The sequence below is a fragment of the Ochotona princeps genome, chromosome 20 (assembly GCF_030435755.1).
Source record: "Ochotona princeps isolate mOchPri1 chromosome 20, mOchPri1.hap1, whole genome shotgun sequence".
Lineage (NCBI taxonomy): Eukaryota > Metazoa > Chordata > Mammalia > Lagomorpha > Ochotonidae > Ochotona > Ochotona princeps.
Window position 1 is genome coordinate 24,633,466 of NC_080851.1, and position 71,926 is coordinate 24,705,391.

The 71,926-nt window shown below is 48.0% G+C and overlaps 1 protein-coding gene across 1 annotated transcript; it reads right to left on the minus strand.

Annotated features, from left to right (window-relative positions):
- Positions 1–9,808: 9,808 nt before the first annotated feature.
- On the minus strand, positions 9,809–45,701 carry GARS1 (glycyl-tRNA synthetase 1). The gene is made up of 17 exons (XM_004582402.4): positions 45,438–45,701; positions 36,916–37,017; positions 36,290–36,392; positions 34,902–35,043; positions 33,749–33,837; positions 32,123–32,199; positions 25,310–25,455; positions 24,407–24,556; positions 21,932–22,094; positions 21,216–21,380; positions 20,433–20,540; positions 19,387–19,532; positions 16,177–16,262; positions 15,268–15,377; positions 12,057–12,150; positions 11,263–11,453; positions 9,809–10,107 (listed from the first exon to the last, which is right to left on the minus strand). The coding sequence occupies exons 1-17, from the start codon at positions 45,648–45,650 to the stop codon at positions 9,982–9,984; spliced, it is 2,211 nt and encodes a 736-aa protein (XP_004582459.2). The 5' UTR covers positions 45,651–45,701; the 3' UTR covers positions 9,809–9,981.
- Between the last annotated feature and the right edge of the window lie 26,225 nt (positions 45,702–71,926).

Genomic DNA, 71,926 nt, shown 5'->3' on the forward strand with positions numbered 1-71,926 from the left:
GGACAGAAAGTTCTAAGGGCTTTAAAAACGTTATTATGACTTTTTTTATTTTCATTAAAGATTTATTTGTTTATTTGAAAGCCACAGTTGCAGAAAGAGGGGACAGACTGTCAGAGAAGGAGAGAGATCTTCCATGTGCCTGTTAACTCCCCAGCTGGCTGCATCAGCCAGGGCAGGGCCAGGCAGAAGACAGGAGCTTCATCCAGGTGTCTCATGGGAGTAGCAGAAGCCCAAACACTTGGGCCATCTTCTGCTGCTTTCTCAGGAGCATTAGTGGAAACAGCAGCCAGGACAAGAACCAGTGTTCTGATAGGAGATGCTGGCATCAAAGGTCACAGCTTTACCTGCTATGTCACCACAGGCAACCTCTACGACTATGTTTATGAAAACATAAACATTCGATCGGATACTATAAGTGTTTACCAGTTAGTATTCAACATACAAAGGAAAATTTGTTGAAAACACATCTTAAATTTTTATCTATTTATTTATTTACTCCTCTAATACCCATGATGGCCTGGGCTGATCCAAGCCAAAGCTGGGAGCCTGGAGCTGAGTTCAGGCCTTTCATGTGGGCAGCAGAAACACAAGTCCTCCTCGCTCACTGTTGCCTACCAGGGTTTGCATTAGCAGGCAGCTGGAGTCAGGATATAAGCCCAGGTGCACCTGCATATAATGGGAGCATCTTAACCAGTAGGTTTAAGGTTCATCCCTGAAAATACATCTTCTTGAAATGGAGAGCCATATAATAAATCAACGGGAATCTTTACTGTTTGAATGAAGGAGGACTGGGCATGATTTTTTTTTTTTTTTTTGTATTCTTTGAAGCTATGTGCTGGGAACCTTTCCAGCAAGCAACTAGGTGCCATAGCACTGTCATTGAACTCTCCACACTCCCAAGAGCCATGCTCCAAACTGCAGCCAGCAGTCGATGCCAAAAACCATCAACTGCTCACGTGATGGAGTCCTCTCCGTGTGGCTGGGAAAAGGGACTTGCAAGCCTGAGATTCACAGTAGCTCATTCAGGCCTGGTACCCAACCACCTGGCTCCTGTAGTCATGGGGTGTGCATGCTGAGTCCTGGGCAGTCACCAGCGTGATACAGGCAGGGTGCCAGCTCAACTTCTCTGGTGGAGGGGAAGGGGCAGTGGGGATGCTCCGAGGAAACGGAACTCATGCACATCCTGGAAAATGTTCCTGAGCACCCAGAGGTGGAGTGTTAAGCCACAAGCCATTGTACCCCGGGTGCCCCTGTAGAGCCAGGAGTTGCCTGTGACTTTATCCCAAGAGGCCAGGAGAGACACAGCAGCATTCAGCAGAGGTGAGACTGCGGTGATTCCAGTTCGGGTCCCAGGCACAGCATTGGCTCAAGGTTCCCCCTGTCCTGTGCTCCCTGGAGGCTCTGCGCTGCCTGAACCTGCTGGCACCCCAGCATGAAGAGACTCCTCATTACCTAGGCCCTTGGCCATGGCCCTGTGGAGCTCTGCCTTTGCAATGCCAGAGGAGTCATGACACCTACTCTTTAGCATCATTAGCCACCTGCTCTGGGCAGCCCTGGTGGCCCTCATTAGTGATTTCTGTGTGCTGCTGGCTGCCCCTGGCGCTATCATGTTCCTGGAAAGGGGCCTCATTAGTGGCCTGCAGTACCCAGACTCTGCAGGCCCTAGGTGGTTCTGTTTAATCCTTCAGTGTCTGCTTCATAACACTGGACAGGGCCTAAGCCTAGTTACTCCTCACACCTGCTTCCTGGTCCTCACTTTCTCCTACACTCCTAGTGAGAGACCCTGGCAGCCTAGTAGTGCCAGCTGTGGGAGTTGAGCCCCATGATAACAAATGCAGCAGCAGGAGTGAGTGACAGGTGCATCTGCAGGCTAAGAAATGAAAGAGGAGGATGGAGCATCCTTCCCAGGGGCTCCTGCTGGGAGGGTCACTGGTGGAGGTGCTTGGGCCTAGAGCCTCAAGAACCCTGGCACCCTGTGGCTAAGCAGCAACAGGGAGATTGGGCCTACAGTTTAGTTCTGATACCCAGAGTGACTCCCAATAGACATAGACATTTGGCTCTCTGATGTGGAGCCCAGCACTTCTGGGGCTGCAGAGGGAGGCCTGGGTCACCCACCTGTGTGAACCCAGACTCCCAGGAACATGGGAAGAGACTTAGACACACACACACACACCTGCCTGCCAGTCACTCCCCACACATGCAACACCTCTGCAGACCAGGTGTGAGACCACAGAGGGTAAAATAAGTCCCTGTTTCTAGAAACTCAAAATCTTGACAACAGTATACAGACACGGTAGGCCCAAGAATTTGCCCCTGCATTCACTCCAGGGAAGCAGCAAGTTCAACAGTAAGACCCTGCGCTCAGTATCTGTCTTGTACATGCCTGTGGAGGCTAGACAAGACTATGGGCACAGAAGTACAGAGGCTTAGATAGGGCTCCCCGAGGGTCCCTGCGTGGGGCTGTATTGCCATTGTGTTGGCACCTTTAAGAGGAGGAGCCTAACAGGAAGTGGTCAGGTCATGAAGCGCCACCCACTGAAGAGGCACTGGTCAGCTTTTCCTCACCTATCATGCCTGAGCTGAAACTCCCCAGGAAAGGAAGGCTTATTTCAAGCTTTGGGTTTTGGAGAATCCTAAGATGGGACAGCCCCCTTGGCTCAGGCAGCTGATGAAGCCAACATCAATGCTGGATGTTGGGGATTCTAGAACCTTGAACTCAGTAAAACTTTTTGTTTTTAATACCTATTTGAACAGCACGGTTACAGTTTTAAGATGAATTTGAAAGAGTTACAAAGAAAGCTTTCATCTGTTGACTCGGCCCCCAAATGACTACAATGGCTGTGGTCAGGCTAGGCCAAAGCCAGCGGCCTGGGCCTCCCATGTGGGTGTCAGCCGTCTTTTGCTGCTTTCCTGGGAGCATTAGCAGGGAGCTGGATTCTAAGTGGAACAGCTGGGACTGGAACTGGTGCTCTGATGTGGGTTACCAGAATCAGGGGCTGTGGCTTAACTCAAGACCCAGTCCCACACATTTTGTTTCAGTGTCACAGACCAAGACAAGAATGTCAGCTGCTCTCCATGGGCTGCGTCCCCCAAGGCAGCTGCAGAAGACAGAAATGGGAAGAAGCCTGGCAGGTGCTGGTCTTGCTGTCTGAACATCTCCGAGTCCACGGGCAGGTGGACAGCAGGTGCACTGGGGGACTGGAGGGGCTGTCGTAGGAGGGACGTGTGCAGGAAGTGGACAAGGACATGTTCAGGAAGTGGACAAGGACATGTTCAGGAGCAGAGGCCATCCTTGTCTATCACAGGGCCTGGGGTCTGTGAGACCGAGAGAAAAGTTCAGCCAGGATTGCGAATGTTTTGTGTTCAAGAGCTGTGTGGCTCTTGTGTGGGACACAGGGGGGAAGTTCTGAAGACTTCAGGCCCCTCCAGCTTGGGAAACTGCTGCCCTAAACATAGCCCTGGGTTTGTCCTGGGAGGCGCAAGACAGGTGGTGTGTTAGCACTGGCAGGGGAAGTATGGGCTAAGCAGCCTCCCAGGCCAGCGTGACTCAATTGGCTAATCCTTTCCTTGCAAGTGCTGGGATCCCAATAGGCACCAGTCTGTGTACTGGCTGCTCCACCTCCCATCCAGCTCCCTGCCTGTGACCTGGGAGAGCAGCAGAGGATGCCTCACATCCATGGGACCCTACATTTACTTGGGAGACTCAGAAGAGGGTCTTGGCTCCTGGCTTTGGCTCAGCTCAGCTCAGCTCAGCTCTGGTCATTGTGGCTATTTGGAGATTCAACCAGCAGATGAATGATTTTTTTCTGTTTCTCCTCTGTATAAATCTGCCTTTCCAATAAAAATAATATATTAAATAAATTTAAAAATTCATGCATCACTCTGTCCTAATTTTCTGGGATGGGGAGGGGGGAGATGCATCACTCAAGAGGCACAGAGAAATCTGAGATGTCTTCATTTACACAGAGGGATGCCCACTCTGACCCTATCCTGAGCTCTGAGGCCAGCCCTCGCTTTCACTTCTGTAGGGCAGAACAGCCTGGACCACCCCCACCTGACGGGCCTCATCCCAGTGGATGCCTCTGCCAGCACCTTCAGGTGGACAGACACAGGCTGTGCCCCACCTGGGCATGATTCCACCTGCTGCCTGGTGTGATGAACAGCGCCTCTCTACTCACACTCATCTATCTGGGCCTGCACAATAAATGACCCAATCACCTGACCCGCGCTGCATTTGCCACCAATGCTGCTGGTGAGAAAGAAGGATGAAAGCCACAGCCAATGAAAATCTCGAATGCTGGCTCCCTCCTGCACTTTGGGAAAAGAACTCAAGTGGAAGGGACTTCTATGCTGAAGCTCCATCTCCCCCCACCACGCGTGTGCAAGCAGGGGCTGTTGATTCCTGCTTGGGAAGGAAACTGTCCCTGCAGCCTCTGCTGTAAATATGACTGAGTAATTAACCACGCTTCTTAATTAGCTCTGCAGGGCACCCAGGAAGGCTCCTGGCTCCCTGAAGCCCAGGCAGGATCAGCAATTCAGCCTCACAGATCCAGGGGGGAAGGGCTGGTGCCCAGTGGGGTAGACTTGTCCCAGGTGCCTTCCCAGCCCAGCTCCCAGCTCCCACTTCTTGGGAACTCCAGGCGTAACCCTGTAAGCAGCCTCATTTCCCTTTCACTCTCCCCCACTACCACATACCAGTGCCTCCTACTGGGCACAGGGTCCCCGTTTCCACTTTGCCCCAGTGGTTCTAGGCAGGCAAATAAGCATCCCATAGCTCTAATGTCTCTAAATCCAGAAAAATACAGGCATATATCCTTGAAGGAAATGCAGACTCTAAAAAGCCCCTGGCTCCAGCGATGTTTGATGCAGTGGTTAAGACATGGCTTAAGACAGCTCTATCCCATTTTGGAGCACTGGTGTGCGTGACCTGGTGCTGCTTGACCCGAGCTGCCCGCTACCAAGTAAGCCGGGAGGCAGCAGGTGAGGGTTCAAGTACCTGGGCCCCTGACCCCCACAGGATCGACCTGGTGGGGGTTACAGCCTGCCCCAACCCTGGCTGTTGCAGGTATTTGGGAAGTGAGCCAGCAGATGGAAAATTTCTGTGCTATTCAAATACACACACACACACATAATAAATACACGGGGACTGACAGCCCAGATGTGGCCGGCAAAGAGAAAGCAGGCAGGTGCCTGGTCCAGGGCGAGCAGCACACACATGCTTGCTGCCATGGGGTCCTGCATCTTTTTTTTTTCATGCTCATAGTGGGTTTTGGTTTTTCTTTCTTTTTTTTAAACTTACTTTCTCATAATTTCATTCCACTTAATCTGTCAATTAACTCACTCAGATGCAGAACAATGAGTTGTGATGAGCCAAAAGGTTTTAATTAGCCTGATTTGTTTCCGTCAGTGTAACTGCTTTTGTGTTCATTGGCAGTGACTGTTTCCAGACCTGACAAAGGCAGGACCTGGCTGGTGGGTTCCCTTTTGCTGGTCTCCAGCTCTTGCAGCAGCTGCTGGGTACAGGCTCACGCAGGGTGCAGCTGCTGGACACAGGCTCACGCTGTGCCCTGTCAGAGACAAGAAGGAGCAGAGCAGCCACCCCAGCTGACAAAGAAGCCAGAGGCCAGGAGGTCACGTTCCTGCATTTCCAACAGAGCCTGTCCTGGGGTTCTCGAGGGAGACTAGGTGGTCACCCACATTCCAGGGCTTGCTTCCCCACTCCACCTGCTGCCTTAAATCTCGCTACACGGGAGGATCCCTTTCTGGGGAAGCCATGGCTGCAGCATTTCACAGGGGCAAGCCAAATCAGTCCTAAGGGACTAACAAAAAAATATACTGATGCCCAGACCTGCCTTGGGGAAATTGATCAGATCAGTGCCTCTGCATTCTGCAAAGCTGAGGTGTGATGACTGAGAATCACTGCACGAGCATCTTGTACTGAGGCAGCAGGTTTTGAAAGGTATGCCCTTTGCCAGTTCGAGTCCCAGCTGCTCCACTTCCCATCCAGCTCCCTGCTTATGGTCTGGAAAAGCAGTAGAGGATGGACAAAGTCTTTGGGACCCTGCACTGTCTGAAGAAGCTCCTGGCTTCAGACGGGCTCAGTTCCCACTGCTGTGGGTATGTGGAGTGAACCAGCAGATGAAGATCTGTTTCTCCTCTGTAAACCTGCTTTTCAAGTAAAAACAAAATAAACTTTAAAAAAAAATGTGCCTTTGTACTTGCAAGAAGACAAATGGACTGGATGAAACGGGAGGGCAGCTCAGGAGTCACATCCCGACTTGCAGAGGAGTCATGAACTCCATCCCCACGGTCCTAACTCAGTTATGGCGTAGCGGCCGCCCAGTAACCAGGAATTATTGAACGGGCAACAAGAGGTGAGTTTCAAGGCACAGAAAAATAATTCATCCATTCACTTACTGAATTTTCAACTAAATTTCATTGTGTTGTTGACCAAATGCCAGAAACACTTGCCTCACCCAGAAAATCAGCACCAACGCCGTGCAAGGTGCTGTGACAGTAGTGATCTGAACACGGCCCCCTCGCCACCTGGCCAGGACTCCTGTGTGTGTGTGTGTCACAGGTGCAGCTGCAGCCAAAGCAATCCAGAGTTCTCTGAGGAACAGACTTCACACACCAAGGCCTGGAAACCACACAGGTCAAAGGAGCAACAGACAAGACCTGGAAGGAATATACTGCAGGTGACTTACTGAACAAAGTCATGTTATAAGTTCTTGTCACAAACCACGTGGGGACAGTGCGCAATCTACTGCCATGGCATGCAACTGGTGAGATGTCATGACTCAGTGATCAACAACTCTTCTGGAACATCCACCTGTAACATCAGCACTTTGCCATCGGGGGTTGTCATGTATCATGGCCTTGCTGAAAGGCACACAACCATCTCCAGCCTATACACTCTGCATTGGAAGCAGCCGTCAGGACAACGCTATTCATCTTGCTCTTGACCAGCTAGCTCACAATAGTTTCACACCTACAGTCACACCAATTACAAAACAGACCCTGGGTCTGACCATAGCATGCAGACTCCACGGACTGAGCCTCTCCATTTAGGAAACCACCTTTTGCTTAGGATACATCACAGCAAGAGGACTTGCTGCACAGAGCAGAGCTGGCCCAGCTGCCTGCCTCGAGTCATGGATCGCATTGGACAGATGAGACGTTCTCACAGGAGGAAGCGTGCACTGCCTCCTGGGGCAAGCGTGCAGAGAAAGGGAGGGCTGGCTGGTTTCACAGCCAGTCTATAATCGACGGGGGATGCATTTGCCAGTTTCAATCCCTTTATGAGCCAATGCAGTGAGTTACACCATGGACTGAACACACTTCTGTTAACAAGCTAAGAACGGATGAGGTTGTGCTGACCACACAGGGAGGCACCTGCTGAGAAAGAGAGTAAACCTGTCAGTGGGAAGATGGGCTGAGGTGGAGGCGAGCACAAGAACCATGATAAGGAGCAGCCCAGACCAGGCCAGGGAATGGTACCCACTGGCATACATTTGGTCTAGGCCAGGGGCAAACCAGATTTGGCCAGTTCGTACTACTCACTGGCGAACCTGAGCTCCAGAATGAAGTGTGGGTGGAGCCAGGTTGGGCTGCAGCACAAGCCAGTTCACATGAGGGCCAGCTGGGCTAGGCTAGACTACTGTAGCCCCCATCAGCGTGAGCTGGAATTGGGGGTGAGTTGGGCCTGACCCGGCTACAGCACACACTGGCAAATGCTGAGGTAAGGCGGGTCATGCCAGAGTGGGCTGCAGCACCAGACCAGCATTCGTGAAACCCAGGGGTGCCTGGGAGGAGGACTGTGTGGAACTTCCCTACTGGACTACGACTCCCACTGGTGAGCCCGAGAGCTGGGAAGGGGCAGACAAAGCTAGGCAGGGCTACAACACCTGTTAGCCTCATATGAACTGAATCAGGGAAAGTCAGGCTGGACTATTCTTACTGATACATGCATAAGCCAGAGTGGGTGTAGGCTGGTTGGGCTTTGCCTCAGAATCAGCTGGCAGGTGCTGGCATGGGAGGCAAATTCTGCCAAGTTAAACTACAGAACCACTTGCAGAGTGCAAGATTCGGAAGTGGGAGTGGGCCCATCAGGGAAACAGCGAGCACTTCCCTCTTGGGCTGCTACTCCGACTGGTGAGCATGAGACCCAGGACTGGGGCAGGCATGGCTAAACAGAGAGTGACATCTGCTGGCACGGTGTGTTGGATAGCGGGGTTGGCTGGGTTGAACTAGGCTTCAATGCCCATTGACATGTATGAGAGCTGAATGGGATGTGGGACAGACTGGACCAGTCTGCTGTACACAATGGCAAGCAGGGGAACCAGTGCAGGGGGGAGGTTTGGTAGGGGTTATTGTGGGTCGCTCTGACTAGGCAGCCACTCCCAGTGGCATACCTGAAGGCCAAGTGTGTGGTGGGCAGGATGGGCTGAGCTGCAACACCCATTGGTTTGTGTAGAAGACACTAGCATGTCTATAAGCCGATCTGGGCTGGACCCTGTATTGGCAGGCACACACAAGAATCAGATCTGGGATCACCTCAGATGAAGTTTCTTTGGAGATTCTCCCCCAGTTGAATTGCTGGACTCAAGAACCCCAATCATGGAGAGAATTGCAGGTTCCATGGTCTGATCATGGAGTGCATGTGTCACAGCTGGGCCTCCTCAGTGGCTCAGAGCAGTGGACAGCATACCCAGGTGCACTTGGAGGACATGGCAGTACATTGGAGTCTGCCGAGGACACTTGGTACCATAACAAGTTGGAAGACAAAACAACTTGCTCAATTACCCCAGCCAAGTGTTGGCAGTGAATATCTGGGCAAATGGAGACTGTAAGGCGGACTACGTTAACCAGTGGATTCTGGAGAAATTTCATTGTGAGTAGTGAGATCGGCAGTAATTCATAACTGTTGAACAATAGAACCCTCTTGAGCAGGACCCTCAGAGCATGCCCCACTTCGGGGCATGTCAGGTGGCTGTCCTCCATCCCAGCATGCAGAGGCGTTTGAGAGGCTGGGTGTGGCTTCTCTCCTTATCCTCCCCTTTTCCCCAGATACAGGAAGGGAAAAAAGAGAATGTGGAAATAAACACCCACCTTCCTGTAGCCCTTGAGCCTTTTCACATTAACTATGTAAAAATCAAAAACAAATTTTTAAAAATGGCAAAAAATTTAAAGAATAAAATAAAAAAACAGATGGGCTGAGGGTGTGGACTCCCAGCCCAGTTTGGAGTGCAGAAGTATGAGGAATTAGAGGTGAGAAGGATCCCCAGAAAATAGGCGTTCAGTTCATGTGAAACCCAGTCCCTCGGGGAGAGAAGGAATCAGCCTCCAGAATCAAGATTCCAGACATGGCCTGGTCTGCTGGGAAATCAAGTCCAAGCCCATAATAGGCAGGTGCGTCTGTCAGGGCCAGCCTCCTGTTCCTGGTCGCAGAGGCAGCCTTGCCCACCAGGACACCCCCTCCTTCCCTCCATGGCTCCCGTGACCCCTTCCTATTGCAGCCTTTCCCAGAAGTCGCTGCTCCTGCATGGGAGCTGTTGTCTGTTTAGCAAGCAAAGAAACAGAAGTTGGAAATCCAGAGACACTAAGGACGTGGGTGGTTGCTTGGAGCTGAGGCCGGAATGGGAGGTGATGGTGAGTGCTGGCAGCTGTGGTGGCGGCCGCACGTTTCCGACATGCTCACTCTAGGGTGCGCAAACTCCACTCCTGCCCAGCTCGTATTTTAAAAAGAAAAACCACATTAACAATAGTGGGAGAAACAGTTGAAAACACAGGCAAATGGAAGACCAGCTTGTTCCGAATTCCTCCGACTTTAATTATGGGGTAGGATCAGGCAGCGACTGAGGATGAAACAGTCCTGAACAATCACAACGCTGTTTAATTTTTTCTTTTTTTTGCAAAGTGGACATAAGAGGTGTTTTCTTTTTGTTTAGCACAAGCAGTAAAAAGTTGTGAGAAGTGTTCTCATTCCTCAATCGTGTCTTTTTTGCCAGTCTCTTGCCCTTCAAAGAGGGGATACCTGGCCTCCACATCGGCCCACGTGATGCTGCCGTTGGCCAGATCGCGAACCACCGTGGGCAGTTCAGAGACCTGGGGTGGAAGAAAGAGAAGGCCTAGGTCAGTCTGCTACCTTGGGCTTTCTCGAAGACGATTCACGGAACTCGGGAAGCTTCCACACAGAGCTGAAACAGCTCTACTTGCTGGGAAGGCCCTTGGCCAGCGGAGCTCCCCAGAGCACATCTCGGTGTTCCAGTCTCCAGGTGGCTCCTGCTCTTTGCCCAGCCTCCCCCAGGGGTAGCCTCACTGGCTCCCCTGGATGATTCAATTTCGTCGCTGCCAAGCCTCCCTACCTGTTATCAATCTCCACGTCACTGGAGGTACACTCACACATGTTGAGTTAAAGATAACACACTTCGGGAAGGGTGCCAGGGGAGCATGGGGACATGGACAGCCCACCTAGCGGTGGCTGCAGTGGGCTCCCTCTGCAGGTCCCAGGGACTGGGGCAGAGATTCTAACAAGTTCCTAGGCGCCTGGGGATGGCACTTTGGATGTAGATCCAGAGTTTCCAGGCAGGGTTTGGCAAAAACAAGCCAGAAAGTCGTGACTTCCAAATGACAAACTCCTCTGGGAAGCAGCAGCCTTCTGCTGTGCTCCCGGCTACTCCACCTCTGTCTGGAGCCAATCACAGAACCGGCACGCCAGACAAACGTGCTCAGAGCTTAAAGGTGAGCTTAGCTGGACAGGAACCTTCAACGGGCCTTGCTGTCCCTCTTCTCACCCCCCACTTAAGATTCCTCTCCCCCAGTATAAGTCAAGTCACTGGAAAATGAATCACAGTTTTGAATAGATTCACTGGAACCCATGTCCATACTCATGTATATGTTTCTACAGAAATGGGAAGAGGAAGAAAGGTGTCTCAGCCCCCAAAGCCTGCCATTAAAACTATGGCAACAACCTCTTGGGATCATGTTTCTCTTGCCCTGTAAACAACTATAAAAACAAAACTGCCAGGGAACACACTCAGAGCAATTCACAGAGTTGTGAAATATTAGAGACGTGCTAATGGATATTTTCATAATCAAGCCAAAGGGATTTGAGTGTCTGGGGTCTGTCTGATACAAAACTAGGATTAGAAATAAATAAGCCAAAGGAAAAGGAGCACAAAGACATCAAAATCCAACTCAGAACTGTAACAAGCAGTGCCCACTGCCGACACTAGAAATGCCAGGGTGAAGGTCGGGTACCTCTGCTCTTATCTGCCGCATGGAGTCACGGTCCCTCAGAGTGGCGGTGTGCGGGGTCTTGTTCACTGTGTCGAAGTCAATGGTGATGCCGAAAGCCACGCCGATCTCATCAGTCCTGGCATAGCGTCTCCCGATGGACCCGGAGGAATCGTCCACTTTGTGAGACACGCCATTCCTGGTCAGGGCTTCCGCTACCCAAAACACAAGAGGAAGATTACAAATGGAAAACAAAGAAGACCCCAGTGTCATTGACATGCTTTTGTGCCTGTCCAAGGCTGTTCAAAAAATTATAAAAAGGGACCCAGATAAGGGAGCAACAAATCCTAAATGCTGGAGAAAAAGAAAAATCTCCAAAGTTAAATCAATCCCTTGCTGAAGCTCAAATCTTCCCTCACTGTCCATGGATACGGCCACAGGGGACTGAACCAAGTCAGTGCCCAGGGCAGGCACCTGCGTGGCCCTCTGCCCAGTGTGCTCTGCATGCTTCCCTGCACCACTGCATTCAGCAGCAGAAGGCCCACAAGGGCTGCACCTCCATTCAGCAGCTACAGACCAATAAAAACCCCAGCCCCTTCCCAGATCTCTGATGGAAATCTTTAAACTTGACTTTGGGGTCCTGCCATGATTCCTTAGTCACACCGTGAGCAGGCCCACTCTCCTGGCTGCAAAGGCTAAAACCCCTTAGAACCACTCGTTATTCAACCTATATTTTTGGTGACATCAATGACGTATTTCCTAAAATTTGGTCTACTTGATGATGTTCCCATGGCGATTAGGCAATTGGATTTGCTTACATAACTCCTTGACAAACGGCATGAACTCCTGGTTTTGGCTCAGTGGAAGGACAGAGCATTTGAATGGAGCGACGACAGCAGGGAAACTGAAGAACTGGGTGGAGATAAGAACAAAGAAGACACAAAGCGTGTCAGCTTGGAAACACGCAAATGTTCATGCACAGACCAAAGGCCACCGCCCACTGGGCGTCCACACACATTTTGATTAGGCTGCAAACATGGGATGAAGAGTGGCATGACAAAGGAGAACCCACAACAGCTCTGGAATCAGACGCTTTGAATGGGGGCCCACTTAATGAACCCCTCTCTTATGACCCTCACTTTCTCAACCCCTACTTTGCTTACCTCACGGGCCTGTTCCCAAAAAGAGTCAAACAGGGGGAAAGTGGTATGTGTGTGTGGTAAGATGGGAACTTTGTGGTTCCCCATAAAAGCCCCACTTCTTCTTGTAGTGAGCACCCCCAGGACCTGCCCCAATGTACTCAATAAACAGGGGGCAGTACCAAGCCCACATAGCAGCCAGTCCTCCCAGGGAAGGATTGATACTCTGGGACTGAATAGTACAAAAGGGCATCATTTCCCCACAGTCTACATCCAGAGGTGAGAGGCTTAAAAAATAAAGGGTGTTCTCTACATCCACACAGAACCACAGGCCTCCCCGCCAGGCCACAACTTGTTGTTGCAACAGTTTCTGAGTAACTCAGGAATGACAGCAAGCCATGCTATTCTGTAGAAGGCAATATAGTCCACCGATTTCAGCTGCAAACATGTCTGTACCTAAGAAGGGCTGAAGGGAAGGCCATAGAATTTGGAATAAATCTGCTCTAAGAAATAACGCATGACACAGGTCCCAACTGAACTCCAGTTAGCAATGAATATCTCATAGGTACGCCACCCCCACCACAGCCACCTGCACCACAGAATGCGCGCAACTCTTTCCCTCGTCCATGCTGTGATAATTCTATTTCAAGAGAAGCAGCAACCTGCTTTATAGGAAATAGCACCTGAAATTTCACTAGCAATGTTTTTATATCAAACTGAAAAGATGAGATTGAAAGATGAGACGCTAATAATTTAGAAGCATTTTTGGCTTCCCATGGCCTAATCAAATTTCTCTTCATGATGGGAATCCACAAAATCCATAAAATGCTGTGACTAATTTAAGCTTGTTTAGCCTTTAGGGAACTCCTATTAACTGTTTAAGTACATCAGTACTGTTAGATTCAAAGGAACAGCTAACAGACTTTTCAAAAAACTTTTTAGAAAAACAAGCAGCAGAAGTTTGAGGTGGACTTGACACCTAAGAAGAGTAATCAGCCTGCCTGTACACTGTCATCCCCGGAAAGAATCAAGCTTGAAGTCAGCATGTGTGTTTCCAGCCCAAGATCTAACTGTATGCTGAAGGATCTAAGAGCTGCTGCCCCAGAGTTGGGAAATGGAGACGCAACTTCAGGGCAGCGATTACAATGATCCCATTACTGGCTACATGCTACGATGGTGTGGATCCTGGTTAAGACGCCCATGTCCCATGTGATGGTGTTGGATTTGATGCTGACCTCTGGCAGCGCGGCTGGCTCCCATCACCAACCTGGATTGACTTTTTGGGTTCTTGGCTTTGGCCTCACCCAGCCCCAGCCATTGTGGGCATTTGTGGATAAAGAATTAAAAATGAAACACTTGGTGTCAAGAATTTACTGGGTTAATTCTTCAAGGTTAAATGACCCAGGAAGAATCACGGAGTTGACCCCCACCATTAGTCACACACTCAAGTTTTAGAGTGGTTGGGCCCAGCACGTGTCTCAGCTGCTCCACTTCCCATCCAGCTCCCTGCTTGTGGCCTGGGAAAGCAGCAGAGGATGGCCAAAATCTTGAGACCCTGCACCCACGTGGGAGACCCAAGAAGCGCCTGGTTTCAAATCAGCTCAGCTCTGGCCTTGCAGCCACATGGGGAGTGAATTAGTGAATGGAAGTGCTTTCTTTTTGTCTCTCCTTCTTCCTATAAATCTGCCCTCCCAATAAAAAACAAACAAATAATCAAGTGGTCAAGTAGGTGAGGCTATTTCCTTCAAACTGATAAACTGTTTCCTTCAAATATAGGACACTTGATCTTAGCCAAAAGGCTGTGAAGCTATGAGGCTATTTCCTTCAATTAATTTGATATCCACAATGCTTCCTTCCAGATCATTCTTTGGGTTGATTTTCCTAGAAATCTGTGCTTACAAATTAAAGCAGTACATTTTCTGCAGAAAGACAGGAAGTGAGGAAGACACAGTCAGGCAGGACAGGGAGACAGGAGGCATGGCTCAGAGGTATCAGCTCTCTGCAGCAGGGCTGGGACACCTGGGAAGGCAATACCACCTGGTTCAGGATGTTGAGTTCTTACTTTAAAACACACACACACACACAGATCCCAAGGGCTCAGACACGTGTCTCGGCACCTCAAGAACTGACACCTTTACAACCCAGAGGCCTGCAGACATTTCGTGTGTTTTGAGAGGACTCCCTTCCACGGCTTCTCAGGATAGAGACACCGTTTGGTTATTTGGCTTCTTTTTTGTTTCTGTTCCCCACACAAAAGATTTGATTGCTATTTATTTGTAAGGCAGAGCATTGGAGAGACAGAGCAAGAGTGATCTTCCATCCAATCAGTCACTCCCCAAATGGCCACAACAGCTGGGGCTAGGCAAGAATAAAGCTAGGAGACAAGAGCCTTTTCTGGGTCTCTCACTTGGGTACAGGGATCCAAACACCTGGGCTATCCTCTGTTGCTTTCCCAGGCACATCAGCAGGGAGCTGGATCAGAAGTAAAATAGCCCGGGCTTGAACTGGCGCCTATTTGGGATGCCAGCGTCACAGGCAGTGGCTTTACCCGCTGTGGCAGAATGCTGGCCTCTGTTTGGCTTCTATGAGTTCATCTCACCCTCCCAACTTTTCTAAAAACTGAAAGTGTGTCCAGCAAGTTCCATTCCTTCCACTGGTGATACAGGAAGCTCCTAAAAAGTAACAGCTTGTATACAGAGAGCACCAGACAATGCGAACAACAGCCGCTAGAATCACACACTTCCTAAAGCTGAATAACACGACACAAGTTAAGTTCTGCCTTGGAAACAGGCGAGGATGACTGTCCGTGTCCCTGGTATGTCACGGTCAACAGCAAGTGGTCGGCGTCCTGCCCACAGTCTAGCTCCTGACGCTGCACAGGAGCACTCACCGTTCGCTGCTCGTCTCCCTCCCGCACGTGGAAGGTGTGCTCCAGCACGGTGTACATGATCCTGCCCAGGCCAAAAGAGGGCTCGATGACACTTGGAACGACTTCTTCCACTGTGGGGGAGATGGAACGTCAGCCCCGTGCTCTCAAACACCGTGTGATGCATGGCAGATCCTCTCTGCGGCTCACGGCACTAAAAACACCCGTTCTAGATGAACTGTGATCTCTCACAGCGCAGGACAAAGAAATCAGAACATTCCTAAAAGCTGTTCGCTGGTAAGAAACAGGACACCTCGTGAGAGGAAGCTGAAGTAAAAAAATACTTCACCAAATGAATGCTTTATTCACCTAGCACAAAAATGAACTTGAGGTGCCTCAACAATTCTTCCCCAGTTGGCCAGCTACGCCATCTCAGCCACCTGCCTTATATACGCAAAAGGCACAAAAACAACACAGAGCTACTATTTCATCTGTGGTAAAAGACAGTATTTTAGAAGCATCACCAAGGCACACCTCCACTCACTCAGGTCACAGGGAAGCCGAGCTCTGATGCGGCCCTATGACACCAGCTCCGAGGCCCCACGGCACGAGCGAGCCCCCTCTCAACCCAGCGCTGTTCAGGGAAGAGCTAAGTTCTCTCTTCTGCCTAAGAAGTGAAAGGACTTCTTAACAAGAAAGGAGGAATTTTTAATCAAAAAAGAGCCTTCCCGTATGCCTCAAGCCACAGGAAATAGAAAGGTGCCGTGATGAATTATTTTTCAGGAGAACCACAGATGGTAAAAAGCAAAGAAAGGTCCAGTGTCTCAAATATTCACCAGATTTGCAGATGTGAGAGTAAGGGTTTTCTTCCTCCACACTTTCTGTGCAACGGTTCTACCAAAAAATGGTTTCTTGCCGTCTTTACAAACTTACCATGTAGTGTTTTCTGGAATCTCTTTACACTGACCATGTCTTTTGTTAACTGAAAAGTTTTCCCTTCAGTTTCAATAGTGAATTCCCTACAAAACAAAACATCCAAAATATGTGTTGGTTAAAACATGCACCCAGCCTTGTGCCTTGATGTTTAAAGAAGTTTTCTAGATTGCTAAATTGTTTTCCATTTCAAGTACAATATAATTTGGGCGATTGCCTAGAAATAATAGCTAAAATCCACATTATTTCAACATGAACAATAAATTACGCATTAATCTAATAACAGCATTAAACAGGGTTCTGGGAAAGGGTCCAAAAATGTGACTTAGTTTAATAAAATTCCAGGACTTAACCAAAACCCTTTGGTTTTGAGATTCATGTTAAATGGAAAACAATTTTTAAGGCATTCTATGTTCAAATGACAGGCATCTTGTCAGGATTCTCCCCCTTGGCAAACAGTCCCAACAAACACTGCAAAGAACCAACTTTGTCATCTTCCAGAATTTTAAAACTCCCACTCAACTTCAAGATAAACTGTGATACTTGTGTTGATGAAGATCAGCTTTAATAACTTTGAAATGATATCCCCCGCACTCGATCACTGACACCCTCAGGTCCTGAGATAGGTCCGTTCAGGTTCAGGTTCCAAGCCCTCATCCTGCAGAAAGCATCTCACATAAAAGCCGAATTTGAACTTTTTTTGGAAGATCTCTTTAGATTCTCTGGCTGCAGGTTCAGGGCTGGGAAAGAGCGCCATCGTGTGGCTGTCTTTGAAAATGTTTAGTTGGTGGCACATGTTGGTACATATTGTTCCACGCTGCCAGTGATAATCTCATGTCTCATCTGAATGGTTTTCCTGTGTGTGTGTCTGTATGCATTAAGGGTATCATCTGGGGGCTGGCATTAACTGCTCCTGGAGATGCCTGCATCCCATACGAGTGCTGGTACAAGTCCTGTATGCTCCGTTTCTGATCCAGGGCCCCGTCAAAGTGCCTGGGAAAGCAGTGGAAGATGGCCCACGTGCTCAAGACCCTGCACTTACGTGGGAGACCTAGATGGAGCTCATCTTTGGCGTGGCCTGGCCCTGGGCACTGCAGCCAGTTACGGAGTGAACCAGCAGATGGAAGCTCTCTCTGCCTTTCAAGTATATAAATAAACTATTACAAACCAGAAAAGTTCCAACATGTACAGCATCATAAGTATTTTATCTGAGCACAGTACAGTGTAGAATAAGAATATTTAAAAAGCTGCTTAAGAGCTGCCATTAACATAGAAGCAACCATAATCTGAGAAAACAGCAAATTCCTTTTTGTGTGTGTGTGTGAATAAGACATCTAATTAGCAGCAAAATTATGTCCATTTTAATGGGTTTGGATGTCATTTTAGCATACGTTTATGTTAATTCTGGAAGACCAGAAATGCTTTAACATTTTCCTACAGAGCAGATAACTGTAATTTCAGTTTGTGAACGCTCACCTTACTGATAGGCGCATCTCTGTAAGTGCATGAATGCAGGCAGCCACCCCGGGCCCAGGGCTCCACGGGGCTTCTGCCCCACTCCCAGTCAATCCTCCATCTGCCTCCATCCCTACACTCTACTTTCATAGACTCAGTGCGTCCAGCTTCTTTCACGTGGCCTAAAGCTGCTACAACAGTTGGTATTTACGTTCTATAAGGGGCCAGACGTAAAATGTTTCAAGATTTGCAGGCCATATGTGGTCTCATATTCCTGGGAGGTTTTTGAAAACACAGAAATTATTTTTACTTGACTAGAGAGAATTCTCCCATCTGCTGGTTCATGCCCCAAGTGGCCACAATGGCCGGGGCTTGGCTGAGACTGTGCTGAAGCCAGGAGCCCAAGTTCTTGGGTCATCCCCTGCTGCTTTCCCAGGTGAAGTAGCAGGGAGCTGGGTAGCAAGTCCAGTAGCTGGGATTCGAACCCACACTCATTTGGGATGTCGGCATCACAGGCAGATGCTTAACCCGCTATGTCACAGTGCTGGCCCCTCAAAGGAACTTTTAAAAGTGTGTACTCCAGTTATCAGACTATTCTATAAAAGGCAGTTAGGTTAGGTTGACTGGTAGTGTCTGTATCTTTCAAATTCTATTGACTTTTGCCCACTTGCTCCATCAGTTACAGAGAGAAAGGTGTAGAAATCTCCAACTCACAGCGAGTTTTGTGTTTTTCCTTCAATCTGCCAAGTATATTTTGGATAATGAAGTTGTCTTCAATGACACACACTTGGAGGCTACGCCTTTGTGATGAGCTGACCCCGTTATCATCATGATTCATTCCCAGTCATTGTTCTTGCTCTCAAGTTTACTTTGATAGTAATACACTGTGTGGCACTAACTTTTAATTAGCCTTTGTACAGGAAAAAGCTCTGTGATACTTACCATGACAATGCTTTACCTGCACAATGCCATTTAATTGGGTTTTGAGGTTTTGAACAAGTCTGACAATCAGTAGCCATTAGTCCCAGCGTTTAGATCATTATATTTAATATGTCTGCTAATTGCACTGATTTTCCATCTGTTCTTTGCTCCTTTTCCTCTGCTGTTTTTTCAGGAATATTTTACCATCCCATCACATCTCCAATACCAGTACTGGCTGAGTAATTACACTCCTTGGCCTTGGCCTTTTTCCTGGTGATTGTGCTACAATTTATTCTACGCATTTTTTTTTTCAACTTTTCACAGCCTGCCTTGTAACAGAATCACACTGCTTCATGTGACATGTTCACAACCCTTTTATCCCCAGTTCTTTGTGTCACATTTTCCGGCTTTCTCATTTGTACAGTAACTTCATATTGTTTACTAAACACTATGGAAGTTACACTGTTAGTGCTAGACATTGCTGTATTCCTTTGATGATGTTTTGTTGCTTTTGTATTTGTTTTTTACTGTTATATGGGGGTATTGGAAACCACCGAAAAGGACTTCAGCACAGGATATGTGGGTTCAAATCCTTTCTCAGCCGTTGTCTTGAGTGAGCTGCCTCATCTAGGAGAGCTTCTAGAAAAGTATAATCTCTTATAGTCTATTTCCAAACTTATGTCTGGGCTATCATGTCAAAAATCCCAGCCTAGAGGAGACAGTGCTCACTCGCAAGAACAGATCCTGAAGAAACAGACGTCCCTGGAACTGTCAGAACTGGGTAGACAGGCTGCCTCGGAGGGAGCCCCATAAATGCAGCACCCCAAACCTTACCCCTTCTCGTGCAGCAGCACCTCCATTTCTGAGACGCAGCACTCATCACAGGCAGTGAGGTACTCCATCACCAGTTTGGCATCCTTCTTGTACGCCTTCCCTATGGCTCCTTTGTTGGGTTCAAACTGGATGACATTGATGGTCTTGTAGGAAGTAGTCAAGGAATCTAAAAACAGAGCACCACCATGGTGCTTCCGGTGAAAGCCACCCCCAGCAGCACCCCAGATCCTCCTTACAACAACTCCCCGCCACTCATCAACAGGCACACTCCAGCAAGCTGAGACAGAAGGGCTTTTTGCTATCCAGCAATGTAATCCCATCCAGAGCCTACAAAAGTTCTGGTAACAATTTCTTCATTACTAAAATCCCTAATACAATAAGATCTATTTCTTTTTAAAAATTATTTTTGAATTTTATTTGAAAGCCAGTGTTAGACACACACACACAATATCTCCCAAACACTAGTTCACTCTCCAAAAGGCTATAAGTGCTAGAGCTGGACAGAGCTGAAGCCAGGAGCTTCTTCCAAGTCTCCCAGTTGGTGACGGTGGCCCAAGGACATGAGCCGTTCTCTGATTCCCTCCCAGGCCATAGGCAGGGAGCTAGACTGGAAGTGCAGCCAGAACCCATGCGGGATGCCAGTGCTGTGAGTGGAGGCCTAGTTCACCACAGCACAGTGCCAGCCCTCCATTTGTCTCCTGTCACTAACCTGGTTCTAGCTAAGAAACCAGCTCACAACTTTGCTGCTTGATCAAATAAAGCTTCTGCTGTGCTGATTCATCTGTCAACTGAGCAAAGCTATTATTTCACTTACCATAAAATGGAAGGAATCCCTCTGATACTCTTTACTAAAGAAGCATGCTGGGCAGGTACACACGTGTACTTTGGAAATGGCAGAGAAAAATGGCAGGCAAGAAGTCATACAATGAGTGAACAGGCTTAAAGAGTGGTCCCACAAATCCAAAACGTCCCCACATATCCCCAGGCAAGACACAGAGCTGGCCTCGCACTCCAGCTGCTGACACTCCAGACCTCCGGAAGGATATGGGCTCTTTGAGCGGCTTCTCGGCCACCAGTGGGACTTTGGTGGCTCGCGCGTGACAGGTGAGGTCATAACAAGAACGATCAGCACAACCCACAATCTCAATCCAGCCCTAGGAAGATGGGACACATGAAAGCACGATGACTTAGCTCACAAATGTGGACTCTAACTCCTTCAAACCTCTACTCCATGTTCTCGGTGCATGCACTGGGAATAGTTTTACGATGAATTCATACTATGCACAAAATAGTCTTGCTTCCCAGACAGACATTTGTCATGTGGCAAGTGTGGGTTGAACCAGTGTATTCTAGCAACTTGAATAACTTGTAGTTGTTGCTCAGCTTTGTTAGGAGCTGGGCAGAAGCCACGAGTGCTCAGCCAAAGTGCCTACTGCTGTCACTGCTAGGCACTAGTGGAAGGACTGAACGCACCTCGGTGATCACACAGGGCTATCTGGGCCCCATTCACTTTCTCTGCCGAGCCAAAGCAAAGCAAGTGAAGAGTGGGTGAAGATGAAGTCACCGGAGATTTGAACACCAGTATTACATAAGCTCTCTGGACTCGGCACGCTCCGCTGCCAGAGTAACTTCCTTTATCTGACCCCATCACCATTCCTAACACCCAGAGTGCAGTCAGTAACACTGCCCCTCTCTCTCATCTCCATCTACCTAGGGCCCTCGACACACAGAGTAGGCCTGGCCTTTTAGCAAGGCACAGCACATGCAGAAGGCCATTCTGATATCGATGCTCCTAAGGGTCACACTGTGGGGACACCTGCTCCACTCACGTAGGATGTTTTGGATTCAGCGTCCCAGCAGTCACAGGCATAGTGGGCCATCTCGTTTTCCATGTGCTGCCGGAAGCGGAGCTTCTCCGGAGACACGCCGACTTTGGTGAGGTAGAGGTAGATGCGGCCAATGAAATAGCCCAACACGGAGTTGTTAATCACGCCCTGAGGACACCAGAAGGCAAACAGGAGGCAATATTTCATGCTTTTCATCAAAGCAAGGTACGCTGTCCATCACTCATTCATGTTCTCCCCTTAAAAATTCCAAATACAAAGCACACTATTTTTTTCCTGGCTCCTGGCTTCGGATCTACTCGGCTCTGGCCACTGTGGTCACTTCGGGAGAGAACCTGCATATGGAAGATGTTTCTCTCTGTCTCTTCTTCTCTGTAAACCTGCCTTTCCAATTAAAAAAAAAAAAAAAAAAAGCTGTCCCCTGGGCAACTTGGAGGTTCAAGTTAAAAAAAAAAAATGGAATCAGACCAAGATTTATTTTCCTAGTGCTCTGCTAAACAATTTTTCTAATGTTGGCCCTGAGGGCTCAAAAGTTGTGATATTTGGGTAATATTCTCCTACTGTAACACTATTGTAGGATAAATTCTGGATTAAAACAAGTATGGTCTTAATAAGAGATAAAATGGCTGCTCCAATGACACACCGCATCATCCATTGTGCACAGAGGTTAGCGCCCACCCCACTCGCGGCTGGCGTCCCACCTGCTCAACAGCGTCCCCCAGGCGCATCTTCCGAGCAGACTGCCCACTGACTTGGGCTTTCGCTGAGTACAAACACAGGGAGAGGTCAGCTACGTTCTGGAACTTGGGGTGGTCCTTCTCATTGGGGTCTACAAAGTGCTCGATTTCTGCCATTGTGAATTCCCTGAAAGCAACCAGAGAGGGGATAAGGCCCACCTGCTCAGGCACAGCAAGCATAAACAAGACCGCTGCTTCCACCGCACTGGGAAACCAGGGGCCCACAGACTCTGCAGGACAGACAGGAAACTGGCTGCCCAAGGGAACAGCCTAAAACATTTCAGATTAGGTTTATTATCTTTAGGCATATTAACCAAAAAAACTTTGCACTTGCTGTTTACACACACTCAAACTTCTCCCAAACACTGGTTCTGTTTATCTAGCCTATCCACAAAGATAACTTTTAACGGAAAACAATTTGTGAAAAGTAGATTATTTTTAAAATTAGGAAAGCACAAACTAATCTCTCTCACACACACCATACTGACTAATGACATTCAAATAAAGCTTTTTCTTTGAGGCATTAGCACGCCTGTACACATTCTACACTAAATGAAGCTCCTGATATTTTAACAAAACGGGAAATTAAAAGCGAATTAAAACGGCTCTCTCTGATAGCGGCTTGATTACTTCTTTGTGATGGCTTTGAATGAGTAAATGATTGATAATGGCATCAGACAGCTGGTTTCTTTGCAGCAGGAGCTTCTTAAATGAAGTGTTATTCAAGGCCAAGGACAGCAGGCCTGGAGTGAAGGAGCTGACATCAAGCTAACTGCATGACGCATCAACATGGACAGAGTAATGACTTCCCAAAGAGAGTTCTCTGAACAGCAATTTAGTAGCTATTGGCGGGGAAAATGGTTTAAGTTAATTTTATGAGTCAAAATCAAATCTCTCTTACAAAAAATTACATTGACTGGTGCACTTCCATGATTATTTCAGATGTTTTTGAAGGAATGAAAAATTGCTTCCAGTAAGTCAAAAAGCACATGAATGCATTGCACTGAGCTTGTATTTTTAGAGCTTAGATTTTAATGATAGCTTACTGGGTCCTACAGCACCCAGGTTTTGTCACTCAACAACCAGACTCCAGGAAGTAACAGTGCGCTGTGTAGCTGACATCTGCTACGAGAAGTGGTAAACAGGTGAGGTGATGGACCATGTCAATGAGCTTGACTTGACTTTCATTCCATAATAGATACACACCTCAAAACATCACGTGGCTAATATGGAGGCTAAGCGGACCCTTGCATCCTGTAACAAAACATCTTGGAAAGGGGTCCTGGCTTCCCTCCTCATCCAGTGTCCTGCTAATGCCTACCCTGGGAGGCAACAGATGATGGTGCCCCAAGTCCCTGCCACCCCTGATGGAAACAAATCCATACAGGACACTAAGGTGACAACCAAGGAACAACCTATCGATACAAACTGTCCCTGGGCCATGTACCAGTGAGCCTCTGGGATCACCTTCTGCTCTGGCCTGGCTCTGGCTGACACTGCTGTCTCACAGGCCTGAGGTTTGGGACTCGTGTCTTCTCATCATCCCACAGCTGCTCCACTCCATGGGAATCCTCTCCACTACGGCGGCGGCAGATGAGGTTAGTCTTACACACCTCCTCCGGGCTGGGAAAGCCTGCCAAGTTCGACACAACCACAGCAGAGGAAACCAGCCTGGAAGCTGAGAGGGTCTCCCTGTTAGGACTCCTGGCAGGAGTTGGATCACTTTGTGTTCTCTGAACTAGGCTAGCTTCTCCTGCCGTGACTCCTCTCCTCCCCAACCTGCAGCTTCAAGCTGGGTCAGGGCACAGAGGCAGCGTGGGGCCAGCAAGCTCAGGCAGGCCTTCTGGGCTCTTGGATGTAGCGGCAGTATCTGGCTTAGGCTGTGACCCACGACTGTGTCTGCAGGGAGACAGAGCAGAGGACATGGGCGGGAGGCGGCGGGGAGACACGGGCCGGGAGAACATGTTTACAGTGTGGTCACACAATCCACTTGTCTATGGAATGCATCACACCAAGAGATGGCAATGGTAAGGAAACATCATCAGTCCTACACAGCTAAGTCAGTCCACTTCTCCAGCCTAGTGGAACCCAACAGCACCGTGCACACTGTGTTCACATCCTCCTCTGGACACAGGAGACTACACAGCGTATTAAGAGAGACAAAAGTGGGAGACAGGCTTGCTAGCTGGCCTTCCCAGAACCTCCAAATTCCAAAAGCAAAAGTCATGTGACCAGAACAGCAACTTCTTAACATGCCTTCACCCGACACCCAGCAAGGTCACGTGCTGCCATCACCACAGTCACACCCGACCCCAGCCCCACGCTCATTCCACACTGCCTGCCGCTGCACACGGCAACAGTAAAACACCCTTACGGAGAAGCCCAGAAACAACCCGTACCCAGGACCGCCTGCTGGAAATGGGGGACACGGGACAGTACCTGACGCGGATCAGACCAGATCGAGGGGAGATCTCGTTTCTGAAAGAATTTCCAATCTGTGCAGCCGCAAAAGGCAACTTCCCCTGGTTGAATTCCAAAAGTCGTTTGAAATTCAGGAAAATCCCTTGTGCGGTTTCTGGCCTCAAGTACCTATAAAGGTAAGTAAGTCAGACAGTTGCTACAAAGGAGGAATTGTAGTTTTCCAATAAACACATACAAATCCTAAAAGTCCTGAATATACCACTTCCACAACAAGGCTTTTCAGGCCCTTAAAATAAAGTTTTAGAAATAGATGTTGCCTTTATTAGTAAACAATTTTGTAACAGTACTAAAGGATGTATCCAGTGGGGTGGACAGTGTGATACAGCATATTAAGCAACCTGTGTGAGAGCCGGAGTCCAGGAGGCATCACTTCTGGCACAGCTCCCTGCTAGTGAACCTGACAAAGCTTAATATGGTCCAAGGGCTGGGACACCTGCCACCAGATGGAATCCCTGGCTCCTGGCTTCAGTACCATGCAGCCCCAGCCACTGTGGCCATTGGGGGAGTGAACCAGCAAATAGAAAATTGATCTCCCCTTTCTCTTCTGCTCCCAATCTCTAACTGCCTTTCAAGTAAATAAATTAAAAATAAAAACAAAAGAAAGGAAAGAAATCAAGTAACTGTTGCTAGCAAAGAGATTTTTCTTCTTTATTCCAGTGGTCAAAACACGGTATCATTCATGGTACCAGCAGGACCAACTCAATCTGGTACTAAAATAATGCTGTAACTAGGAGATACCATGGCCATGGATTGCACATTTATTTTTTTAAGCCAAAATAATAATAACAATAATATCACCACTCTAAAAAATAGATTAGATAAAGGCAGAATTAGAAGAAATAAATGGTAAGTGATACATACCCAGGCATGTTTCCTCCAGGCCCAATGAAGGTCTGAAACATTAAGTTAAAGGGTACGGGAGCAGACAGGTCATTTCCAGTTGTGGGGGATTTTACATTATAGTTCACAAAAAGATCTCCAAGTTCCTGTAGTCCGTAGTTATCAAGCTGAAGAATACGTTAGGAAGATAGTTAGTATAAAAGGATGAGAGAAAGGAAGGCATAAAATAAAGTACACCAGCCATACTATTCTTACCACTCACACAAAATTTAAGAATATCAGAATCAGGGGCCAGGCACAGTAGCCTAGCGGCTGAAGTCCTTGCCTTGCATGCGCCAGGATCCCTTGTACCGGTTCTAATCCCGGCAGCCCCACTTTCCATCCAGCTTCCTGCCTGTGGCCTGGGAAAGCAGTAGAGCACGGCTCAAAGCCTTGGGACCCTGCATCCACATGTGGGAGACCCAGAAGAGGCTTTGGGTTGCTGGCTTCGGATAGGTGCAGCTCCAGCTGTTGAAGTCACTTGGGAAGTGAATTAATGAATGGAAGATTTTCCTGTCTGTCTCTCCTCCTCTCTATGTATCTGACTTTACAATAAAAATTAAAATAAATCTTAAAAAAAAAAAGAATATCACAATCAACCTAATCTTCAGGAAATCCACGTTGCAACTGTTACACACTTGCCATGCATCAACAGACATGGAGTCCCCTCCTGGGACAGCACTAAAACTCACACCACAGCAGCTCAGAATCAAAGATACAACAAACACCTTTGCTCAAGTCTAATGGTTAACGAGGTGGCAATGATCTAATCATCTAAGTTTTTAAGCTGAATTCCACCACTCTGAACAGATCCCGGGGTTGGGCGCCCTCTGCTGTTCAGTAACGAGCTGTGCACATCACTGTCCTTCGCTGGAGTGAGCACACATTGTGGGTACTGCCCGTGCTGTACGCTGATGACCAACGGTGAACCCTGTAAAATGATGGACACCCCCCGGCTCTGGAATTTCACATAATGACAAGCCTACTAACAGTAAAAAATACTTAAAACTTTCCAAACAAATTTTCTGGCAGAAACAAAAGAATTCATTAAACTGACCCATGGTTTTAAGAATCAAGAGCTTGGAGTCAGAAAGTATCTCCCAGGTTGAGATAAACATATGGATTGTGTGACTCAAGATTAAATTGTTACCTAACCTGCAAGTCTCTAGTCTGCTTACCTGTAAAATGGAGAGAACAGAATCCATCTCACTATGTAGATAAAAACGTGGAAGTACCTAGCACGGGGCGTACCTACTTACGGTTGTAATTATCACAGCTATCTATCGCCCTCAAGAATCCAACAGGCATTTCCACCGCCCAGAAAGGTAATCCAGAGGCCAGTTAGCACAGCAGGTCAGCCGCTGCTTGGGATGCTTGGGCTCAAGCACTAACTCCACTCCCAGTCCAGCTTCCTGTTCGCATGTGCCCTGAGAGGCAGCCAGTCCTTGGGTCCCCGCCACGTGTGGCAGATCTGTTTGGAGCCCCAGGTTCCTGCCTTTGGTCTAACCCAACTTGCTGCAGACACTTGGGGAGGCAAACAATGAACTGAAGATCTCCCTATATTGGACTCTTTGATTTGCAAGTAAATTTCATTTTGAATATTTCGTTATTTGACATCAGAATTGCAGGAATATGGGAAGACATTTTCTATCCCCAGATGTTCATAACAGCCAGGAATGGACCAGGCCATGCAGGTTTCCCACGTGGCTAGCAGGAGCTCCAGAGTTTGGGCCGTAATCCATAGCTTTTCCTGGGCCATTAGCAGGGAGCTGGATTGGAGGTGGAGCGACTGAGACACAAACTGGTGCCGCTATGGGATGCTGCTGCTACAAGCAATGGCTTTAACTGCTATGTCACAATGCTAACCTCAAGGAATAGATAAATTTAAGAGAAAAATAAATAAGTAAACCACATCATCCACTCACATTAACTACATGAAAAGTTTTTTTTTTTTTTTTTTAATTAAGACTTCTAGTTCTATTTCTAAAGAATTCCTGGGGGGAATTCCTAAGATACCACACTTCATACCATTACCCAGGGGATTACTGGATCCATGTAGATAGTATCCCTGAGACCTACAAGATATGAATACCCCAGATCTGAGCCTGGCTGCCTTTCCAAGGACAAAGAATCTAGGGAGCAGCACTCTCCCCCAGGCTAAGCAAAGAACACGTCCTGCTGTTCAGCAGAAGATAGAATGAAAACAGAATTCAGGCAGAAAATGATGCCGAGGAGAGAGATGGGAGTGAAAACTCCTACAGAAAGGGATTAGGCAATGGCTAACCAAATTATAGCTGCATTTACCTTTTGACCTAGCAATATCATTTCTGGAAATCAATTCCAAAGATATAATATAAAAAATATGAAAAGATACAAGCACAGGGCTATTCAGTGAAGCACCATCGCTCACAGTGAAGATGGGAATCAGCCCCAACGTCCACCGGGGGGGAACTGGTTCTGTCACCTGTATCCACAAAACGCAGAAACTCGGTAGCTCTGAAACAACTCGACACACTGCCACGGGGTAACCTCCGGGATATTGTGCTACATAAAACGACTGCAGTGGAGAAACGTATGTAGTGCACACAACCACTCACCTGGAAAGGGTGGCATGCAAATATATGGGTTTTTTAAAAAGATATATTTTAATTTTGATTGCAAAGTCAGATATACAGAGAGGAGGAGAGACAGAGAGGAAGATCTTCCTTCCGGCTCATGATTCACTCCCCAACTGGCTGCAATGAGTGGAGCTCAGCTGATCCAAGGCCAGGAGCCAAGAGTCTCCTCCAGGTCTCCCACACGGATGCAAGGGCATCCTCTACTGCTCTCCCAGGCCTCAGGCAGGGAGCTGGATGGGAAGCGGGGCCATCGGGATTAGAACCTGTACCCATATGGGATCCTGGTGTGTTGAAGGCAAGGACTTTAGCCACTAGGCCACCACGCTGGGCCCTATATGTAGTATTGTTAAAGTATTTGTTCAGGTATTTTTTTTTTAAAGAAATTTATTTTGTTTCAAGTTAAAAATTGCTCACCCGTGGGACAGGAAGGGAATACAGAAAGGGAGGATATCCCCTATCTTTCAGATTGACCTTGGAGCTCTGAAGTCAGACCAGGGCAGCCATTTGGCTAAGCAGTGATGACACAGGTTAAGACACGTGCATTTCGTGTCAGACTGCCTGGGTTCAAAAACTGCCTCCAGCTCCTGACTTCATCTTCTGGCTAGTCCAGACCCTGGGTGGCGGCAGCACTGGTTCAAGTAACCGGGCTTACTGGGCTCCTGCCACACTAAGGTATCTGGACTGAATTTCTGACTCCTTAGGTTGGCCGTCAACCTAGGCCCGAGATGTCATGAACTTTTAGGAAGTAAAGCAGCAAATAGAAGGGAAGAAATAGAAGGAGGAAGGGAGGAAGGGAATAAGCAAGGAAGAGAGAAAATGAAAAGAAAATCTGATGTAATACTTAAAAACATGAAACTTCAAAAGAATACAAGGAAACCTCCATATTGAACTGGTGACCTAATTACACAGAGGGAATGACTACAAGGACCACAGAACATCAGTGCATCCAAAACAAACAAAAAGGACATTATTGGTGGTATGGTTACAGTTATTCCAAGACTGTTAATGTAGATAGTGGGATAAGATTTACCAATAATGCTAGTGCTGCTGAGAAATAAGATTGTTGATATAAGTGAAACACATTTAGGATAAGCTCAATGCTAAGTAGAAATATCAATATTAATTCGTGATGATTTTTTGGTTGTTGTTTAAAAAAACACCAACCTCCTAATTCAACCCAATAACTAATGCCCTCCCTGGTAAGGACCAGGCTCCCAGGAGGGCTGCTGGGGCCCAGGGCTGGGGCAGGACATGCGCAGGATGGGCCCACGGTATCTGGTCATGCTACACACAAGGACGTCAGCCGACCAGCAGTAGGATCCTGGAGAGGGATAGAGCAGACAAGCCCGGAGCCAAGGACTGGGCAAGTCAACCAATGGTAAGAACAACTAACTGCCTGAAGGGACCAGCTGTGTTAGTGTGTAAGTTTATAACCTCCACAGGAGGGACAGAGGAGAAGGTAGCTGGAAATGCACTGTGCTTTCATGAAGGATGCCAGGGAACGACTAACCACAAACAGGTTAATCAAAGATGACGGAATGGTAGACCACGCACTTTTCTTTACAAACTGCATTTCTGAGAAAATAAACGGGAGATGAGGGAAGCCTTTCCCATTTTCTGCTACCTCACAATAATAAGAGGATGACAAAGCTGCCATTCTGACATTCCTCCTCAAGTCACAGGACAGGAGAAGAGACATCAGAGGCTGCAGCTCACAGGAGACAGGACCAGACAGAAGTACGTTAGAGCACTGCGTACCTCACTACAGGTGCCTGCCTGGGGCTCTAAGTCCAGCTCAGAAATAGAGGAAAATGTTCAATACCAACATAATAGAGCAATCAGCCAACTCCAGATAGTAGAACACACACACACACACAGAGACACACACCGACATCACACACATGTATACACACACATACAGACACCCAGACAATGGTTCTGCTTAAAAAAAAAATAAGAGATAAATTAAAATGTAAGGGGAAAAGAAGGGTCAAATAGAATGAAAGGTTAAAAAAAAAACCACTTCAACAAACCACAACGTATGGTCTTTAACTGAGTCCTAATTAAAATCAACAAAAACTTGGAAACATTTAAAACAGCGAGAAAACATGGGCACTGACTAATTTGATAATATCATGTCCATTTGATATAAATACTTGATAACAGTGGACTTCATTTAAAAATTTTTTTTTTATCTTTTAGAGATACATAATGAAATACTTACAGATAAAATAAAATGTTTGCTTCAAAAAGAAAAACAAATCACCCAGTGAATTGAATAGGGAATAGATAAGACTAAAAGATTTTCGAAAACATTTGGTAACAATGAAGCAGTATGGTGGGTACACAGTGTTTATTGTATTTTCTGCTTTCCTATGTTTTGAGCTTTTTTATACTAAAATCCTGGAACAGAGCAGAAGGGAAGACAGGTGCTTGAGCCAGCGGTTAAGACAAACATCCTGCACCTTGAGTACTGCAGTTTGAGTCTCAACTCCAGCTTCCTGCTAATATACACCCCGGGAGGCAGTAGGGTCGGCTCAAGAAAATGGGGCCCTGCCACCCACATGGGAGACTGGATTGGGGTCCTGACTCCCCAATATCAGCAGCCATTTCAGGCATTTGGAGCAAGAACCAACAGGTGGAAGCATCTCAGATAAATATACAAAATAAGTACATTGGTTTTCGAGTTTAAAAACGATTTTAAAACCTGGTACCTCCAGAGACAGGTCAGCCAAAACAGAAGAGCAAGGAGAGATGTAATTCTGAGTTATTAAACCACCTAAGAGGAGCCACACCCTGCGCCCCAGAGATAGCGCATTGGTGCCTTCCAATGACGCTGTGTGTGTGTGTGAAAGCACTTCCTAGGACTCCTTGGCTTTATGAAGGATCATACTGACAGCTATTGCAGGTGTACATGAATGTGTGTATGTGCGAGACTGAACATAAATGTCTAACATGGCACATTGAGAAACTGACTGCTCTTGTAGAATATGACACAGAAAGTGCTCCAACTAGAAGCCGCACCTCATCACATCAGCTTGGACTTTGCTAAGGAACGGATGAGACTGCTGACATCAAGGGCAGATACATAAAATCTTACTAAGTCTGGAATTCTGCAAGGAAAACAGAGAGGAGTTTAACAGGAATTAGAGTCACTTTCCACTTCTTTTTTCCTGATGAAGGTCGTGTATTAAGACACGGAAGAAAGTACAGTAAGTAGATGGCTTAAAAGAGCATCAAAATACAAGCAAGGATTTTCTAAACCATGAATAACAATACTGAAAGAGCAATAAGCTCCAAGCAAGCGATAAAATGTATTTCATGAAGATCAAAATAAGATGGCAGGTGAGTCAACAAATTAAGAAAGCTTTCCATATAAATAAAGGGGATTTCTCAGCTACTTTGGAAAGCTAGACACCAAGAGAAAAATCAGCAGATAGGGCAATAGTGAATCAATATCCAATAATTTCCCCAAGGAAAAAATGTAAGATGAGCCTTAGTGGACCTCATGACTAAACCCAGTGTTACGGGAATGTAATCTGTGACAACTAGAGGTGAGGCCAGAGTCCAGCACTAAATCCCAGGACAGTGCATCTTCTGCGGGGAGGGGTGCAGTTTTCAGCACACGCTAACAGTGATCTGGGTCTCAAACAAAAGGAGGTAAGAATTGTTTCTAATGTACAAAGCATTTCTACAGTTTGCAAAAGTCTGAATCAATTATCTCCGGGGTCTTTTCTGCTTTCCAAATGATAAAACTGCAGATCTGCAGGCAAACGGGGACAAGCAAAAGCAGAACAGGGTGTATGGTCACCCTGTGTATGGTCAGGGTCAGTGCAGGCAGACCCAGATCAGAGGGAGGCAAGGCTCATAAGGCCATGTGCCCCCAAATCGACCCTCCAGCACAACACCCACCCCCAGTGACTTCCCTCATTTTAGCCACTATCAAAAGCCAGTTTCTAAGAGACAGTGAATTTAATGCCAATTTACACTGATTCGTTCATCTTGGTTAAAATGAGTTTGGCTACAAAAGGTACAGAAGGACACAAAAATGAAATGTAAAAAGTTATGGTTATGGGGGCAAGAAGCTAAATTCTGCTTCTTCACAAGTGTGACACAATGTGGACCTGCACTGCTACCAGCCACTGTGAGAAAGATGACATCTACCTAGGATACCCACCTGGGCCAAGACACTCTCCATCTCCGCTTTCTTCTCAGCAGAACACTTCTTATCAGACATCAGTTTCTCTAAATGAGCTACAAAAACAGTGTTGTTAAGGTGTCATTTTGAATCAATGGGAAAAAGGACAATGCATTCTGAATTTCAATGCTGGGCTGAAAAATAAAGAGTAATGTTCTTATATCAATCTCAAGGTTTATTTTTCTTTAAAAAAAAAGTATTTATTTTTATGTGAAAGGTAGAGTTACACAGAGAGAGAGAGAGATGGAATGAGATCTGGACCCAGCACAGTGACCCAGCACATAAGGTCCTCACTTTGACTGCACCAGGATCCCATATGAGCATCGGTTCTAATCCCGGCAGCCCCACTTCCCATCCAGCTCTCTGCTTGTGGCCTGGGAAAGCAGTCGAGGATGGCCCAAAGCCTTGGGACCCTGCACCCGCATGGGAGACATGGAGGACGCTCCTGGCTTTGGATCGCCTCAGTTCTGGCCATTGCAGCCACTTGGGGAGTGAATCATCAGACGGGAGAGCTTCCTCTCTGTCTCTCCTCCTCTCTGTATATCTGATTTTGCAATAAAATAAATAAATCTTTAAAAAGAGATTTTCCATCCACTGGTTCATTCCTAAATGGCTGTAGTGCCTGAAGTCAGTCCAAAGCTGAGAGCTGGGAGTCAGGAGCTTCATCCATGTCTCCCATACGGGCCATTTTCAGCTGCTTTCCTGGGGAGCAGGACTGAAAAGGCAGCAGCCATGATTCAAATTGATGACCAGGCATTGCAGGCAGAGGCTTAGCTTGCTACACCATGGCACTAGCACTAACCTTAACCAATTTATTTTGAACAGTTTTAATTTATTTTATTTATTTGAAACAGAGAGAGACCAGGAGAGAGCTAGTCCCCAAATGCTCACTATGGCTGTGGCTGATCTACACTGAAGCCAGGAACCAGGAACCTAATTCTGGTCTCCCACACTGCTGGCAGGGAATCAAGTGCTCGAGTCATCATCTGCTGGCTGCCAGAGTGTGCAGCAGCAGGAAGCTGGACTGCCAGAGAAGTCAGGGCTTGAACACTGTGACGTGGGCTGCAGGAGCCTCGAGTGGCATCTTAACCGCCACACCGAATGTCCTGCTCCTATGGTTGACTTTATAGGAACAGTCAAAATATTGTGTCAGTTCATCTGCTAATTAGAAAAAAATTATCTGTACTTTTTTTTTAAAAGGTTGTACTTGATGGGCCCGGCTCAGTCCCGGCTGCTCCACTTCCCATCTGGCTCCCTGCTTGTGGCCTGAGAAAACAGAGGAGGATGACCCAAAGCCATGGGACCCTGCACCTGCCTGGGAGACCTGAAAGAAGCTCCTGGTCCCTGGTTTTAGGTTAGCTCAGCTCTAGCCATTGTGGCCATTTGGGGAACGAACCAGCAGATGGAAAAGCTTTCTCTATCTCTCCTTCTCTCTGTAAATCAGCCTTTGCAATAAAAACAAATAAATCTTAACAAAAAAAACAAAGATTGCAATTTACATGGCTCAATAAAAAAAATTTTAAAACTGAATGGAAAAAGATTAAGAGGAAAAATTTAATCCTTTTGTTTTGCTTTACCCTACTTACTGAAGACGAAGAACTGTACCTTTTAACAGATGGTCAGCACGAAAACACTCTCCGTTTTTCACGTCTTTTACCATGAAGTCAGCAAATTTGTCTACGTGGCCAGAAGTCCTAGTTAAAAATGCCAAAATCAATCTGTCATTCTCCCGCAAATCAACACATAGATACATGTTACCTTTTAAGACAACTGCCTTCAATGTGTTTATTTATCTAGGGTATAGCTCAGTGTCCCAGGGACAGAAGTTTCCTTAGCTACAGTCATCATGTATCAGTGGCCAGGCAGTCCTATATACCACAGGACACTCTTCCTCCAACCTCTTCTTACCCTCTCTCAAGTTATTCCTTCCCACAGGGAAAAAAGACACCAGTTGAGTTATACTTTCTCACAAGGTATCATAAAGTCATACGGGAAACTATCCAGGGCTTGTAGGAACAATGCTAACAGCCCTTGGCCACTCCTCGCTGCAGACCAAGCGGCTGAAGAACAGGCAGTCCGGATCTTTCAGATCCACTGTAAGCAATTCACCCTGTCTGTATAGGCTGAAACAGCTAAGAGACAGTGTGCAGAACACAATTACTAACAGTTAGCTCTTGCTCGGCAACATGAAGTGAATGCACTAACAAAATTCCTCCTTCACAGTGCTATGTTCAAGAACTCTTGCCCTACTTTCAATCATGCAGGTAACAATACTCTCAACTTCAATATAAACCGCCAAGTATTTGATTGAAAATGCATCTGCTTTTGCTCTCAGAACTGCTAGGAATTTAAACCAGGGAACAATCAGAGATAGGCACCAAGTGTATCCACTGAGATGCAGTTAAAAACCAAAACATCTTAAATACATAAGTATTCAATAATAAATTAGGACACACTCATAAAACAAAATGCTACGCTACCATTGAAAATGCCTCAGACCGATATCTAATGACATGAATAAATGCAAATGTACGTTACACGAGAACAGCAATGTGCTACCAACAGTAAACTACGCATGGACTCACAGGAAAAAAGACGGGGAGGATGAGTCCAACAAAATATGTGCACAGCAGGGATATACATATATTTTTTTTCCTGTGTTTTCCAGATTTTCTACACGACTACAGGTCGTTGTCTGTAATCAGAAAGTTATCAAAATGTATACAATAAGCCATGCCCCCCTCCAAGTGGATCTTACTTTAAAACTGGCTCCGGGGTGAGCACGGTACAGTCGATTTCCAGGATCTGTTCCTCTTGGATAAAGTGCTGCCTCCAGGTCTGAATGATGTTGTTCTTCAAGGCACAGCCAACGGGCCCAAAGTCATACAGACCACTCACACCTGCGGGGCAGCAGAGAGAACGGGCACCTCACGTGGCTCTGCTCCACAGCGAGGAAGGCGAGGAGGCATAGGAAATGGCAGACCCTGATGCCCGCCCGCCCTAGAAGCAGGCACAGATCAACAACTCCAGCCGGCAAAGCGCCACCACCAGGAGTGAAACCAACTGGTTCCACATCTACGCTTCAGTCCAGAACTAAAAACAATAAAAATTCCTCTTTTTATACGAGAAACTGAAATCTAGAGATGATAGTTTCCTAACATAGAAATTAGAAAATCATTCTCACTGCAGTTGCTAACAAGGATACAACATTTTAAATTAAACTGTCTGCTATGTTCTTTGGTCTTTATGCTGCTATTTTTTATTTCAAGAGAACACAGGTTTAAAGAGCTGTTTAGCCAAACTCGAATCAAGCTGGCGGTGCACAAAAGCTAACACTGCTACAATGATCCCTGTTGACTGTGAGAAATATAATTCCACACTTGACCAATGAATGGTCTTCATCTATATGTCTTTGCAGGGCACAGACATGATTGAACCACATGCCTCGGAAGAACATTTCTCCTTGGCAGACGCCCCACGGTTCACCACTGCCCTTGTGGGAAGGGGCACATGACAGCTGGCTAGGACACTACTGCTCTCCACTACACTTGTGCGTCCAGTGCATTTAAGGATGAGTACAGAGTAAGAGTCATGGTGCAGCAAGGTTACCACCGCCTGCAACATCCACATCCCACCCGAGCACCAGTTAAGTCTCTTTCCAATCCAGCCCTCTGGGAAAGCAGCAGTAGATGGCCCAAGTGCTTAGACTCTTGGCATCCATGTGGAAGACTTGCAAGAAGCTCCTGTCTCCTGGAGCTAGCCTGGCACAGCCCTGGATGTTATGGTCATTTGGGGAGCTAACCAAGCAACGGAGGATCACTCTGTCTCTCTGGATTCTGCCTTTCCAATACATAAATGAATTTTTTAAAAAAGCATCTGGAAGTACACGGATGTATCGCGTACCTTGCTCACAACATGCACTTGCCTCTAGCAGCTCCTTACATTCAAATGAAGCAAACGAAGCAGACTTCAAGAATAAACAGGGGGAGAGAGCATTAACAACTGTTACATCAAATGGCAGCTTTAGACAAATGCAAACATCTGTCCTGTTTCATGAGACCTGATAGAATTAGACACTGACTTGCCGACCATTTTCATGACTTGAGAATAACATTAAAGCCACCCACACCACCGTTAGTCCCCTACCTCCATAAATAGCAAATGCTTGATCATAGAAAAATCTCCTCTTCAGAGTATCTTCCATTTTGGGTCTGTCTACAATGTCATCTTTGGGCTGTAATGCCAACTCCTACAAGGGATTAATCAGACAGTGTGACCAGAGGGATGAATGGAAACTTGACACATATCCATATATGAATTCAGTTGAACATAAAACACATTTAACATAAAGTTCATCAGGGAAGCTTTGGTTCCGCCTATATCTTCAATCTCACTTCCACGATGGTGAGCCCTAGCTGTACTGAGTTGTAGGGATGGATAGGCAGCAGAAATCAAACCTGAATTTTCAGTGCTCACCACTGTAAAGCAATGACTTTAAAACTCCAAACTGAGTTTGGCCATGGGAGGTTTATTGTTTTCAATTCAGGGCCCTGAGTCTCAGGGTGGGGCAGGCAGCAGCTAGGCTTTATAGGAAAGCTGACATCCTGGGCTGCGCTGTGAATGGATGGGGAGTCTACCAACCAGGTAGAGGATGCAGGGAAGGAGACACTCCGGACAAACGGAGAAACCAAATGACACACTCAGAACTCGGTCTAGGTCTCTCCTGCGGTCAGATGTTGAGGGAGGTTCCTGTTTTAGCATTCAAGACTCACCTTTGCTTCCAGGACTCTCTTCCGGGCTTTGAGCTCAGCGACTGCTTTGTCTACATCCACCTGGGGTGCTTTGTCTTCTTTGAGTTTTCGCACGAGATCTCCCTGGTCAACCGAGAAGATTCATGTTTAGGATCGGTTTCAGACACCAAGAATGTTATGAATGTGCTTTTAAGCATGTTTTTAAAAAGCAGGAGGTCTGTGTAAGAATAATGCAACTGAAATGTTTATTACACGAGAGGTCATTTTATGTAACAGAAGGTGTCTGCCCTTAGCCTTTATTGTCCAGAACAGATAGACAACAAATAACAGCACTCACATGGCAATATTTTTCCTTTGGGGGAAGCAGATGGAGGAGGCAGTCTGAAAAAGAACCACATATATCCTACAGAAAATAACCCCCGAAACGAAAAATCCACCCGGCAGGGAAAATAGTAGTCAAAGGAAGAATTAGTGACATAGAATACAGATCTAAAGAAAATATCCAGAATCATTCAGAGACTGGAGAGGTAAGCAGATTTAAAGACAGAAAAGTCTAACTCTTTCATTCAATTAGAATGCAGAAGAATAAAGAAAATAAAGATAAATTATTTAAAAAAGATAGCTGTGACTTCTCTACAACTGCTCAAGAACATGAATTCCCAGTTGAGGAAGCACAAGAAAATAGAAATATAATGCATGTAGATCCACAGAGACACACACACAGAAATTACATCTAAAACAGTCACACAAGATTTCATCTCCCATCAGGAAACTGGGAGACCCTGAGCAAGTTCTAAACATCTGAATTTCCTCAACTGTAAAATCAGGGCAATGCTGTGTCACTGAATTGTCAAGACATTTTAAATCAAGAAGTTTCAATAGCAGATAACATACAGTAGAGGACAAAAACCGTCAGATGCTGCTACGCTATGCACCACCTCAACTTGAACATGGCTACACACACTTCCCACTCAACTTACTCCCAACAGAAAGATTGGTTCTATCCAAAACTGTTCCTTCTTTTGAATGCGGTCTATCTGTTCATGGCCACAAAATCTACCATTTTCCAAGCAGAAAGACAAAATTAACCTCCTTTAGCTCAACATCTGGTCATCTTCACTTCAAACTTCCCAGTCCAATCTCTCTCCCGTTGACCCTCATCTTGTGATCACTGTAGCCGAGCAGTCAAGTGCTTCCCTTCCCTGCTTGGCATTCCAACACGCCCTCTAACAAACATCCCTCAAATAGTTCTGCCTCACACCAGCTCCTGAGGCCGAGCCCTTGAAGCCACCTCTTGTGGGTTTCCTTCCACACTCCTCAAGGGCTGGATACGCCATGCTGTTGCCCTCCATCCTTTCAGAGAGGATCCTTCTTCCCGCCTCCTGAGACCCCAGCTCCCCATGAGCCTGCCATCACCCTTTCCGCTCACGGCTGTCATTTTCCAAGCTCTACTCGGTTCATCCACTGACAGCCTCCTTTTCCCACAGCTCATGCTACTTTAGAATGTTCCAGTTAGGAGGTGAAAAAAAAAATTATTATTTGAACTGGAGTAGGCACTTAGCCCGGTGGTTAAGAAACAGGTTAAAATACCCAGGTCGTACATCAGTGCACCCAGATCCAATAGGTGGTTCCTACTTCCTGCAAGCTAATTGCAGACTCTGGGAAGCAGTGTTGATGGTTTTCCTTTCTGCTACCCACACTGAAGACTGGGGGATTAAATTCCTGGCTCCTGGCTTCGACCTTGCTGAGTTTAGGCTCTTGTGAACAAGTAGGGACCCAACCAGTGGATCAGTGCTCACTTGCTTGTTCTCTCTCTAACAAATGAATACATTTTGGGTCCAGTGTGGTAGCCTCGCATACGCTGGGATCCCATATGGGTGCTGGTCCATATCCCAGCTGCTCTCTCTTCTATTCTCTGTAAATCTGACTTTCAAACTAAAAAATACATATTAAAATAATAATAATAATGTTTTTAAAGTAATTATTTTGGGCCCAATAAATCCTCATCTTGCAAGTGCTGGGATCCCACATCGATGCCGGCTCCTGTCCTCATTGCTCCACTTCCCATCTAGCTCCCTGATTGTGGTCTGGGAAAGCAGTAGAAGGCAGCCCAAAGCCTTGGGACCCAGCATCTATGTGGGACACCTGGAAGAAGCTCCGGGCTTCTGGCTTCAGATTGGCTCAGCTTCGGCCGTTGCGGCCACCTGGGGAGTGAACCAGCACATGGAAGATCTTTGTCTCTTCTCTCCATTAAAATCTGGTATGCTTTTCCAATAAAAATAAATAAATCTTTTTTTGACTATCTGAAACTAAAACTAATTCAGTTGTATATTCATCTAATCAAACATTTTCCAACAGTGTTAACTTACCTTGAATTTTCTAAGAATACACACTAGAAAATATAATTTAAAGCAAGACTACACTTTGTTTTCTTTAGGATTTTACAGAAATGCCTTAAGGAAAAGTTGTTCAGTATTTGCAAAAAAAAACCCCTCGCCAGGGGCAGCCCGCTGAGGCATCTGCAGAGTCACACAGTGTGAGCAACAATTACAGCAACTGCACTCCCAGCACATCCTGTACAGGTGTGCAAGCCGCCACACAGCCACACCTAAGAACCTACTGAAAGACACTCTGTGACTGCTTTATACAAATATGTTACACACTAGCTTATTTCTTTGTATTAAAAGTAGGGCACTGGGTGCACAATTTTTCCTTTGACTAAATTTAGGTAGATATTTTGTATGATTTTAATTATGAATTATTTTAGGGAATTCCAAAGTACATGGTATAAAAATATTTTCACTGTCTGTGGGTCTGCCATAGTTGAGAGCCGTGGATTCCTGTCTTAGGTTGTCTGTTAATATTGCACATTCATTCTCCTATGTGCTGTGTAACCTAAATACTCTAAATACCCATGGCGATTGTTTATACAGCAGCGAAGCTTCTGGTTAATGTTTCTTGAGCTGTTTAAGGGTGATACACAGGTGCTGATGTTTCACATCCACTCACTCATCTTTTTATTACAACACCCAACACCGTCCTACGGATGTGCTGGTTTACTTATGTACGTGCATTTCATCCACCCCTGTCATTATAAAATAAGATCTTTGAGGACAGGAATTCTGGCATGTCAGTTCTGGCACTCAAATGCAAAGGGTCTTCAAAAAGTATGGGGAAAACGCAGATTGTATAATGGCCAGCACTGTGGTAGAGTAAGCTGAGCCTCTGCCTATAGCACGAGTATCCCATTTGGGTGTCAGTTCATATCCTGGCTGCTGCACTGCTTATGGCCTGGGGAGGCAGTGGAAGATGCCCCAAGTCCTTGGGCCCTGGCGACCATACGGGCAACCGGAAGGAGCTCTAGACTCCTGACTTCGTATCAGATCAGATTTGGACGTTGCAGCCACTCAGGGGAGTAAACCAGTGGACAGAAGATCTGTTTCTCCTTCCCTGTGTAGCTCTGCCTTCCCAAATAAAAATAAATATTTTAAATGCACATTATAAAAAATAATACACATGGATTTCAGAAACTTTCTGTACCAAAATAAATCATGAACTTGTTTTCTTTTTTAAAGATTTATTTTATTTTTATTGGAAAGGCAGATACACAGAGAAGAGGAGAGGCAGACAGGAAGATCCTCGTCCAATGGTTCACTCCCCAAGTGACCACAATAGCCGGTGCTGCATCTATCCGAAGCCAGGATCCAGGAGCTTCCTCCAGGTCTCCCACACAGGTGCAGGGTCCCAAGGCTTTGGGCTGCCCTCAACTGCTTTACCAGGCCATAAGCAGGGAGCTGAATGGGAAGCCGGGCTGCCAGGATTAGAACCGGTGTCCATGTGGGATCCTGGAGCATTCAAGCGCACTACGCCACCGTGCTTGACCCTCATGAACGTGTTGAAGCACCCTCCTAACTACTGACTAGTATCAATCTAAACATAGCAGCACAGTGTCCAGCACCTAGTGTTCAGTAAATAAATGGCCACCAGCTGCTTCTCCACCTGTCAGGGCACCTGTGTCCCAGGTGTTCACTACCTATACTCCCTGGCGCCAGAAGTCACCGAGGCAGCCTGTACTCCCATCAGCAGCAGCAGGACTTTGTGAGATTCGAAGGAAGCAGGCAAGTCCTTCTCCCGAATGCTCCCCCTTGTGTCAAGGCCCAGTACTGCTGCTCTGTCCTAGTTAAGGGAACTGGCCAACAAGGTCGCAAGTAAACAGGCAGGAAGAGTTTAAACTTCACTGTCCTGGATGACCAGCACAGAATTAGGGACACTGGTACAAGTCCACATACAGCAATGTGAACCTGAGAATTCTTAGGATGCTGAGTTCACCACCTCCAAAGTCCCAGGCAAGAAACGAATCAGGTTGATTCTCAACAGTAGAATTTTAAGCCCTGATTTACAATGCTCCTGTAAACAAGCGAACTGGAGGTGATCCCGACATGGAATCAAAGCAGTTAAGGATTCCATTTTCCAACTATTTTTCTTCTCTCTCCACCACCCATCTACTCATTGGGCACGTGTGTGTATACTGAAAGAAACTGATGTGAAATGTCATCAAAACCTCTAAATTACTTTCATGAATCACTGATCAGAAGCTTAGCTCCTCAATCATTTCTTGCCATGGGTTTATCAGAACTAAAAGTCTGTAATTACCTCACAGGTGGTTATCCAGCAGGCCAAGAAAAACGAGCAGGTTTTCATGCCCTCATCTGTGTGAGGCCTTTGGCTTTATACACCCAGCTATGAGGTTCTTGTTACAACTAAGGAGTTCAGCTCAGATTCCCCAAACTATTGACAAAAGCTTCACAAACTTTCCACTTGCCCTATCTAGACCAAGCAAGCACTTTAAAAGTTTCTCTAGGCTCAGAAAAGGAAGAAGAGAAAAACCCAAGGCTCAATGTGCTACTTCTCCTTGCTACTACTGACCAGCGACAAGAAAACTTGAAATGTTGAAACACACAGGGAGCTACCCAGACATGCACTCACACCATGAGTGGTTTAGACAGTAAACCGTCATGTAAAGGCCTCCCAAAGGGTCATGAGTAGCTTAGCAAATCCAAAACACAATTCTTTAATATCCATCAAGCTGCCGAACACAAAAAAAATTATGCTTCACACCAGCAATGGCTTGCTAAAGCCAGCACTACAGTAAGCAACAGACTAGTCCTTCAGGATAAGGCCCAGGGCCAGTGCGATAGCCTAATGGTTAAAGTCCTCACCTTGCATGCGTTGGGATCCCATATGGGCACCGGTTCATGTCCCGGCTGCTCCACTTCCCATCCAGCTCCGAGCTTGTGGACTGGGAAAGCAATCAAGGATGGCCCAAAACCTTGGGACCCTGCACCCATGTGGGAGACCCAGAAGAAGTTCCTGGCTCCTGGTTTCAGATCAGCTCAGCTCCGGCCATTGCAGTCACTTGAGTAGTGAACCAGCGAACAGAAGATCTTCCTCTGTCTCTCCTTTTCTCTATAAAGTGGCCTTTCCAATCAAAATAAATAAACCTTTAAAAATAATAATAACGCCCAATACTTTACCAAGGGCTCACCACAGTCCACAGGCAGCCTCCTCAGCACTGCCCAAGACCACGCTCAATCTGTGCCCCTTGGGCGCTGATGCCAGCCTCTGTTAACTCCATCCCTCTGTGACAGATAAAATAACATAAAATAATAAAAGCTTAGTACATGCTAACATGAATAAAATGGCACTATTTTCCTAAATAAAATTTAGAATAATGAGAATAATAAAAATCTGCATATCTTTTAAGTTCTTTACAAGAGAGATTTTCATGCATGCTTTTTCTTTTTCTATAATATCAGGTTTTGAGAAAAGTATATGAAGAGATTCCTATGTAGTTGGAAAAATGATTTTAGAAACATTTCAGAAAATTATGGACATTCTTATAAATTGTACTTCATGAATTGGGAGGCAGAGAGAGAGCATGTTTCCATCTGGTGGTTCACTCTCAAAAGCCTGTACCCGTCAGTCCTGGGCCAAGCCACAGTGCAGAGCCACAAACTCCAGCTAGGGCTCCTGCGCTGATGGCCAGGACCCAACCACTCGGGCCATCACTGCTGCCCCCCAGGTTCCCGGGTCGCAGGGAGCGGGAATGAACGTGGAGCCAGGTCCTACACCTGGTTCCACTGTGACACACGGCCATAATGAGTAGCTCTCACCGCCAGGTCCAATGCCTCTCCTAGACACTCTTCCCTGATACTATGGCAATTCTCCAACAAGCGGTAATTTTTTTAAGGTTATTTTTAACTCAGAACCAATAGGAATGAATTTTTTGTACTCTATTAAATCTACTATTACATCTTTTAAAAAGTATACGTATTTATTTTTATTGGAAAGGCAGATTTCCAGAGAGAAGGAGAGGCAGAAAGATCTTCCACCTGCTGGTTCACTCCCCAAGCGATCACAACGGCTGGAGCTGAGCTGATCTGAAGCCAGAAGCCAGGAGCCTCCTCTGGGTCTCCCAAGCGGGTACAGGCTCCCAAGGCTTTGGGCTGTCCTCAACTGCTTTCCCAGGCCACAGCAGGGAGCTGGACAGGAAGTGGAACAGAAGGGACATGAACTGGCATCCATATGGGATGCCAGTGCTTGCAAAGAATCAGCCAACTGACCCATCATGCTGTACCCCACCCATTATTATATCTTATGCTTTGGTTTTATAATATAATACATTGGTCATCTGGAAAATATGGGTTCAGACCATTCAACTATCAACCTTCTTACTATACTGTGGCCCCAAGAGCCACTTTTGTTAGAATCATCAGTCAGCAGAAAAGTCTTTACAGACACAGGGTCCCCACAGTTCTAAGTGTCCTGTGTGCTTGATTTTGGCCACTGGCCACAAACACAGCTGCTTTCTTAAAGTCACAGGTTCACTTTGGTCATTGTCCAGAGAAGCAAATTTACAGGAAGCATATATACCGCAAACCAGTCATTCAGCACTCGAAAAATCTCACGCCAGGGAGGTCTTCAATGACACCGGCTTCATTTTGGAAATCGACAAAGTGGGTAAAAGCGACAGTATGTCTCACTTTCTCACATGCAAAAATAAATAAATAAATAAATAAGGTTTAACCAGATGAGATTTAAATTCCCTGAATTCGGCATGATTCAAAATTCCTGGCCAGTAACTGACAGATCGTTAGAAAAAGAGCCCAACCTAATTTACACTAACCTCTCAAGCACTCAGAAACTTAAATAAATTCTAAAGATCAGCCATCAAGTCAACATAACACATACACAAGCTGGTCTGGAATCAAAGTTTCCTTCGGCTAACTAGATCCATCTCAGCACGGATGGATCCCATGCAGCTACAGGCTAACGTGGCAGGGGGAGGGGTTTGGGCTGTGTTTTTTTTTTCCCCCTAAATTAGACGTAGTCTTCTTTTTACAGGGAAGGACAGGGGGAAAAATGACAGTTACAGAAAAGACAGAGGAACCACACCTAATTCTACCTGGTCAATGAAAGAATGAGCATACGATGCCCTTGAAACTAACAAGAAAAAAAATATCACCGCACAGCGACATTTCAAAAAAAAAAGTACTATTAAACCATTCCGTTCAGAGCAGCCAGCAGCCGGGAGGACTCGGTGAATTCACAGCAGCTCTACCCTAGTGCATCATTTCCGAGCACCACGCTAGTGGCCAAGGCAAATGATTGCATCAGGCGCCCGTGCAGGAGGAACCCGTTTGGCGATTCCTCTACCAGGTCATCATCAATTCCCGGGGTCCCACCGGCACCAACTCACTGCGTGAGGGCAATCATGAGAAACCACGTTCGGCTGGCCCTCTCTGAATCCACGTCTGTACGCAGAGGCCAAAGAAAAGGAAGCCGGCACTAAAACACCCAGTCCCGCAGACCAGAAACCTCCCCGGTATGCACGCAGGGCTGTGCTCGCCGAGGACCTCAGCAAACTCGCACGGCCTTGCGGGGCCCAGTGGCCCCGAAGCCAGAAATTACGGCAGGGCGGAGGCCGAAGGGTCCACATCTTTCTCACAAGAAAAGTTGGACGCCTAGTTCCATTCATGTTCCCTCCTGCATCTTCTCAACTGCCACCTGGACACCAACCCAGTTCCGCACCAAGGGAGGGGTCAGGCCGGAGCATCCTAAAGGTTAAAGAAAGCCAGGCCCAGGACCAGGGAACCCAGTAGTTCTGGGGTACACAAAGAGTAAGCCCAAGTCAGGCTCATTCAGCTAGGACCCGAGGTGAGACCCGACGCCTCTCACCCTCCACCCCCTATCCAGCCTCAATGGAGCCAGAAAAGGCGCAGGCGGCCACAGCAAGGTTGGCGTCCTGGGCTGAATGTCCTAAACAGGGGGTCATCCGAGAAAAACGGGGAGGCCTGGGGTCGGCTGAGGCGTGGTGGGACATGCTCCAAAGTGGGCACGACGAGGAAGAAGGATGGAGGCAGAAGGGCAAGCAGCAAGGTGGACGGCCACCTGGGGAGGATGGAAGGAAAGACAGGCCAGACAGGACCGGGCCCGGGAGAGGCCAGCAAGGCTGAACAAGGGTGCGCGCGGATCGCCGGTACCTGCTGGCGCACGGCTAGCCTGAGAGGCGCCAGCACCTCTTCAGCCTCGGCGCCGTCCATGCTGCTCCGGGAGGCGGCGGCGGAGGGGACGGCGATTCGGCAGCGGGCGGGCGCGCTGAGGGGTCGGCGGGGCGGGAGCGAGGGCCGGGCGGGCAGCGAGAGCAGCAGGACTGCGCTGGCTGCTCCAAGAAGCGCCGGGCGCGGAGAGGGCATGAGCCGGCAGCGCGGGGCGGTGCGCGGGGGGCGGCGGCGGAAGCGGCGCGCGGCGCGGCCCGGAGCATGATGAAATCGCCGCGTAAACGCCGCGGCGCGCGCAGCCGCACTGTCCCCGCCGCGCGCTGCGGCTCCGGCAGATTCGACACAAAATCCCGGAAAGGCAGAGAGACACGCGTCAGGCCAGCTCGGGCTGGGGCCGTGGGCCGGGGGTCCGCCTGAGGTGCACGAAGGAAAAACGACGGAGCCCGTACTTGTCCTGCGGCACCGAGCTCGGCCCGCCACGCTGGAGCACGCTCTTGGGGCTGTTCTGAGGCCGCCTGCGCGTGGGGTGGTAAACCTCTGCAGTCCTGTGAAAGTCGGGGTCACCGACTCTCGCAGTCCCCAGGTTCAGCCCTACGGAATTAGTTTTTCGTAAGTAAGACGTGTGGCTAAATAACTTTCTAAAGTATTCAACAGTTCATACTTGTAAATCTTTTATTTCAAGATTTAATGTTTAGAGCCCGGCGCGGTGGCTTGGAGGCCAAAGTCCTCGCCTTGAACGCGCCAGGATCCCATATGGGCGCCGGTTCTAATCCCGGCAGCCCGGCTTCCCACCCAGCTCCCTGCCTGTGGCCTGGGAGAGCAGTGGAGGATGGCCCAAAGCCTTGGGAGACCCGTCTAGGAGACCTGGAAGAAATTCCTGGCTCCTAGCATCAGATCGGCTTATCACCGGCTCTTGGCGGTCACTTGGGGAGTGAATCATCGGACACAAGAACTTCCTCCCTGTCTCTCCTCCTCTCTGTATATCTGACTTTGTGATAAAAACTTAAAAAAAAAAAAACTCTTTAAAAAAAAGGATTTAACGTTTATTCATTCTTTGGCCTTTAATACATTTTAAGTAACTTTCAAATGTGAAAACTCATACATTTTTGCTTTTATTTCAGCTTTATTAAAGCAATCAAATTCTGCCCACCCAGAGTACAGGAGTTGGCATGCATATGAGATGCCAGCCCTTGCAAGATGAGGATTTGGCCACTGAGTCATGGCATTGGGCCCTCCCCGTCTTTTCTCGTAACATGATAGCTGTCACCATGTCCCAGTTTCCTTAACTGGCATCTGTCTTTCCCTTCATATTCCCCAGCATAGTCAAAAACTGTAACCATTTCCTCCTAGTGCCCTGGGTTCCTCTGACCCAGTTGCTGCTTGGGGGAAGGAGGGAGGGAGGGGTTCTGGCAAAGGCCAAGTCATTCCCCGGAAGCTCCCCAGGCACCTGCAACTCAGCATCTCTTGCCCCACCTCACCGCAGCCTCGAACTGCTGAAGCAGGTGCCCTAGGGGCCAAGGGCATCTCTACTACTTGTATTTGCTTCCCAAGGCATACTGTATCCCCAGCCCCAGGCGCCAGAGGCCATGGGGAGCCTTTCTCCCCAGCAATGGAGGGAAAGGTGAGGCTGGACCTCAGGGCTGTTTGTGTTGTTGTTCACTTTCTCTTGTCCGGAAGTTTCTAGCAGCCTCTCTCACACCTTAGCATTTTATTTCTTTAACATGTTGTGGTGCTGTGGTTTGAAGCCAGCACTTGCAACACCAGCATCCCATCTCAGAATGCCAAGGACTGCTCTGCTTCCAATCGAGCTCCCTGCAGAGGCAGGTGATGGTCCAGATACTCAGCCCAACCCACAGGTAAGTGTGGCTACCTTACTAGGAACTCAGCTGGGTGCTTTTGTTTTTGCACAGCCGGGTCTCCCAGGGGTTAACTCCACAGCAAAGCTTTTTTTTTTTAAGAGTAACAGGATGGGCAATCTTGGCCTGATACATTTAACCCCTGGCTTGACCGCAAGTTCCCTCTTCCCTGCTTCCCCTTTTTTAAGATGCCCCTGGGGGATCTTAGGAGTTGCTTGAGCATTGCGAAAATACTGGGAGGAACTAGGCAGAGTATAAAAGGCAGGCCAGAGTTCAATAAAGGGGCATTCTCTTTACAAGAATGACCCACTGTGTGTTGTCTTTTTTGTTACCCTAGTCCCTCTGCTCTGCTTAGGTACGCGGTGAAGTGGGCATTGCCGACATGTTTTGTTTTATCCAGCCACACATCCAGCATCCTACACCATGCTCCTCCCCAGAACCAGGGGTGGGAGGGAAGGACTTCCTCCTCCAACCCTGTGTGACCTTAGACATGACTCTTAACCCATCTGGCCTCAGTCTCCCCAATGGTCAGTGAGGGGAGCTCCACCTTCTGGCTTCCTGGTCTCTCCAACCATGAATCTGTACCTTGGGATTTAAAGAGAAAATCCTGAAGAGAACAGGCCAGCAGGCTTCAGTCTGTCCAGCAGAGGGGAGCAGAGACCCACATACCAGCCACTGGATAAAACCACATTTGCCATGCAGCTGGACCCCCAGCTCTGTCTATAGTGCAAGCACAGTGCAAAAACCTCTGGGCTCTGAGCCAGAGAGCTGCAATCAGAAGTACTCCTGCCCCTGCAAGGACACCCAGGGAGTCCTTCAACCACTTCTCAGCTCCAAGTCCATATTCCTGTTCTGCAAGGAAAAGCTGGGCCAGGCGCTAAAACAGCGGAGCCCTGGCTGGGTCAGTATGGCGGGGCAGTGGAGGGAGGAGGAAGGTTATTGAAGACAGTCAAAAAGAAAAAGTGCTTCCAAAGCAGCCCATGGCCCACAGTGTTCCTGTCTGCATGAAGTCACGGCTAGAGAGCCGAGAAGAAATTGTTCAAGACAGCAGGGGAATGGAGAAAACTCTAAGATGCAGCAGGAATAAGAGTTCAGTGTAAACCCCCCAACACTTCTGGAGTGAAGGGTATACTTCAATGCAAGGACACACATTGGAGTCCAAAGTCATGGCTAACATGTCCTGAACCATGAGGAAGAGGGGCTGGTCATTCCATCAGCTGGTCCTGCCCATCACCGCCACACATTGTAGTGGAGAGTCCCTGGCCTGACTACCGTTAACAGAGCATGTCCTTATGGATAAAAGGAATAATACAAAGTCTGCATGCATGCATATTACACAACTCTTATGGGTGATGCTCCAAAAGTAACATGTTTGGGAGGGGAAATAAACCTTTCCATTAGCATCTTTTGAGAGGTGGAGACAAGTAGAGCTCCCATCTGCTGGTTTGCTTCCCCAGTCGCCTTGTGTCAGCCAGAACTGGGCCAAAACTCAAGGTGGAGGCAGAGAAGAGGCCTAGGGAAGCAGACCTGGGATGAGGTAGTATTGCAACAGATGTAGAACAGGAGGAGGCCGCAGCAAAGGCTGAGCTGTGTGCAGGGCAGGAGACAGCCAGGAGACGGACCACTCTCAAGGTCACATGGAGGAAGTGTTTCCAGGGTGGTCACCTTTGTCCACTGCTGTTGAGACCCTGAGAAAGACAAGGGCAGAGCACACCATGCTGTGAGGATAACTCGGAAGATCCTTGGCTAGCTCAGAGGAGAGGTGAGAACTCGAGCTGGCCAGGTGGGTTCAGAGAGAATGGGGTGCCTGTCAAGAAGACTGGTGAGCAAGAGTCAACCAAAACACCGTGCTCCAGTCCTTTGCTACTTACTGGGGCTACGGATCCCTAGGCCTCCACACCTTCAGTATTTCACACTAATTCTATGTACTGTGCCTTCATAGTTTCTGTGCAATGTGTTCTTAAAAAAAAATGTGAAGGCGGATGTTTGATGCAGTGGTTCATAATCTGGTGGAGACTCCCGCCTTTAATCCCCGGCCGCAGCACCTGCCGCCAGCGCCCTGCTGATGCACACTCAGAGAGCCAGCAGCTGATAGCTCAGGTACCCGAGTCCCTGCCACTCAAGTGGGAGGTCACTGAGTTTCCAGCGCCTGTCTTCAGCTTGGTCCAGTCCTGGCTCTTACAGGCATTTGGGAAATGAACTGACAAATGAGAGCTATCTTTCTCTCTCTCTCTCTCTCTCTTTCTCTCTCATTCTCTCACCTCTCTCCTCTCTCTCTATGCCAAATAAAATTGCAAATGAATATATTTAGGAAGGCTTGTCATTTTATTCCAGCAGTTCCTCTGTAAGTACTTTTGGTCTTCCTACCTAAACTCTCATTATCTACTTCCTAAGTGGTACCCTTCATCTCCCACCTATATCCATCCAACAGAAACAGCACATTCTGCTTTCCTCTGTCCCTTTCCATCCTCCTCTTAATTTTGTTGCATTATATCCTTTTTTAAATTCCTTTTTATTTTTTTAAAGATTTATTTATTTTTATTACAAAGTCAGATATACAGAGAGGAGGAGAGACAGAGAGGAGGATCTTCCATCCAATGATTCACTCCCCAATTGACTGCAACGGCCGGTGCTGCGCCGATCCGATGCCGGGAGCCAGGAACTTCCTCCAGGTCTCCCACACGGGTGCAGGGTCCCAAGGCTTTGGGCCATCCTCGACTGCTTTCCCAGGCCACAAGCAGGGAGCTGGATGGGAAGTGGAGCTGCTGGGATTAAAACCGGCGCCCATATGGGGTCCCGGCACGTTCAAGGCGAGGACTTTAACCGCTAGGCCACATTGCCGGGCCCTCCTTTTTATTTTTATAGGAAAGGCAGATATATAGAGAGAAGGAGATACAGAGAGAAAGAGATTCCAACCATTGGTTCACTCCCCAACTGGCCATAACAGCCAGAGCTGAGCTGATCCGAAGCCAGGAGCTTCTTCCGGGTCTCCCATGTGGATACAGGGCTCCAAGGCTCTACTGCTTTCCCAGGCCACAAGCAGGGAGCTGGATGGGAAGTGGAACAGCTGGGACATGAACCGGTGCCCATTTGGGATCCTGGAGGAGGCAAGGCGAGGATTTAGCCACTATGCCAGGCCTGTATTATGTCCTTTTCAGTTCAAAGCATATGAATCAGAACACATTTTGACATGAAGATTCAGGAAGTCCATGTTTCCAGCTTGGAAGGCATGTAACTTCTGTGTCTACCATCAGTAGTCAAAGGCATTATAAAAAACAAGCTGGGGACCACGACTGACCCACTGGCTTTACCTTGCAAACTCTTGTCATAAGGCAGCAGCAGATACTATAAGGTGGAAGAGACATGCTGGAGGGAGAGAAAACTATCATCAGAGCTAAGTGCCCATGGGCAAGAGGGGCGCTTTATATCTCCTAGGACAGAAATTCTGCCATGCAGAGTTTACCTGCCCTAGAGAGAGGAGTGGGAGGGTCTCTAACAGGAAAGGCAGCTCAGCCATGTCATGGTCGGCCCAGCATCCATCCTGCCAGCTTTGGCAGTAGCCACTGGCCAGACGCCAACGTGTGGCCAGCTGTATGTCATCTGCTCACCCCAAGCACAGCAGGTGTAAAAAGCACTCTGCTAATACCATGACAACCAGATCAAACCTCCCCGTCAGAGAAGGATGGCAGTCTGTGAGTGCAGTCCCAGGCTCCAGGCTCATCTGTAAGTGTCGAGCCACTGGTGGGTCAGGCCCTGCACTGAGTGCATGGGAACAAAGATGCAGAAACCCAAGTAACAGGCTGTAAGGAGGAGGAGGCAGCCATGCTCAGCCATTAACGAGTGTAGGGGAGTGAGATGCTGACCCTGGAATGGAAGTCTGGAGATTTGGCCAGGGACGGTCATGATCCAGGATGGGTCAGAGAAAAGACAAACTCAAGAGCCATTGCACCTTTGGGGGCATCACAGGCACAGCCAGGGCGCTGGGGCTCCAGGGTGCAGAAGACAGGGCATGGAGCCACCCACAGGGCAGAGGCCTCTGTTAATGTTGGTCTCACCACACTCAGGCACAGCCTAGCACCCAGCTGTTGCCTCCTTTCTTTTAAAAAACTCTCTCTTGACATCATGATGAGTATGACATTAACAACCTGCCAGCTCCTGGTGCTTCTCCAGCCCTTCAGCTGCTTGGTCTCACTGCCCATTTATGCCCACCCCTGGGAGCTGCTGACAACACCTACCAGCAGGCTTCCCCTGCTGCTTCCTAGAACTTCACCCATGTGTGCCACTAGCCTTCCTCAAGGTGCCAACAGCCAGGGCACCTGTGGGACTCACTGGACAGCCAACAGGGACTTCAGCTGAAGCTCTGCCTTTGGGGATAACTGCATGCTTGCTGGTGAACTAGCTGAGAGGCCAGCAGAACTCATGGGAGCCAAGAGATGATAGCCCCGGGTGTCCTGGGCACCTGTCATGGGTGACAGCAGCAAGGGGCTAGAGATACAGCCCCATCCTCCTGCACCCTCTCCTGGCCACTCTGAGTGGGCAAAGACATTGGCCAGGGCCCAGCTCCAGGATCAGAGCAGGAGGCCGCTGGTTGGCCTTGGAATTCAGCAGCCATCAACGGATACATGTTGTGGTCCAACCCTCAGGCTACTCAGCTTCTATACACACCCTCCTGCACACAGCAGCACTTCTGTGCAGCACATCAGAAAAGAAAGTGCTCTGCGCCTGCAGGTGGAGGCATGCCCACACTCAACCCACAGAGAGGACACACCACTGGCCACTGTCACATCTACGGCTGCATTGATCACACCTGGAATCCAATCCTGTCCCCACTAAAACACGCTGTTAGCAGAGATGTAGATAACCGCCCAATGATGGGCATGTTAGTGTGCAGAGAGAAAGTGGTGGAGAGAGAGTGAGCGAGCGAGCAAGCCTGGCTTCTACGATTTTACATATCTTACAAGCTGGCAGGTTGGCTTGTGGCAGTTTCATGGGTTCTGGCAGAAAACACGAGGCTGGGTAGGAGACAAACGATTCTATCTTTCACAGCACAGCAAGGTGCAAGAGGGTGTGTGTGTGTGTGTGTGTGTGCTTATATGTGTGTGTGTGTGTGCATATGTGTGTGTGTATTGGTGCCATTATCCATAGAACCCTAGCTGGCACTTGTACACCAGGTTCTACAAACAGTATCACTGACTTCCTGTGACATCACCATGGCCACTCGGGCATCAGGAGACACACATAAATGGCATCAGCAAACTTGAACCCAATCTGGCCCTTACTCTTACTCTATAGGAGAACAATAAAGTCCAGTCTTCACCTGGGGGAAATGGACAGGAAGATGGGGTAGGAGTCGAAGAGCTGGAAGAGTTCTCTCAGTTTCTGCACTGCAGCTCCATCTGCCATTCGCTTGCCCATCATGCACCTGTGCCTCACCCTGGTCCAGGAAGGAGGCAATGTCAGGATGACCATGTGGAAGTGAAGCTCCACACGGAGGCACCAGGAAATGACCAGGAGGCCTCACACACATACCATCCTCCCCCCCCCCCAAATGCCACCCCGTTTGAGTGTTCAGTTACCCCACACAGGCAACTTTTACATCTGGGAGTAGCCCTTTTTGGCTTCCCTGGCCTCCCCTCACCTTCCCTTGTCCTTGGAGGAGTTAGAGGTGGCCCACCCCAGCAGGTGCAGGTCTAGTCACTCTGTCCATGAAACAAGTCCTCCTTTCATTTGCCCCTTATGCCTCTGCTTGGAGTTCTTACCTCTGTAGGAACATGGAGTGAAAATGGAGTTCCATGTTCTTATAACACATTCAAAGAGTGTCCAGGGCCCCATGTGGGCTGCAGAAGGACGCAGTGAGCAGTGTCCTTGGCAACTGGACATTGTTTATGACCCAAGACATAAAGACAGAGAAATTCAAATGGCAAAATCAGAAGTTAAGATCCAGTTGTGGTGGGTTGTGCTCACCAGCATGGCTTAGTATCGCTTTTAGAAGGCAAGAGAAAAGTGTCATATCCAGGAATGGCTAGTATAAAATCTCGAATCTTCTCAGATCGGCTTATCCTAAAATTCCCCATCCGTGATAGACATGTCCTGGTTACGCCTCTGGAAGTGACACAAGCATGAAGCCTTTTCGGGAACAGCCATATTCAGTGACTGTCTCAGCTCAAGCAGCTGTGACAAGGAACCAGGAACTGGATGGCTTAAACAACCACCTTCGGATCTCATTTAACCTCTATTGCAGCCAAGGACCCCTCTCCAAACCCAGTGACATTCGGGTCCAGGAAAGACGGCCTGCAGCTCAGACGCAGAACCAGGCTGTCTCACTGAGGTGCATGGGCAGGAAGAAGGCATGTCCCCATGAAGGCCTTGACGGGGGCTATCCCAAAGGCAGAAGACTCCAGATGTCCAAGAGCAGAGGTGACGTGAGACTGCCACTGTGACACTTGGACTATGGGTCCTTTGTTGAGTGGCCTTTGTCACAAAAGGTGCATTCTAACAGCAGAAGATCTGGAAAGCTGGAAACAGGACACAACGTCCTTTGAAAGGCCAGGGTTGGTCACGGAGTCTTGTGCCTGGGTGGCACCTGGCACGTCCTGCAGTGAAGTCAGAAGCGTGTCTGTCTGTGACTGCCCTCTCCATATCGCATCTCCCTCGGTGCTTCTCAGCTCTGCTGTTTCCATTTCACTTTACGGGGATTTTGTCCTTCCATCTCTTCTAAGGTCCTTCAGATACCCTGACTCTCAGCTGGTGTTTCCGGCCTCTTTCTTTTTCCCACTTTCTTCCCATCTCATGCTCCTCCTCCTACTGGCTGGCGGCCTTCCCCATGGCTCACTCTGTGCTCTTGTTGGCAGGATGGGGTCAGACAGTTCTCTTTGCATAAGGAAGAATTCAGACGTGAGACTCAGAGGAGGGGTCAGCAAGGCTGCAAAGTCTAATGGGGCAGGGCATACCTCCGAACAGATGGGCACCTCTCCAGACACACCCAGTGTGTATGTAGTGGGGGCATTTGCCAGAGTCCAGCTCCAGCTGAGTTCCGAACTTGCAAAGGGTGCGTGGATGAGGCACAAAGAGAAAAGAAGTGAACCACTGCAATTTCATGATCATAATGGACAATGCGAGAAAGCTGGCCCCTTTATTTATACAGAAGCAATCACAAGCTCTGGCAAAGACTTTTGATGTCATGGTCAAGTGGGTGTATCCAAGAATAATTCTGCTGTTTGTTTCACCTAAAACCTCTAGAAGTTCCTGCTACAATTCTTATTCTACAACTCAATCTTGTGTCACAAAGAAAAGGAGAACCTAAAGATCAAAGAAGGAATGAAACCCGAAATATAGGTCCCTTGGTTAGCATAAAGTCAATGAGGACAGCCAAGACAGTACGAATAATAGAAGGCCCTTTTGCAAGACATTATTATTGACATAACCTCCAAGCTCACATTGAGTAAAAAGCCAACTCCACAGCAGCAAACAGTGCCTGAATGGATTAGGATTCTTCCGCAGAGTGGTCCAGTATCCATGCAAAGGAAGGTGGAGCTGCATTCAGGTGGTTGTAGAGACATCCGCCGGACCCTGCCATACAGCGGGAAGTTCCTTGCGGCCCTGCAATAGAACAATACTCTTCACACCTTCATGTCCCCCACACCCACTGCACGGACCCCAACAGGCATTTAAGGGAATGGGGTCCAGTTCTTCCTCCTCCCTCTTCTCCGGAACAAAGGGCCTGCGTGGTTCCACTATGGCAGTGCTGTCAGACCAGGTGGCCCACCAGGCAGAGGAGCATGGGGAAGGCTGTGCAGGTGTCACTGCCCTGTGTTATCTTCCTGGTGTCATCTCTTTTTGTGTCAGCTGGATCATCCTAGCCCTTGGCTTTCCATTCTCTGCCTGCATGATCGGATCTCACCAAGTGATGCAGCCCAGCCCGTCCCCGGCCAAGGTCAGGGAGCTCAGGGGATGAGCTTCCTGCAAACCCGTAGAAAACCAACTTGGCCCAGTAGGAGGAATCCGCCTAGGGAGGGTTTGGAGAGCATTCCATGAATTTGGTAAAAAGGATTCAATGTTGGACCTTAACATGGAAAAACATTTTCAGGATGAAAAAAAAGATATTGATTTACACTGGGAAGCCGCAGTGATGACCTTGGAGATTTTGCTCAGGAAACAGTCATTGATTACCAACTGCTCGCCCAAGGAGGCCATCAACATGAAAGATTCCTCGAGAACTCACAGGAGAGCAAAGGAGAAAGCATTTGGCTTCAGGCTTCCCGGCTTCGGCTTGGCTCTCACTGCTGTTGCAAGCATTTGGGGGAATGAATCAGCAGATGGAAGATCTCTGGATCTCCATTCTTCTGCCTTTTAAATACACAAAAAGAAATAAATATGTGGGAGAAAGTGCATTTCAGGGCAATCAACGAGAACTGGGATCAGGGTGGGCACTGGTAGTAGTGGTGAAGTTGTACGTAGTGTGGGACCCCTGCATGTCACACCAGAGTGTCTGGGCTGCAGGTGCTAATGCACACGTTGGGAGGCCATGGGTTCTTGAGTCCTTGCCTCCTACATGGGAAACCTGAATGGAATTCAGGCCCTTGACTGTAGCCTGGCTCAGCCTCATTTGAAGGGTGACCCCAACAGATGGGAGATCTCTCTTTCAAAGACATAGAAACAATACACAAATACAATCTCTAAAAGAAATAACTGGCATCAGTGATCACCTATCATACAATCACGCACCATCCCACTTGCGCCAATCGACAATGGATCATTGGAGCTCCCATAAGAATACAGTGGGGCTAAAATAAATGTTCTGTCACCTGCAGGATGTTGTGGCCTTCAGAAGGCCAGCAAACACTGCACGACTCAGGGTTCTGTAGGGATAATGTGCCAGAAAACTCACAGCACTGCCACCTGTGTGGGACGGCCACACAGAGGTCTATGCATAGCTCCTAAATGTGACAATGACAGCGTGGCTGGTTCATGGCCTGGCTGTACATCACTGCTTGATTGTTAACTTGTAAGCTTGGAGTACCCCTGTTCCACTGAGCAACAACATACAAATTGTGAAACCATGCATGACGTCATGCGGCAGGGGCCTTGCACATCTCCTCCCTGGACTGCAACAGAGCGAGGGCTCTGTCCTGCGGGTGTGTGAAGTCACCCAGTGATGTGTGCCTCACAAATTGTTCTTCACTGAGCAGCGCACAGCTGCATCTTACTCCGTCATCCCCAGCACCTCGCCACCAACCTTTCTATGATTGCAAAGCCACTTACGCCTCCTGGAGAGAAACTGGCAAAGAAGGAAGCAATGTAAAAGAAGCTCAGCTCCCGCCCCCAGACAGCATCGCTGATAACCACCTGTGACTATCCGTGAGCACCACCCTGACTAACTGTAGTCCATGTGCCAGGCACTAGGCTAAGCCCTCATCAAACGTGCCCATCAGCCCCAGAACTACCCCCAGGTTATAGCTTAGCCTCCCCCAAACCGTCCACCAGCACAGGAATGAGCTGAGCCCAGCTAGGTTCATGCTGCCACCTGGTGGCAATGATGGTGCAGCACACTGGGTCCTGCAAGGTGAGACACACTGGCTGGAAGGGAGGAATTTCCATGGTGTTGGGAATCCTGCACTGGAGGGTGGGAGCAAGAATGGTCACTGCCACTACGACCCCCGCCCTCACTGCTTATCTGGATGTGGATTCAGACAATGCTTGGAGAAACACACTACGTACATTTTTCTTTTTTAAAAGATCTACTTATTTTTATTGGAAAGTCAGATTTACAGAGAGAAGGAGAGACAGAGAATACCTTCCATTCGCTGGCTCACTCCCCAAGTGGCTGTAACAGTTGGAGCTGTGCCGATCTGAAGCCAGGAGCCAGGAGTTTCCTCAGTATCTCCCACACATCTGCAGGGTCCCAAGGCTTTGGGGTGTCCTCGACTGCTTTCCCAGGCCAGTAGCAGGGAGCTGGATCGGAAGTGGAGCAGCTGGGATACGAGCCGGCGCCCATATGGGATCCCGGAGACTGCAAGGTGAGGATTTTAGCCACTAGACTACCGGACTTGGCTCACATACATTTTCTTCTATTAAACAATGTTTTCCTCTATGCTTTCTAATGAGGAAATTACCTTTGAACTCCACAGACGTTAAACACAGAGAAGATGACAATTTGATGTGTACCCACCAGAGTAAAGCCCTGCAAGTTCCCTGCAACTCCTAGCTCTGTGCATGTCACTCTTTGCCTACAAAGAGATGGCCTGGGTCAACTCAATCCCAGCAACAGGGAAGTACCCTTACACCTGTAATTTTGAGGATGTGCTGCCACGCCTCTCGCTGTCCCCCTTCTAGCAATCGAAGGAGCTGTGATCGTGGCTTATGTCTGCAACCATGACACGAATGAGCTGACGAGTGGAGGAGTATCTCCTGTATCTACGGTCAGAGGTAGAGGGGAACTGTGTCCAGGTGTCTGGGGCTCCTCAGGTGGGTCCCTGCAGGTGGCTATTCACCACTGCCAGGTACTGGCACATAGGCCAAGTCAGGGCATCTGAAAGTACTTGGTGTTCCCTGGGAAGATGGCACAGGGCCTTCACTTGCATCTACAAGCAGTCTATACTCAGAAGGTTCAAACCCACTGGCTGGGTCTCTCACAGAGTCCTGCAGAGCCCCGGCTTCTGACAGGCCGATACATACTACATGTGCCATGTTGTTATTAGAATGACCACAGGTGTGCAGTCACTTGTGGTTACTCATGTTTGGTTGGCCTGGGTTTGCACTCCACCTGGGCCCTTCCAGTTACCAAGCCAAGGGAACGCCTGCAGCCGACAGCCTGACACCAATCCTCCTTGTACCTCCACACCGCCTGAAGACCCTTGGTTTCTGGGTCCTGGGCACTGATGCTGTTCCAGAGTCAAGAAGGGCAGCTTTGTCTTCCTTCCCCATCTGTTGTTTTGGCGTAACCTTGGGGCTTTGTTCTCTCTAACCTTCCCATTAAAAACATGTTTCAGAAGCCAAGTCACATGACTGCATTAAAACATTGAGCACCAATTTTCTTCCCACATTACTAACACTGTTGCACGCACTGTCAGGATCCCTGACCAGAGACAAGAAAGCAAACTAGTCCACTTGTCACAGAGACAGGGGTCATGATGGCAAGAGGGGACAGCAGTCAGGTGTCCAGCCACACGGGAGTATGCAGCCAGGGGTGACACACCCAACTGGCGAAAGAGGCAGGCAAGCAAATGACAACCTGCAACATTGTGACTCTTGGAGACACACTGCCAGGTGACACCGCCACATCACACAAAGGCAAAGACTGTATCTGGCATTGTGTAGTGGGGGAAGTCATACCTCCAACACTAACAGTCCTATACGGGTGTTGCTTTCTATTCCAGAGGTTCCACTTTTTGATCCAGCTCCCTGTCAATGGCATGGGCAAAGCACTGCTAGAAGACGGCGTGTTTGGGCCCCTGCCACCCACGTGGGACACTTGGATGAAGGTCTTGGCTTCTTCATGGCCCAGACAGTCCTGGCTATTGCAGCCATCTGGGGCAGCGAACTAGCAAATGAAGATTCTCAGAATCTCAGCTTTTTTGTTTTGTTTTGTTTTTGTTTTAAATAATGATTACATGGTTGATCAGAATGGGAAGGATCAAGGTTTAGGGAAAACTGGGTGAACTCAGTGCTTCCAAATTTGCTATTTCTTCTTGTTGTTCCTGGAGGAAGGGGAGAAACAAAGGGGAAAACCACTCATGACTTTGTACACCTTTGTACACCGCCACCTCATATCAACCCAGAGTCTCAGTGTGTACATGCTCCGAGGGTTCTGTCCAAGTGGTTTGGATGGTTCTGAAATGCTGCCAATTTTACCGATCCGAGGATGATGTCACCCTGCCAATGTCCATTGGTTCCATTCACCAGGATTTTCTGTTCTCATCATTTGTTCGGGGTAGTTGTCCAGTTCTGTTCTTCTGCTACAGCATCAAATGTGCTGCCATATCCTCCTTTTACAACAGGCTCTGCGTCTACTGCTCCACCTTTTTCATCAGGTAGGGCATGTTCTTGCAGGTGAGTCCAAGTAGCTAGGCCAGGTGTCCCAAACATCACCAGATCCCCCCACCCCTGGGGCTCATGAACCCGACATCCACCCAGTAGACGGGCCTGGGACAGGAGACCCAAGCCCCACCAGATTCTCCACCCCTGGGGCTCATAAACCCACTCCCACCTTGCAGTTAGGCCCCAGGACTCAGGCCAGGCAACCTGAGCCCCGCCAGATCCCCCACCTAGCAGGCAGAAACCAACACCCACCTAGAAGGCAGACCCCAGGATCCGGGCCAAAAGAACCACACCCCACCAGTTCCCCCGTCCCTGGGGCTAAGGAACTCATCCCCACTACACATGTGGGCCCCCTGACCTGAGCCAAGCTACCCAAACCCTGTCAGATTCCCTGTCCCTGGAATTCATGCATCTGGTCCCCACTTGGCCCAGGCTGGGATGACTTGCCTCACCTCAAGATGTGCAGTCTTACTGCGCTGCCTGGCCTAGTCTAGTCTGCCCCCTGTTCCAGTTCCTGCTGGTGGGTGCTGCAGCCTGTCCCAGCCCAGCCTGATTGCTGTCCCGGTCCTAATGTGAACTGGCTGGTGTTGCGACCCGATCTGGCTCCTCAAGCCCCCTACCCTGGTTCTCAGATCTGCCAGTGTGTGTTATGTGCTGGTCCAGACTGGTCTGTCCCCAGACCTGACTCACATGTATGCCGGTGAGTGCTGTAACCTGGCATGGTCTAGGCTGCTCCTTGCCTTGCTTCCTGTGTTCTCCTGCAGGGCCTGCGTCCCAGTGAAGGAGTTTTCCAAGCTCTTCCATCAAGTCTCCTCCCAGTGGCAGTTCTTGCGCACACCAATTGTTGGCCTAGGTTGACTTTGTCTACTTCCTGTCCTGGTGAGAACATTGGCCTTGTTGAACCGGCCACACCCATTCTGGTTCTTGTTGTTAGTTGTTGTAGCCCAGCACTATCTGGTCTGTGCCCAGACACAGTTTTCACATAGTATAGTGGGAGTCAAGACCTAGTCTGGTCTGTTCTACACCCAAACTGGCTCTTACAAGTACCAGTTGGGCTGGTGTCAAGCCCAATCTGTTGCTGCACCATGCCAGTGCATACCCACGCTGGTGCAGTTGATTCTCTCAGAACAACTTCTCTCACACTTGTTCTTCCCTCCAAACCACTTTGGTGTTGGCCCCATACATACATACACATGTTGTTGACTTATCAATGGAAGTCCCTCAGCTGTAATTCCTATCCTGTGCTTAAAAACTTTGGGTCATCTCCCACTGCCACCTGTGTGATCCCATTATCCCCCTGTAAATCAAGACCCTCTAACCATGAGGGTGCGCCTCCCCACCCCCTGGGCATAGGGTCTTGCAGGCACACCACACATGTCCCTCCCCCAGGGCCTCACGTAGCCTGGCTACAGGCACCAAATACCTAACCTCCAGGATGGGATGGTCCTAGAGACCCACCAAGCCTCCCTCCCCCAAGGAAGCCAGTGTGCTCAACTGTTTGTACCTGCACCGGGGTCGAAAATAACTCTGCTTTTCATTGTCTACATTATCACCTAAATTCTAGAAAGATAAAATAAACTCATGATGTTTTAATCAAAACATCAAAGTTAAAACTGTCCAGAATTTTCATTTAGGATTTATTTTTGGGGCCCGGCGGCGTGGCCTAGAGGCTAAAGTCCTCGCCTTGAACACCCTGGGATCCCATATGGGCGCCAGTTCTAATCCCGGCAGCTCCACTTCCCATCCAGCTCCCTGCTTGTGGCCTGGGAAAGCAGTCGAGGACGACCCAATGCATTGGGACACTGCACCCATGTGGGAGACCTGGAAGAGGTTCCTGGTTCCCGGCATCGGATTGGCGCGCACTGGCCGTTGTGGCTCACTTGGGAAGTGAATCATCGGATGGAAGATCTTCCTCTCTGTCTCTCCTCCTCTCTGTATATCTGACTTTGTAATAAAAATAAAAAAATCTTTAAAAAAAAAGATTTATTTTCTTTTTCTTAAAAAGGTAGAGTTACAGACAGGACAGAGAGAGGCTTTCTATCAACTGGTCCACTCCCCGAATTGCAGTGGTGGCTGGAGCTGAGCTGATCCAAAGCTAGGAGCTAGATTTCACCCAGCTCCAGAAACGACTATTCCAGCATGTACAGGTCAAGATCACAGGAAGTGCAGTTTGCTCCCAAGACTTCTGGATTTAAACTCACAACTGAGGCTTGCATTGTGCACCTGCCACTGTGTCTGGGCTCCCTGTGTGAGTGTGAACGCATAGATGATCAAACATCCATCACATCTTCTCTGTCCTGCTTGCGGCTGTCTCCTCCCCCATCAGCTCTTTGGACTCTGTAAATAATCTCACTCAAATCACTTCATGGGCAGCAATGCTGGACAGTTTAACTTGGATTTTTTTTTTTAAAAAAAATACTTATTTATTTTTATTGGAAAGGCGGATATACAAGGAGGAGGAGAGACAGAAAGGAAAATCTTCCATTCGATGGTCCACTCCCCAGGTGACCGCAATGGCTGGTGCTGCACTGATCCGAAGCCGGGAGCCAGGAGCTTTTTCGGGTCTCCCACGCCGGTGCAGAGTCTACTTGGATATTTTGATAAAAAACATTCTGACTGATGGACTTGCCACCAGCTTGGACCCTTTAAAAGACCTTGTAGTGTATCCTTAGGTCCTATCTGAACTCTAGTCATCTCCAGCCATTGGCTGCTATCTTTGAAATCTACAAAGGCCTCAGAGGAATTCAAGGAATTCCAGTTACAGAAAGAGACAATGCACTCATTTCCTGGCTAGAGGTAGGCCAACTAGGAATCTGGATGCAATGTGGCTTCCAAGTGTTTGTTATCTGTGGTCATCCCCGGGCCTCTCTGGCTGCCCATTGTCTAGCATCCAGCTGTGGACGGTTCCTTTGTGTGATCATCTCAAGCAGGTGGATGATACTGCATTGAGACAATCTGCGTGGATCTGAGTTTGACCACAAGAGGGCAGTAAGGAGTTACAATGAGTGAAATACCAAACTGGTACCTAAAGCAAAGATAACATAAAGCATTGAACCAGCTGATAGAAGATCTCCTTCTGTTTCTCCTTTTTTAAAATCCAAAAATCTCAAATAAATAAAAGCTCATCCTTATTTTGAAAAGCAAGAGTTTAAAAAAATAAGCTGAAAGCACACTGCTTTCAGTTGGACTTAGAAAACCCTCGTCCTCAGTGAAGTGCATCAGTAGCTTGGCATGCACGGAGTTGGAGGAAACTCTGGCTCCCACGGGAGAGCAGCAGCCAGGCAAAGGCCTCAGAGGGAGTGGGGCAGACAAAGGAGCATGGGAGACTTGTGTTCCCTTTGCCAGGAGTGCTTACGGAGAAAAGACGCATGCCTGCCAAGCTGTCTGTAGCACCATCGGAGGGTCATCGGAGGGAGTGGGCCATGGGTTCTCTGAGCGGAGCTGTTGGAGGGGGTGGAGGAGAGCCTGCCTGTAAGAGGGGTCTGCACCACGCAGTGCAGTTCCCAGGAGAAGGAACCGAGCCACAGTACAAAATGGAATGACAAGACAGCGATGCCATCCAGTTCACGTGCCACTAATTTGAAGACCTCTCGACTTCAGACATGCTGAACTCGACATCTCAGGGCCGAGGAAACACAGAAGACAACAGTTTGAAGAGGAAGCACTGGGCCGGGACTCGGGGAAACCTGCCTCGCAGGACTGCCTGAGGATGGCGCTGTAAGATGGGAAGCTGGGATCCGGCTACCAGGGTGGCGCATAACCCATGGCGGCAGGAAGACCCGACGAGGTGATTCGCAGTGAGGATTAACTTGAGTCTGTTGGAAGGCCAAGGAGAAGAAATGCATGGGGGTTAAGAGGGGGGTGAGATCCAAGGCATGGACCAGAGAATAGAGCAGGTAAGTGGATGAGACACATAGCTTGAAGTCAGGGCTGAGACCAAAGGATAAGTTTTCTACTTCCTAATCCCGTGATGTTAGACTTAAACCTCCTAGCTTTGGCCTTCTCGTTTGAAAAGCTGGGAGTCTCCTGCCTTACAGGGTTATTGCTTGTACTGAGTAAAATGTGGCATGTGACTGGGTCATATTAAATACTCTGTGAAGGGGACCCAGTGGTAAGACACCAGGAGGGGCTGGTGTTGTGATGCATTGGGCTGGGCTACCACCTGCAAAGCCAGCATCTCATGTGGACACTGGTTTGAATCCTGGCTGCCTCACTTCCAATTCATTTCCCTGCTAATGCACCTGGGAAAGCAGCAGAAGAAGGCCCAAGTGCTTGGGCTCCCACCACCCCTTGGCTCCTGACTCTGACCTGGCCCAGTTCCAACTGTCATGGCTATTTGGGGAGTGGCCCAGCAGATGGAAGATCTCTCTCTGTCCCTCTGTCTCTGTCCCTCGGCCTTTCAAACACATAAACCTTAAAGAAAAGACTCTAGTAGATAGATAGCATTGCTGCTGAGCCAAGTCCAAGTGGGGAAGCTGGAATGGGGCTCATGGATGTAGGACTAGACCCTGATCAGCCAGGGGAGCCCACAGTCCCCTCCTTCCTAGCACAGGCTCCCGAGGGCAGCTGCTGCTCAGCAGGCCATCTCAAAGTGTGATGTGCAGCTTTGAGTAAGTAACCAAAGACATCACAGCTTCTTCCACCTTGATATTTCACAAGGACAACATGCAAGTGACCCTGTGGAGAGCCCTTGGGGTGGAGCACAGAGGCTTCCCGTTGGGAGCCCTGTGAGTAACCCCCAGACTCCCTGTTGTGGAAGTTGTTTCTTTAGCCCCACCTTTTCTGTGGCTGCTTCCCAGCCTCGTACCTTGAGGGTAACCGCCTAGAGACCCTGGGGAAGAAGCATCTAGTTAAGTTGCTTGTAAGTTCCTAATTCAACAAGACTTCCTCTTTTTTATTTTTTAAAAATATTTATTTATTTTAATTTGAAAGGCAGATTAACCGAGAGAAGGAAAGGCAGAGAGAGAGAGAGAGAGATCTCTGATGGCTCACTCCCCAAATGGCCACAATGGCCAGAACTGAGCTGATCCGAAGCCAGCAGCTAGGAGCTTCTTCCAGGTATCCCACATGAGTGTAGCGGCCCAAGCACTTGGGCCATCCTCAGCTGATTTCCCAGGCCATAAGCAGAGAGCTGGATGGGAAGTGGAGCAGTCGGAACACAAACCGGTGCCCTAATGAGATCCCAGTACTAGCAGGTGGAAGATAATCTAGTTGAGCTACAGCACCTGCTCTTCAACAAGACTTCTACATTGTTGCATTTGGGGGTAATTTATTACACAGCAATGGCTAACTCATTCACACTTCTTCTCTGAGACAGAAGGCCATCAGAGCGCCAGAGTATGGAAAGGAGAAAGGTGGGGTGCCACACGATCTCCATTTTCTCTGTGGAATTAATACACAAGGCATATCAGCTGCTGTGGATGAGTGGCCTCAGTGTCTCTGGCAAGGGGTTGAAAATGCTGTGCAGAACAAAGGGCAAAGGGCTTGGTAAGCAGGCAGCAAAGCTCCTGATGGCCCCGGGCTCAGCCTCCACAGCAGGAGCCTTCACATCAAGGATGAAGTTGAGTGGCTTTTGGCCCACACCCAGGCCAACTGCTGACAAGATGAGTCAGGACTGGGGCTGGTCCCATGCTCATCTTGAGAAAGCATTCTCTGCTTTCAGAAATGATCTGCAAGTGCTCAGCACGTTGTTCATGAGGGGAGATACGTTTTCAGAACACAGGCTTCCATGAGGAAGCTTGACAAGCCACGTGGAATCTGCAGCTAGCACCTGGCAGTGTCCTGTTGTCACAGGCCTCAGGTTTGCTGTATTCTTTCCCCTGGGCCCTGCACACTGCCCCTGCCCCTGGGGCTCTCTTTTACACTGTCTTTGTTGTGCCGGTTTCTGAAATCCCCAGATAATCATCAAGTCTGAAGCCGGTGCTAAGGCATAAAAGTGGTTTATTCGAACTAACCTAGGTCTCTCAGCCACCTCCCCCAGCCCAGCATGGCCGGGCGGGGGAGGGGCAGCCGTTGCAGGATCCGCAGCAAGCCCGTGAGCCAGAGAGAGAGAGAAAGGAAAAGACAAGACCCCGAGAGCCCAAGCTCCCCAGTTTTTATACATTTCAGGCTATTAATTATACAGTCATGATCTAGCAGGCTTCTATTGGTGGGTTTGAAACTAGCGACTTTCAAAAAGTACAAATCGATGAGCTATAGGGTGGTGGATCTTATCAAACACCAGGTACCTCCTTCCTGAGGAGTGGTCTGCCTACGTGACCTGCCAGGTGTCCTGCTGGGTGTCAGGCCTAGAATCCACACAGCCCCCAGCCAAGCCATCAAGGCGGGATCACAAAGGGCAGAAAACTTCCAGGCTCTTCATCTTCCCCGCAACTCCTACCTGCCTCCCTGAGTGTTCCCAGCAGCCCCTGGTTTCCCCCTGATGTGATCACCAGTCTGTAGTCATTATCTAAGAGCAGCATAGAACTCCAGCACTTAAAAGGACCTGGCCAGGACTACCTTCTCCCAAAGTGATTTTAAAGGAGCCTTGTTAGTCCCAGGCTCTTGGAAACCCGCAGGTCACCAGGCACCAAGCTGGCTCATCTCCCTACAGAAGGACCAGTCCTGCTCTCTGCTAGCTTAGCTTCTCCCGGGTGCTGATTCTCTTTACAGATGTGGAAGCCTCAAAACTGGGGTCTTTCACACATTCATTACACAACAGCACCCATTTGTCCATTGCAGCATTCAATCCCCCAGCAGTTTACTATGGAGGGTCTCCTGTGTATGGAGTAAATACGATCTACTGTTAGGGAATTAAGAGACGGATGTGGTGGCCTGGCACATGGGAAACATTTGGTCAGTGTGAGTTGAGTGACTATTAACTCCTGTCCCCTTGGGATTCATAGTCTGAGAGGTGAAAAGATTGAAAAAAAAAATCAGTTGTTTTAGCACAACAGTAATGGAATTTTACAAATATTATAAATATAGGAGGCCATACCTCACTGGCAAGTGGAGGACAAGATGACATGTGCTAGATCTAGAGGAAGAAATAAGAGTTCTTCAGGAAAATGAAGTGGCAAAGGTCTTTGCAGGAGGCCCACACTTCTCATAGGCTGAATCAGGCCTTAGCGGCTATGTCAAAAGACCTGAAGCTGGAGCTTATGAAGAACAGAGGTTTGGGGCCCAGCACTATGACAGTATGCCATTGCAGCTACCCATGGAGTGAACCAGCAGACAGAAGACATTTCTCTCTGTCTCTCCTCTCCGTAAATCTGCCTTTCCAATAAAAATAAAATAAAAAATGGTTTCCTTGTTATCATGAAAGCTTCCTCCAGGGGCCTGGCTGAGAGCCCAGAGAACAGTCTTGCTGCATTCCAGAACAGGACCTCCTGTGGTCGCTTTACCGTGCCAGCTGTACAGGGAACCATCAGGTATTGCGCACATGCAAACAAGATGGTAGAAGGACCTAGAAGAGCCAAATGCCATCATTTGCTCCATCACTGTCAACTTCGGAGTGACTGAGTCCTGTGAGGCGGCTCAACAGAGTCCCCTAAGGTGGACTTCAGGATCCTGACACTAAAACGTTTTCAGGAGTCAGGGTGAGAACTCTGGTTCAAGAAACCATACCTGCCCCTCAGGCCCTGCCCCTGTTGCCAATACTATTCGCTGTCGAGTCTTCCCACAAAGTTGTGGAACCTGCTCTGCTCAGCGGGTGAAGGACTTGGGCAATCCCAGAAAACAAAAAAGGAACAAAGGGACACAGATGAGAAATGGGAAGCTGGGTCCCAAGTCTATTTCATATTTAACCAAAAAATTCGGGGCCAGTTTAGGGACCCTGGCTCCCTGCCTTGCGGTGGATTCCTATTTCCCCCATAGTTACAACCTTACTGTACTAATTAGCATTGATGGATACTTTAGCCACAGCCCTGCGGTTTCAAACTGCTCATTAGCTATTTAACTGGCAAAGCCATGCAGCAATGCTATGAGTCAATCCTGTCCTAAAAGAGTCCCACCCACCGGGGCCACTTGGTGGCAAAACAGGACAGGACAGAGACTTGGGATCCTTCCTTTCTTGCTGACCGGCTACTGCTTGCCTTCAATTGTCTGGATCAGAAACCGAACCATCATTCTAAATGGCCACGGTGTCACCAACAGAGCAGTGACCCCCAATCTCTTTGTCATGTGCTTTCCACATCAAAGGGGTTATTTGATCAAAGAGGTTTGGGAAACTCTAGGCAAAACAGGGATCCCACAGGGTACCTGACAACTGGGAACTCTCCTGGCCCCTTCTTGCAGTAATGCGCCTGACCCACTGGGCCAGGAGGAAACAGGACACAAAATGCCATTGGTGCTGCATCCACAGGTTTCACCACAGATTTAAAATACCAGATTACCAATAAGAATCTTTAGTCCTACACAAACACAGGTCTGGAATCCAACTTCCGGTTTTGGGGAGGCAAAGAACAAAAGAACTCCGCTCTACTGCTCTGCCCACTACACCCCACCAAATGCCAAAGCTGGGAGCCTGGAACTTAACCATGGATTGAAAATACTTGAAAACAATATTGCATCCGTACTGAAAATGTCCACAACCTTTGTTGTGCAACACATATTCACACAGCACTTATATTACACTAGTTTTATAAATAATCCAGACATGATTTAAAGTGCGCAGAAGGATGAGCAGAGGGTATGTGCTAGCATTATGTCACCTTACACAAGGGACTGGAGCATCCATGGATTTGGGTACCTGTCAGGGAGGCGGCAGGTGAGCCCTGTTCCCCAAGCAGACCAAGTGATGACTGCATCTCATTTGCCAGCTCGTTTAAGCACCATGGCCATGGGACTGGTGACCCGCAGTGGGACTGGTGACCTGCAGATCACACCATGGGAAATGTTCAGTTCAACTCTTATTTTTCACCACCCCGAGGAGTTAGCAGAGCACTGGACGTGGTGAGAATGAGATGTCACAGAGGGAACTAATCAGTCAAGGCTGAGTTTCACTTCCCATAAAATCTACCAGGCCTGCACCAGGTTCAGGTCTCAGTCACTCTGCCTTGTGAAATGACAAGGGCCTCAAATACACTGAGTGCAGGCATGTGGGAAGAGCGACCTGTTGAAGACCACATCAGATCTCTGAAAGCCTTCAGCCCATTTCACATCGAAGGAAGTTGATGTCTGAGTGGTCCACCACGACTTGACTTTTGCTTCTCACAACCACTGAGCAGGCTTTGCTGGGCAGGAAGACTTTCTGGAGCTTGTTTTTAATAAGATGAAGTTGACATATAACAAATCATTTCAGGTGAAGAGTTCAGGCACACAGAGTACATTCAACTGTTGTGCAACCTCCCCTACTTTTTACTTCCAAAATGTTTTTATCAGGCAGTAAAACCCCACCTCATCAAGTAGCCCCTTTGCCCACCAAGCACCAATCCCTCTTTCTCTGTTTCTGGTAATGACCAATTGGATTTCCATTTAGACAGCTTTTACAATTTTGTGTTTTTATGTAACTGGGTTCATCTGACAGGTGGCTGCCTGTAAATAGCATGACTTTGCTTTTTTGTTTTCTGTTTGCTTTCTTAGGTTCATATCCCATGGCTAACATCTTGTGATATGGCTATAGCACAGCTTGTTCAGGCACTCATTCATTGACAAATATTTGGACAGTTTTCACTTTTGGTGAATAATACTATTAGGAAGATTCCTATACAAGTGGTTGGTTTCAATCCATGGAGGGGTATACCTAGGAGTGGCATTTCTGGGTCACAGAAAGTTTTGCAACTACCACTTTGCAGCATCCCAAGGCAATCTGAGTTGTTTGCATGGGGGTGGATGTTTGCATGAGGGTGGTGCTGCCTACATCACATATCAGAGGTCCTGGATTTGAGTCCCATCTCTGCTCCACATTCCAGTTTTCTGTTAATGCACGCCCTGGTAGGCAGCAGTGATGGCTCAAGTCATTGGGTTCCTGTGGCCCAACAGGACACCTGAGGCATTGTGGGAGTGCCAGTAGGTACAGCTCTCTGTTTCTCTGTGACTGCTTCTCAAATTAAAAAAAAATAGTGTTTAAAATAGCTCATGATTTAACTAGCTGGAGACACAATTTTGAATGCATTTGTAAACAAGACACATGAAACTCATTACCCACTGAGAGCTTAGAGAATGACCTACAAAGCAAGTTTCTGCACTACACAACCCCACCCCACCCCCCTGCTTTCTCCCATGAGTAGCTGTGCAGCTTTTAGCCAGCCATTTGAGTTTCAGTCACTCAGCTCTATAGAATTTCTGTTGTCTTCTCAGCCAATAAGAGTCCAACAAAGACAATACGCAGAGGTGCCTTTTGGCAGCTCCATTATTGGGAGGTGGGCATTGTTCACGTGGGGCAAAAGGGGGACATCAGCACTAGATCAGCAATTCTGGAAAGATTCTGAAACATCCAGAGTTGCTTTCTTTTGGAGTCAACTGAAGTGCTTCGATGGAGTGTCAGCCTCCGGGAAGTGTTCATTATTGATCACATAGTGTTGAGTAGACAGAACACATGAATTCTAAGCACATGAATTAGGCAGAGAATTCAAGCGTGGCTCTCGCGTTCCATAAACGTTTCCAAATGCTCAGTCTTGGCCTCCTGCCAAAGCTGTTACTGTTCTGGGTACATGTGAAAATGCTTGGCTCTCATCTAACCACGATACAGAATCAGAGGGACTTTCTAAGCTCACGTTGCTTCCTAAGAAGGAACGGATGAGGTTTATACCCAAGAGATTTTTTTAAAAGTGATTCTATATTCTCATTTAAGATGTTGCTATATCACTTCTACTATTGGTGAGAGATATACTGGAAAAGATGCTTCTTTTCCATTTTAATTTGCATTAAAGTTCAAGCGTGACAAATATATGCGTGTACAAGCTAAGGAAATAGAATACATTAATTTGGACAGTTTGTGGCTTGGGGATTAGTGCATCTCTGTGGAATGTTGCTGTGATCAATGTGTTTCTGGGGACCTAGAGAAGTGGTGGGCAGCAGGTTCTGGAACACATACACACACATAGACCCAGGATACACGGCTGCTGGTCCTTTTCTCAACCACGTGGGGTCACAGACGTCTCCACAGGCCAAGAGGGCAGACCACCACAGGTACCAGGAGTGTCTGCAGCCGTGAGCCTCTCGGGCAGGTTGAGACTGCCTGGTCTGATTGTCTGATTCAGGACTGCTTGGGAAGCTATTTGCTGTGTTGTTTTCCCATTAACCATCACCCTCTAGTGATTGTGCTGACCTCAGACCTGTACATGCGGAACCCAAAGGCAGGATGACAGATTCCAAATGTTTATAGTGTATGTATTTGCTAGTGTTGGAGATGATAAAAGCAATATAAGACTATATACTCAATGGGGGAAAAATACGAAAGGAGACAGAAAGATATGGCCATGGTTTCTGTTCTGTTGGCTCCTCCACCAGTCCCTTCCTGCAGTGCAGCACAGGTGTGAGCCTGCTGCACACCTTCCCCACGTGGATAGTTAGAGCAGCAGATACGGGCTCCGCCGGGGATAACATCCGGGGATAGCACTGAAGAATACATGACACTGGGACTTCTTTTCAGGATTCCTCTCGAAAAAGGAATACAAGTTATCAGGAGGGCAGGTTTTCGGTGAAGCAGCTAAGATGTCTGTGTTCTATGCGCTGGTGGTGAGCATAGCTGCCTTCCAACATGTCTGTGTCCCCATTAGTCATTCAGTAGCATGTTATTTAACTTCGTGGTGTTGTTAATTTCTTTTTTTTTCTTCCTGTTGTTGATTATGTCTTGTAGCTTTTCATTTAAGGGGATGTATAGTAACTGTGCAATGGAGACTATCATATCCAGATGTGAGGATACAATGCAGTATGCATCTCTACTTCCAGACCAAAAATGGGACTCCCAATGAAAGTGTTTACTATATCTTGACAATAGGATGCTGGACTCTCTGCCAGTGTCCATGCCCGCAATGATCGACATATGACTTTGTAAGAACAAATATACTATAGTAATGGTATAGGGGAACTCAGTGAGGGGGAAGGAATTGGGGAGAGAAAGGAAATCCCAGGGCCTTTGGAACTGTATCATTAAATGATAATAATAAAAAGAAGAAAAAAAAAAGAAAGAAAATATGTCTGTGTCCCAGTGGGAGGGCCCGAGTCGGAACACTGAGTTTTGACTCCAGCTTCCAGATAATGCAGACCCTGGGAGACGGTGGTGGTGGCTCCTGGGCTCTCTCCTCTCTCTCTTGCTGCTTCTTAAAGAAGGAAAGAAATGGCTTATCTGTAAAAACATTCTGCAAAATTGCTGCCTACTGGATTTGTAATATATTCCTTTGTTCTCCAGAATATTTCTGATTTTATATATTCTGGCATGCTGCCCAGCCATGTGACACACCATAAGCTGGAAGGAGACATACAAGGATAGCTGATAGAATTTGCAAAAAAAAAAAAAAAAAAAAAACAAAAAAAAACATGTTAACACAGGAGTCTACATTTTAAAGTCTTAAATCAGAATGAAACAGCAAGTGCCTCTCAGTGGATCAAGGAAAGGTGGGGAAAAATTAGAAGAATGGCTTGAGAGCCTGTGTAAAG

What these genes read in the sequence shown, in the direction of transcription:
- GARS1 (XM_004582402.4), bottom strand. Translation starts at nt 45,650, where the DNA reads ATGCCCTCTCCGCGCCCGGCGCTTCTTGGAGCAGCCAGCGCAGTCCTG. An exon ending in GGCTAGCCGTGCGCCAGCAG is followed by an intron (nt 37,018 to 45,437) that starts GTACCGGCGATC and finishes TCGGTTGACCAG; the next exon opens with GGAGATCTCGTGCGAAAACT. An exon ending in TGCGGCAGATAAGAGCAGAG is followed by an intron (nt 10,108 to 11,262) that starts GTACCCGACCTT and finishes CTTCCACCCCAG; the next exon opens with GTCTCTGAACTGCCCACGGT.